Here is a 72,089-nt window from a genome sequence, read left to right as displayed (position 1 = left end):
AGGGCCCTTAGGGAAGATGAGGTCGATGACCTTTATCAAGAGGCCCTAGAGGATGAAAACAAAACCTTGAAGGGTGAAATTGAGAAGCTCAAGAAAATGCTTGAGAAATTCTCAACCAGCTCTAAGACCTTAGACATGATTCTAAATGCCCAAAGGGCGGTTTACAACAAGGCTGGATTAGGATACCAACCTAAGGAGTCTAGTTTTATTTCTTTAGTGTCAAGAACCCAATTTCATAGAACACATGTTTCTAGGGTTCATGAGACTAGGAAGAAGGTGACTAAGGCATGGGTGCCTAAGTCTCTCATTGTAGATGCATTAGGTCCCAGAATTTGGGTACCTAAAACATCCGTCTTTCGTGTCTTGTAGGCATTGGTCGAGGGGGAGCGTCTATCAACTTGGTTTGTTGATAGTGGATGCTCCAAGCACATGACAGGGGACAAGTCACTATTCTCTACCATACAAAATAAAAATAGAGGTAATGTGTCTTTTGGCAATAATGGTAGTCTTAAGGTTATAGGGGTTGGAGACATTCATATATCCGAATGTCTCCACATCAAGAATGTTCTTCTAGTCAAGGGGATGACTTTTAATCTCCTAAGTGTCAGCCAATTGTGTGATACGGGTTACACAATTGAATTTCATTCAAGTCAATGTTTGGTTAAACACATTGACACACTTGACACGGTACTAGTAGGCACAAGGGTTGATAATATTTATCAAGTATCGTTTAAAAGTGCTACTAATGCTTTGATTAAGTGTTTCATGTCAAAAGAAGAAGAGTCTTGGCTTTGGCATAGAAGGTTGGCACATGTAAACATGAAGAACATTCGGAAGTTGGCCAACAAAGGACTAGTACGAGGCTTACCAAGCATCAAGTACCAAAAGAACAAACTATGTGATGCATGTCAAATGGGTAAGCAAACAAAAGCATCTCATAAAGGTAAAAGCATTGTGAGTACATCTACTGCCTTAGACTTATTACATATGGACTTGTTTGATTGTAACAATGTTATTTCGTTGAATGGTAGTAGATATTGTTTAGTAATTATTGATGATTTTACTAGATATACATGGACCTTCTTTTTGAAAACTAAGGATCAAACCATAGATATTTTTATTTCTTTTTGTAGAAGAACTGAAAATGAAAAATCAACAACAATTAAAACCATTAGAAGTGATCATGGTGGTGAATTTCAAAACCATAGGTTCTTAGAATTTTGTCAAGCAAAAGGGTATAGACATGAGTTCTCAACTCCAAGGACCCACTACAACAAAAATGACTTTCCGCAGCGCATCATCAACGACACGCGGTTAAAGCACGCCGTTAATAATAGTTTTTACGGCGTGCCTAATTATGTGCGCTGCAAATAGTATAATATTTATATAAACTATGGCTTGCCAAAATAAGTATGCTGTTAACAAATTTTTCTACGACATACAATGTGTGCTGTTAAAATTTAATATTAACAGCGTGCAGAATGTGCTATTAATAGTTATTATACATATATAAATGATGGCGTACAAAAATATATGCTGTGAATAAATATTATAAAAATTTGACAGTGTACAATATGCACCGTTAATAATCCTCCAAATTTTCAAAATATCAAGCCAAAAATTTTCACACGAAACCTCCCGCAATTATTAGCCAAACATCCTCACGCCCGCGAACTACTTCCAGGCGAAACATCCTCACGCCGAACCTCTCCTCACAACGTCCAAAAACCAGCCGGCAAAACCTAAAATCGCTACCTCTCCTCACGCGACCTCCTCCTAACGCAAACCCTAAACTCCTCTCCGCCAACAGTGAAACCCTCTCTATCGAAGCCCTCCTCCTCACGCAAACTCTCTCTGCCGAAGCCCTCTCCGCCGAAGCCTCCTCACGTGAACTCCCTCCGCTGAAGCCTCCTCACGCAAACTCCCTCCGTCGAAACCTCACTGCCGCAACCCTAAACTCCTCTCTCCGCCGAAGCCCTCTCCACCGAAGCCTCCTCATGCGAACTCCCTCCACTGAAGCCTCCTCACGCGAACTCCCTCCGTCGAAGCCTCTCTGTCGCGGCCCTAAACTCCTCTCTGTCGAACATCTCCGCCCATCTTATCTTAGACGAAGTGCTCTAAGGCGAAGCCCTCTCCGGTGAAGCCCTCTCCGCCGAAGCTCTTCTCAGGTTGGATTTTCTTTTGTTTTCTTTGTTTTTCTTGTATTATATTTTCTTATCAAAAATCAAATGAAATAGAAGGATTCAAAGAATAGAGACACACTGATTGGTTACAAGCCAAGGTGTATGTCAGGTTTAAAGCACTAGATAGATCTGATAATTTCTGGCGGTTCAGTCTGGTTTCAAGAAGAACAAGAAGCTGGTGATGAGGACGAGGAGGTCATATTTAAGATTGGCGTTGCCGCCAGTAGGTAAAATTTGATTATTTTTAATCTTTTTTAGTCAACCTGTCTCATGGAGGCGCAAAAGGAAATTATTTCAGTAGCAATTTATTTTATTCAGAATCTAAACATGCAAAGATGATCAAAATTGCTGTTATCTCTCTACTGTTGCTGTGTTATAAGAAACGTTCTATAGATACACAGAGTATCAAACTTCATCAAGTTTTGACTTCTGGTTTCTAATTGGATCATGTTAGCCTAGTATTTAGGCCAGAGCTTTTCTCTTTTCATCTTTTATTTTTATCTATTAGGATGATGCAATGCATTGAAAGAAAGACAAACTATTAAGTATAGTTCTGCAGTTAAAATATGATACCGATGATGGATGCCATATTGGTTTTGTAACTTCATTTTTTCTGTCTGGTTATTCAACTGCAGATACAATTTGCTCTGTCTTGAAGGAATTGCTTGGGCTCTTAGAATTTTCATTGAAAAGGAAGCTAGCCCTTTGTATACAGTCACTAGTGTCTCACTCGAATCAATACTCAAAATGCATGTCAAACCTGAGGTGATTAAAATGATTGAGACAAGCTTGCTAGGTTTTCTTGTTTTATTTTTGTTCTTATATCTTTTTTCATTATTTTTTGAGACAAGAACAAAGTTTGTAACATGATTCTCTTATTTAATAGACCTCATTGATCCGACCTTTTGTTGTTTGTGCTGTTTTGAGGGGAATAGCCTTTGATGAAGCAAGATACAACAGCTTCATTGACCTGCAAGATAAATTGCACCAAAATATATGTAGGTATGCTACATGTTTCAATTATTTTTGGTTTTCTCCATTGTTTTTGTTGGTGAATCAGTGTCAAAATTTATTCTTCTTGGAATACAAAGCGAAGAACCTTAGTTGCTATTGGGACACATGATTTGGATACAATACAAGGTCCTTTTTCCTATGAGGTAACCTATGTGTCTTGTTTTACGATAAGTAGTAATCCTTTGTGCTTTTGGACCTTATGTTACTGCTGTTAATAAGCTTGAAATCACACAGCACTATTAAGGAGATAATGAACTGTGCATAACCAACACAAATCATCCAGAAGATATGGAATTCATTACTAATATAGTACATTATCGAAGTTCTTCTTATATGATACTACAGATGACACGATTCTGAATGCTATTATATTGAGATTCTAGGTAGTAGGTAGAAAATCCTTACATTGTTCAACATGCCATAGTTAGCAAAATGTCTATGCCTTTTTTACTCTTCACATGAAATAGCTAATGAAGCTTTTAGTGCCCCACCATTGTTCGTCTCTCATATGAGGATTTCCAATGTTCTTACAATTTTTTCCTTTCCTTTTCACTTTTCAGGCTGTACCACCTCAAGAGATTAATTTTGTGCCTTTAAAGCAGGTACTTCAATATTTATGTATTGTCGTCTTTGTACAGTTTGATGCTATAAATATCAATTAATTCTAGCTACTTTTGCAAGATCCACATGTCATTCTTCATTTTTTTTCTGTATGAAAATTTCTCCGATATGCTACATTTGAAAATTTGTTAGAAATTAATGAAGTTAAAGTACTGTTATAGATAACTTTATAGATTGGAGAGGTTTGCAATCAATAATTTAATGTCTCTTTTAGTAGTCTATAGTCTTATTTCTAGTAAATTTTTTGTGTTAAATAATTGATCAATATAATTTTGGTTTAATTCTATTTTTTCTTTACTGCTTCGTAGGAGAAAATTTTTAGGGCTGATGAGCTGTTGGAATATTACAAAATAAGTTTTTCTAGATTGTTTCTTCAATAAATTGATTAATTAATCACTGATGCAGAACTTCTTTCTTCTATTTAAAAGCACTTATTCTACGTTGATAGTGGATTAATGTAAATGCTCCTATCTGTTTTGAAACACAGTAGCTTGCCTCTGTTGTTGACTTGTATATTAATAATTTATTTCTTTTGTATGCCCTGTTTTGTGAAAATGCAAATTTCTAAAACCATGAAGACTATTGACTTATTACCATTCCTGTATATTGCAGTCAGATATGAAGCTTAAGAAGTTCTTGCACATAATTGAGAACTCTCCTGTGTACCCAGTGATCTATGACAGAAATAGGTAAAAACAATCATCTGGTACCCACATTATTTGGCTACAACCTGACAATCTTCTGGTTAATTTGTCAAATAATTGATTTTGATTATTCACTAATGTACTTTATACTTATATGTTGTCCTTTAATGTACTTCTGATATTGGGAATGATTTTGGTAGCAATAGCGATATCAATAGTGGTGCAAAAAAAAAGTGATGGTTTTGGTCATGTTTTTCAGGTAATTATCATAAATTATGTATTTCTAAATCACAAAATTGTTACAAAAATATACATGATTGAATTAATAACTTTGTATTGTTTATTTACAATCAAATTTGAGAAATGTGAGTCATGGAGATATCTGTGCTAATACCAAATATAAGCTACTTCATTGGTCTACCGATGAATTAGTTGTTGCAGAAGGTCGAATTGCATCCACAGATCCAAACACAAAAGTGCATCACATTATTCTTGGTGGATCATGGTGGAAAGTTTGGGTTGATAAGATTTTGGTGGAAAAGGTGGACCTAATTCGATCAAATGATGAAATGTAGTTTCTCGATGATGTGATAGAAAGCACGGTCGCATGGTTATCTAAATTTATAGTATTGTGTGATTGATACATATTATATTAATTTGTGTGGATTGTAAGTTTAATTGTTGTTATGTAATTGCTAGTTTGTTAGAGATTTCATATCTTGTTTTAGATCTTTAGAGTTTTTTGGTATAATGAAAAACTTTGGCTTCTATTAATTTCGTATAGATTTGATTTGAACTAAATTTGTTGTAAAATTTTGGTTTATTATTTTCGTCAAATATTTTTTTTTAATATAGTTAAGATCATCAACAGCGTACGTTTGTACGCCGTGAAAAATATTATTTGCGGCGTGCTTTGCGTGCTGCGGAAAATATTATCTGCGACGTGCTTTGCGCGCTGCGGAAAATATTATCCACAGCGCGCAAAGCATGCTGCGGAAAATATTATCCGCGGCGTGCTTTGCGCGCTGCGGATAATATTTTCCGCAGCGTGCAAAGCATGCCGTGGATAATTTATGACTTTCAACAGCTTTTAATTGTGCAGCGTGCAATGTGCGCTGCGGAAAGTGAATTTGCGCGCTGTGAAAAACTATTTTTGTTGTAGTGACCCCACAGCAAAATGGGATTGTGGAGAGAAAGAACCGAGTCTTACAAGAGGCTGCACGAAGCATGCTCAATGAGTACTCACTACCGAGTTACTTGTGGGCTGAAGCTGTGAATACAGCTTGCTATGTGCAAAACCGAATCCTGATACATAGGTTTTTAGGAAAGACTCCTCATGAACTTTGGTTTGGGAAACCACCTACAATTAAACATCTTAGGGTGTTTGGTTGTAAGGTGTTTATTTTGAACACCAAGGACCATCTTGGAAAATTTTCGGCCAAGGCTGATGAAGGGATACTGGTCGGATACTCGCTCACCAGCAAAGCCTATCGAGTCTACAACAATCGGACTAAATTGATTGAAGAGTCCTCTGATGTAGCTTTTGAAGAAATCCCTAAATCAAATGATCAATCAAGGGATGTAGGAGAAATTCAACTTGAACTTAGAAATCTAAGTTTGAATGATCAAAATGAAGAAAGAGTCGAGGTTGACTCTGATGACGATGAGCAAAGGCAACAAAGGGCTCCGGTTGATCCCTTGCCTGATATTGAGTCCTTGCCTGTGCCTAGTGAGACCATTCATGAGGCACCACCAACACCAAGACAATCTAGGATAACCACTAGTCATCCCCAAAACCAAATCGTGGGAGATATCCAACAAGGGGTTAGGACTAGGTCATTCTTTAGAAATGAGTCTAATGAAGTCGCATTGATTTCAGAGATTGAACCAAAATTAGTTGATGAGGCATTGCGTGATCCTGATTGGATCATAGCTATGCAAGATGAGTTAGGTCAATTTGAAAGGAGCCAAGTGTGGGACTTAGTTCCTAGACCTAAGAAGACCACCATTATTGGAACTAAATGGGTCTTCAAAAATAAGTTAAATCAAAAGGGCGAAGTTGTAAGAAACAAGGCAAGACTTGTAGACAAGGGCTACAGTCAAGTCGAAGGTCTCGATTATGATGAGACTTATGCTCCCGTGGCCCGATTAGAATCCATTCGTCTGATGCTAGCTTTTGGTGCACATAGAGGTTTCAAGCTCTATCAAATGGATGTTAAATCTGCCTTCTTAAATGGCTTCATTAAAGAAGAGGTCTATGTTGAAAACCCCCGGGGTTTGTGAGTACCGAAGCTCCAAACCACGTATACAAGCTCAAGAAAGCTCTTTATGGGCTTAAACAAGCACCTCGAGCTTGGTATGAAAGGCTGTCAACTTATTTACTAGAAAAGGGCTTTGTAAGAGGCCAAATAGACCCAACACTATTTCTGCGTAGAGATGGTGAAAATATTTTTGTAGCCCAAGTATATGTCGATGACATAATTTGTGGCTCAAATAACAAGGGCTATTTGAATGAATTTATTTCTCACATGGAAAGTGAGTTTGAGATGAGTCTAGTAGGAGAATTGACATTCTTCCTTGGACTTGAAATCAAACAAACTCGAGATGGCATTTATGTCCATCAGACGAAATACACTCAAGAGATGCTTAGAAAATTCAATATGAGTGACTCTAAGGAAATGTCCACTCCAATGGCGACAAGCACTCGCCTTGACGATGATGAGAGTGGAAAACCAATTGATCTAACGCAATATAGAAGCATGATTGGTAGTCTTCTATATCTCACAGCTAGTCGACCAGACATACTTTTTGCTGTGGGCATGTGTGCTAGATATCAAGTCTGTGCCAAGGAATCTCATTTAATTGCAGTTAAGAGAATATTGAGATACCTTAAGGGCACAATTCGAGTAGGTCTATGGTACCCTCGTACAGAGTCTTTTGACTTGATAGGCTATACCGATTCCGATTATGCTAGGTGCAAACTGGATCGGAAAAGCACTAGTGGGGGTTGCCAATTTTTAGGTTCATCATTAGTTAGTTGGTCAAGTCGGAAGCAACATTGTGTGGCTCTCTCCACGACCGAGGCTGAATACATTGCCATGGGAGAGAGTGTATCACAATTGTTGTGGATGATTCACACTCTAGAGGATTATGGACTTTCCTATAAGGGTGTACAAGTGCTATGTGACAACATTAGCACGATCAACCTAACTAAAAATCCAGTCCATCATTCGAGGACCAAACACATTGAGGTGCGTCATCACTTCATAAGAGATCACGTAGCTAGGGGAGACATTGTGCTCACATATGTGGAGTCAAAGTCAAACCTAGCCGACATTTTCACCAAACCCCTTCCGGAGAATGAATTTAGTCATTTAAGGAGGGAGTTGGGAATGTGTTTGGCTCCTTAGGTCATTAGAACTTCACCATGATCAATAAGGACTATTAAAATGACAAGAGTAATTGGGACAATAATTTGGGCAACTTGGGAACATCTCACACAAACTATAAGGTTTAACAAAATATTTTTGTTTGCTAGAAATGGGGTGAGATGCTAGGATCAACCCAATTATTCAAAATGTATCATGCATCCCTTGAACAATTAGGTTGAAGAGACATTAATTGAGTATGGGGAAGGCCATTACATAATTCATGTGTATTTGGCTCCTAGATCTTACTCATATATTCCAACCAAGGAATCTTGGTTGGACTTTTGCCTAGAAATTTTCTAATCATGGTTGATGGTTGATGTGTTGATTGGTATTATTGCTTGGTTCAAGTCATGACTTTGATTGATAAAACGATAGGGTATTAAAGGAAATAATAATAACTTGGATATATTTTGACAAACTTGAAACTAAACATAACAAGGATCAAGAATTTCAGCTTTCGTGCCTTGCTTGAAAATTAGGACAAGTTGTTTATATTTTGACAAACTTGAACCTGATCATAGAAATGAGTTTTGAACTCTTAAGGACCAAGAAGACAGAACCCCATATGGTTGGAGTTAGTGTGAGGTTTTTGTTTGATAAGAATCTGAAACCTTAAGACTATAAACAAGTTCAGACCATAACTTTTAGGTAAGAGTTATGCTTGTAGGTTCTAGGCTCTGAACATGGAAGTTTTCCTAGAGAAACTTCCACGAATTATCGAACACAAGTTACTGAAATTACAGCTTTCAGTTACCGGAATTACAACTTTTAGTTACTGAAATTACGGGAGAAATCAGACACTGATCGGTCTACGGACCGATCAAGTCAGTCTAGCACGCTACTGATCCCTTTCTGATCGGTCTACAGACCGATCAGAGAGATCCCTGATCGGTCCGGAGACCGATCAGATCAATTCGGCACAAAAAGCCACTGATCAATCTCTGATCGGTCTACCGACCGATCAGGAAGCTTGCTGATCATACTGATCATCTCCTGATCGGTCCGTGGACCGATCAGGATGTTCCTGGATCGGTCCAGGGACCGATCAGGAGGCTTCTGACACCTTCTGATCGGACAACCGTCCGATCATTTCTTCACTGTACACCCATCTAAACCCTTAAAACCTCCCGATCCCTTCTTTTCCTCGTTCACGCGAACCCTAGCCGACTCTCCCCACCAGTTCACCCTTTTCTCTTCTCTTTGCACGCCAAACCCTACCCGAAGCTCTAACCCTCGGAAGCCCTAGTCTAAAGTTCAAATGGCACCAAGGTAACTTCTTACCTCTCTAGAACTTGGCATTATGTTTCTCACTGAATCTGTTGTTCTGTTGTTTCGGTTCTTAATTGTTGGTGGCTCCTGTGCTTTTCGTTTTTCCCATTGTGTCCCCTTAGGAAGAAACCCACTGATGGTGAGGGAACCTCTAAGGAACCAACCAAGACATCCAAATCCAAAACTTCTCCTGCTCCCTCTCGACCCCAACCAGCTAGTTCCAGTAGATTCCCAAACCGCCAGTCTGAGCAAGCTTTTCAACAAAGGACATTCAAATTACTCCCTTGTAGGTCCGTGGATAGAAAATTCATGGACGAATTTTGCCCACAAGTGTCCGAAATCATAGCATACTACAAACTCGATTCACTAGTCTACTTGGAACGGGATATCAACTATGACTTGGTCTCTGAGTTCTATAATAACCTTCATGAGACTAATGATCAAGGTTTTAAAACAAGAGTTGCTAAGCGGACTCTTGATTTCAGTATCTCATCTTTCTTTGAGTATCTCAATTGTCGGAGGTGTTCCGGTGATGTCTTTTCGATATTTCCTGACTTACCAGATCAGTTACCTCCACCGTTTGATATCTCACCTGACGATATATATGAGTACTTCTTCAGACAGCCTAGACAAGGGCTAGATGAGCTAGATGTTGACTTCCCTACTTTTGCAGCCTTGAGATTATCTCCTCAAGATTACATTCTTTTTAAAATTGTCACGAACTGCCTTCTACCTATCACATCTAAACCATTATCTGAGATCCGATCATATCATTGTCTTATGCTTTATGGTTTGCGTCGGCGTCTCGATTTTGATATCATGTCGAGCATCTACTCCTCGATCATATCATATTCTCAGCCTAGCGGCTTCACTATTTATATGCCTTATGGGCATATAATTACTGATTGGCTTGAGACCCTTCAGGTTGATGTCTCTAAGGGTAGAATAATCAAAATGGTCAGGCAGGATTGCCGACTTGGGAAACGGGCATTTTCCAAGTCTGGAATCATAGGGCAAAATGGGGATGTTCAGTGGAAGGATGGGAGAGCTTTAGGTGAGTTACCACAGGACCTCCACGACAGGTTGCAGCTTCTTGCTGCTCCTCCTGCCGACATTGGCGAGGCGGATCCGGACCTGCGTTGCAGATCGCTGAGTTGGAGAGCCGATTTGATCGCCACGAGGAGATGGTGGTCTGAGTTCGATGGACTACGATACGGATTGACCACGATGACTGCGGCATATTGACCGCTTGATGATATGCTATCATCGTGTGGTGACACAGCTTGCTACTCGATGGATGGCACGCTACCCGCCTCCGCAGCCTTACCCAGGCTATTCATCCTCCAATGCTGCCTCGGGATTTCACCCTCCTGCCGATGATGGTGATATTCCTCAGTGTGAGGATGTTGATTGATACAGTTTGTTTGTTGGCTGTCTGTATTTTGGATGTTATTTGTTAGTCTTTATGACTGACCTGGATGTTTGCACTTCTGATGCTACTCCTGTATTTATACTACTCCATTTTCTTTTTGCTTGCTCTTTATTATGCTTCATTTTCTATTGGATATTAATATGCTGTTCACTTGCATGTCCTGTTTGTCCTTTATCTCTTTATCACTGTCTCGTAATACACTTAGAGGCATTTTGGGGGATTAAGAAAGAAAACAGTATGGGTTAAGGGGGAGTCTTTTAACATTTTCTTACTTGGTTCGCACCTTTTCGGTGTTTGACAAAGGGGGAGAAGGTAACTAAGTTTAGAATTAAATGAAAGTTTGAGTTAGGGGGAGAATCATGAGTCTCCTATTCTTACATGGTACTGTATCTGTCTTAGGGGGATGATTCTCCTATTCTTACATGGTACTGTATCTGTCTTAGGGGGAGGATCTTGATTCCCCTAAAATTATGAAAATTTGAACAATTCTGATCTAAACTTAAATCGTGTTGTCAAACAACAAAAAGGGGGAGATTGTTGATACAGTCTGACCTGGCTGTTGTTTTGATGTTGACACTGATTTAAGTTTGTATCAGATATTAATTTAACTCAGAATGACTACTGATCGAGGTTGATCAGTTGGGAGGGAAAGTCCTGGTGAGTGAAGCCAGGCAAGGGAAATCCAGATGGGTCAAGGTTGACCAGACATCTGGTAAAAAGTCCAAGCAGGGAGCTTGGCACGGGAAAAGTCCAAGTATGGTGACTTGGCACGGAATGGTCAGAGAGGGCTCGGTAGCTCGTTCTCTGGACCGGATGAGGTCGGAGAGGGCTCGGTAGCTCGTTCTCCGGACTAGGTCAGAGAGGGCTCGGTAGCTCGGTCTCGGGACCAGGAAGACCTCAGGGTTTCGGGCTGGAAAGCTGCAAAACTCACTCGGTAGCATTGGATCGGTCTGCGCACCGATCCGGATGTTATGGTCATCTGGATCGGCCGCATCCGATCCGGATACTCAAGATCACCGACGGTCGGGTGACCGATCGGTAACCTACGAACTTTCTGGGTTATCCGATCGGTCGGTGACCGATCAGATCCACACGTAAACATTTCGTGTTAACCGATCGGTCGGGATCGATCAAGAACTACGTAAGTATTCTCAGAATCGATCGGTCTGGACCGATCGGTAACTCACGTAAGCATTCTGGTTATCCGATCGGCTACGACCGATCATAAAGAAGTGATCGAACGCCGAGAAAGGGTGGAACGGTCGTGGACCGATCCACATAGTCCGACGGTCCACGATCGATCAGATCTTCCGGACTGATCTCCGATCGGTCAGAAACCTGGATCGGTCTCGACCGATCCACGAATGTCGCACGCCTCTTGCTACTTCTCCGAGATTTCGACTCGCTTCGATGCATCCGATCTAACATCCGCTTGGAGCTTTTTGAGTTACAGGCTGCAGGTACCATGGTGATGTTTGAATTCAAATCAATGACTATCAAAGGAATAAAACAAAATGGTTTTTCTACTGGTTATCGCTGCAAATTGTGCAAAAGAAGCGTCAACGTTCACTGGCTTGTTCAGTTGGTTCACTGGCTGCGATCAGCTTGACTCTTCCTTATTGGTTCGAGCTCAGAGACACCAGTGAAGACCAAGGATGGTATTGGTGTGAGTTCAGATGAGGAAGAAGCATGATTGGCGACGCCTGGTTTGGCGACAGTGATACGCTACTGGTTTGCAGTGATTCGATGCAGGCAAACGCAGTGAAGAAAGCAGAGAAATAAGAAGGAGGAAGAGGAGAGGATGAAAAATACTCTGGAAAAACTCTCTCTGTCGTTCAAGCAAGAGGCTGTGCGTTTTCGTTGAGCTCTTGGCTGATTCCTCCTGTAGTTGTTTTTCTGCTTCGTGGCTGTAAGTTAAACTGTTCAATCCTTTAGCCACACTCTATAAGTAATTGTGCTTCACTTTCAAATCTACTCTTGTGATCTTTGTGGAGAGGTTACTCCACCGAGAAGGAGGATCTTTAGCCGGAATTTATCCGGGGTGCGATCTACCGAAGATCAAGGAGTCGTCCACCTTACGGACACGCCGAGGAGTAGGGGCAAGTTATCCCCGAACCTCGTAAATCCTAGTGTTAGTGTGCTTATGTTTTTCTCTCCTTTAGTTGTCTAATTCCGCTGTGCTAACGATTATCTGTGTAGAAGTTTTCGTTTAAGTTTTTAAAGGAGCTATTCACCCCCCCTCTAGCCATCTAAGATCCCAACAGAGAGAAGCTCAAAGATTGACCGGTTGGATTACAGCCCTGTCTAGGTTTATTTCCAGATCGGCCGATCGTAGCTTTCATTTCTTTAAAATACTTAGAAAAGCCAATAAATTTCAGTGGAATGAGGAATGTGATAAGGCTTTCCAAGAGTTGAAAGATTATTTGTCTACTCTCCCTGTATTAGCTAAGCCTATAGTAGGAGAGACTCTTTGGGTATATTTGTCTGCTAATGAAAACGCTATAGGCTCTGTGTTAGTCAGACAAGAAGGAAAAGAGCAACAGCCTGTATATTTGTCTAGCCATTTATTAAAAGGAGCTGAGTGTAGATATACTACACTAGAGAAATTGGCTTATGCACTAGTATTGACTGCTCGGAGGTTGCGCCCATATTTCTTAGCACATGAAATTATTGTATTGACCAACAGTACTCTGGGACGGGTGTTATTCAACCCAGAGGCATTAGGTCGGCTGATTAAATGGACAACTGAACTTGGAGAATATAACATTCAATATCAACCTCGCTCGGCCATCAAAGCACAAGCTTTAGCAGACTTCATTATAGAAGTTCAAGGCCCCAAAGAAGAAAGCATTTGGAAAGTTTATGTAGATGGCTCCTCAACTAGACAAGGTAGCAGAATTGGTGTTCTTCTTATATCTCCAAGGGAAGACAGACTTCAACTCTCTATCAGATTGAATTATAGAGCTACTAACAATGAAGCCGAATATGAAGCCTTGATAGCAAGATTGCAAGCCGCTCGACATATAGGGGCAGCTCGAGTCCTTATCTATTCTGATTCTCAATTGGCAGCCCAACAACTATCAGGTAATTTTGAAATTAATAATGGCAGACTCCGGTTATATGATGAGGCATTTGATAAGTTGAAATCTCAGTTTCAAGAAGTGAATATACAAAAGGTTCCTCGATCTGAGAATCAGGTAGCAGATGAGTTGGCTAAGCTGGCCTCTGTTGTAGTGCCATGGAGTTTAGATCGGCCTGTAGAACAAACTCTGTTAATATCCTATGTCGAAAGACAGGCTGAAGCAGAAATTCATCGTGACTAGAGGGCTCAAATCATATTGTATTTACAATAAGGTATTCTTCCAAGTAATACAGAACATCCAAGGGTATTTAAGAAGAGAGCTGCTCAGTACACTATGGTAGGAGAGTAGTTATATAAAAGAGCTTTTTCTAGACCATTGCTCAAATGTATTGGTACATAAGATATACAATTTATTCTACAGGAGGTTCATCAAGGTTCATATGGTAGTCATCTAGGGGGGAGATCCTTGGCCCGTAAAATCTTATTAGCAGGATATTTTTGGCCTACTCTACATGAAGACGCCAACAAATTGGTAAGAACTTGTATGTCTTGCCAGAAACACCAAAATATTTCGCATCATCCCACACAGTTGTTGAAAACCTCTATAGTCTCGTGTCCCTTTGATCAGTGGGGCATGGACATAGTTGGTCCATTTCCTATGGCAACTGCACAAAGAAGATTCTTATTGGTAGCAGTAGATTATTTTTCCAAATGGGTAGAAGCAGAACCACTCGCCCGTATTACTGAAGATGCGATTATTAAATTTCTGTGGAAAAATATCTTATGTAGATTTGGCATTCCTCACAAATTAGACTCTGCTAATGGAAGACAATTTCAGGGGGATAGAATTCTAGCTTGGAGCAAAAGTTATGGTATTACTCAAGCCTTCACCTCTATAGCTTATCCGCAAAGCAATGGTCAAGTGGAAGTGACCAATAGAGAAATCATAAGAGATCTAAAAACCAAACTGGATCATGTCAGAGGTAGCTGGGTAGATGAATTACCCAGTATTCTTTAGGCATACCGCACCACACCTCGAGAAGCTACAGGAATCACAACCTTTCAATTAGTTTACGGAGGAGAAGCAATAATTCCCATAGAGGTGGGAGTGGAATCCGATAGAAGGCAATTATATGATGCAGACAATGAAGGTCGACGACTCATGGAGCTGGAATTGATAGAGGAAATCAGAGATAAGGCTGCTGCTCGTCTTGTATCATATCGACAAAGAATGAGACAAAATTACAACAAAAGGGTCATACCCAGACTTTTCCAAGTAGGAGATTTAGTATGGAAACGTATTAAACCTGCCGGGGATATTAGTAAGTTGGCACCGCAGTGGGGTGGACCCTACAAAGTGGTGAAAAAGCTCGCATCAGGCTCATACTATCTCCAAGATGCTGAAGGAAGAATTCTGGAACGTCCTTGGAGTGCAAATCAATTACAACCTTACCGGATTTAACGAAGATCATGCTACTTAAAAAATATGTCAAAGGGAACAAACCATGATTATCTGAAGTAAGTTTTCAATGAAAAGAAGACAAGTATTCTTACAGTTTATGTATTCCATTTCTTTCAATAAATGCAATGTAAAGCGAATACCGCCACAAAAACAAATATGGCTCATACAGATTGACCAGTATTGGTAGAACTTTTATAATCTATGTTCGGGCAATCAACAGTAGGGAATCTTAAAGATTTATTCAGCCCCCCTCCCCTTCTTGAAGAATCCAGAAATTTTAATTATCATAAGGTCAGTGCAATGATATTTTACAACAAAACATAGTCGATCGGGAAATCTCATGAAGTAACTCGGTCGGGTCTTCATGGGAGGAACCGGAGACTCTAAACCATTATAGAACACAGTCAATCGGGAAATCTCATGAAGTAACTCGGACGGGTCTTCATGGGAGGAACCGGAGACTCTAAACCATCATAGAACACAGTCGATCGGGAAATCTCATGAAGTAACTCGGACGGGTCTTCATGGGAGGAACCGGAGACTCTAAACCATCATAGAACATAGTCGATCGGAAAATCTCATGAAGTAACTTGGACGGGTCTTCATGGGAGGAACCGGAGACTCTAAACCATCATAGAACATAGTCGATCATAAAATCTCATGAAGTAACTCGGACGGGTCTTCATGGGAGGAACCGGAGACTTTAAACCATCATAGAACATAGTCGATCGGGAAATCTCATGAAGTAACTCGGACGGGTCTTCATGGGAGGAACCGGAGACTCTAAACCATCATAGAACATAGTCGATCGGGAAAGCTCATAAAGTAACTCGGACGAGTCTTCATGGGAGGAACCGGAGACTCTAAATTATCATAGAACATAGTCGATCGGGAAAGCTCATGAAGTAACTCGGACGGGTCTTCATGAGAGGAACCGGAGACTCTAAACCATCACGGAACATAATTAATCAGGAAATCTCACGACTTCAAAGCCTAATCAACTGAGATTATATAAGCTTGAAGCCAGGATTCAAGGTGGATCCTATGCATGTGACACATTATTCAATTGGAGGCCCATTCATATGGAAGTCTTTATATAAAAATCACCCGGAGTATTATACTCAGCTCGGAACTCAAGAGTTTTATTCAGTGCCTTGTCTAAGACCACTCGGGATTATTTATTCTTTTAGAAATATGGAACACATTGGATGTTATCTGCAGAAGGGTTCATCAGGACAAAGCTTAACTTCAAAAGATGAGCAAGAAATTCTAGAATAAAGCTTATAATTAATGTTCGGAAGCATGTCAAAAGAAGCATTTTCAAACCAGCACAATAGAAAAGCAGGTAAGTATCAAAAATTTCGTATACATTGCAATCACTTAATTACCAGGCTTTGGTTACATTTCTTTTCATTACTAGTTTTTCATTTACAAGTCTTTTATGAACAATCTCTTTAGACATTTAGAAAAGGACCTTTTAAATCTACGGGTAGTTCTTCGTTAAGCCTGCGATGATTTATGAAAGAAAGGGGAGGTTCCTTGGGTAAATAGTCACCCTCTCTTAATTGTTGAAGAACTCCCGATACAGAATGATTTAAATCACCCACTATCCTGCGGATAAATTCTTGGGCAAATGCTGAAGATTTTAAATAAGCCTGACGCCACTCTTCCCATCGACTCTTCTCCTGCTCCTTATAGCTTTGAAAATCAGCTTGCAGTTTTGCATTTTGATCTTTTAAAGCATCCTTTTCTGATTTAAGCTGTTCTAATTCCTTCTGGAGCAGTGACAATTCAACATCTTGAGCTTTCCTTTGTTCTTGATCCTGTAGGATAGTGAAATCATGAGAGGCTAGGTCTTGAGCTTGGTCATAAAGACAGGCATTATGAAGCTTCTCTACTTTCTCTAAAATAAGACTTTTATGAGAAGCATCTGAGAGAGCTTTCTCTTTTAAGGCAATCTCCATCCGAAGACCAGAATGTAGTCGATCCACCTGTAATTCCAAAGTTCTTCTTGCAAGCTCTTTAGCTTTCAATAATTGCTGACACTCCTCCAATTCTTGTTTCAATGTCCCTAATTGTTGATTTTGTAAAGCCACTTTCTCTTGCAACTGAGCCAGGTCGCTATTAGGAGAAGGTAAGGTAGCCTTCAATGTCTCCAGTTGAGTTTTCAATTTGTTGTTCTCCTGGTCTTTAGTCACAAGTAGCTGGTCGATATGCAAACTTGAGGCAAGGAACTAAACAAAAGGATGATGTAGTTAAAAATGAAGATACAAGGGTGACAACGTATAACTAGAAATACTTACAGCTATCGCCTGACGACCATGGCGGTCAGCTCGATGTGGCAGACTAAGGCCTCTTAGTTGTTCTTGACCTTGTCGCCAAGATTCGGCTAATAGGTCTTGTAGTTGCAGAGAACCATAGCTAGGTGGATCAGAGGATTGGCCCAATTGAGAGGGTAGACCCACAGCCTATTTAAATAAAGGTCGGGGAATGGAGGAAGAAGGAGGTATAGAAGAAGAAGATGCAATGGAAGGAAAAGAAATAGTAGAAACAAGAGAAGCAGAGGAAGAACTAGATGGAATAGAGGGTGACAATGCGGGAAAGGCCGATTCAGTTATGGAAGCACTAATAGCTGAAGGACTATCACTTGGAGAAGATCACCGGCAAGGTGTCCATTTTGCTCGACGCTCAGAAGCCAAAGGGGGCAGGGCTAATGCGAGGGGTGCAGAAGACACAGAAGGGATAACGGCCACCTCAGAAGCAGAAGTAGAAGGAGCTAAAATAATAGAAGAAGAAGGGATGAGTAGACCGGGTCTCATCATCCTAAGAGAAGGATTAGGGATAATATGAGTAGGAGTTATCGGTGCTTTACCTCTCTCAAGAGAAATGGGCGCCAGAACAAGAGGAGCTTGCAAAAAAGTACCAAAGATATCGCTAAAGGGGAATCCTTAGTAAGATTTAGCTTTTTAACTAAGGCAATAAAAGGCTCCTCTTCTTCCTCTTCCATGGCTACGACAGCCCCGGCCCGTTGTTCTTCTTCAGATAGCAAACCCAAGGTGGAGGAATTAGGATCGGATCGGCGGGTGCGCAACCATTCTTCTCCAAGATTATTGACAAAAGACTTAGTCATAGCAGGATTCTTGTACATAAAAGCTGGAAGAAGAACATCAGCTGAAATACAGGAATTAAACGCCATTATAAAAGAAGTATATTAATAAGTAAATATGGACCAAAATGTTTACCCATACCAAAAGATCCATCCAAAGGGGTGTCAATATTGCTTATCCTGAGAGGGAACATTAAACCCTCCACAATTAGATGCGGCAAGCTGAATTTTGCTCCTCTTAGTTTAAGTAAGGCAGAAGCCATGAGGGGATCGTTAATAAGATTATGGGTACTAGGAAATAGAGGTAAATCATGTATCCATTGGATGAGAAATGGAGGAGGAGAAGGAAGACGCATATAGAAAAATTTGTGATATCATTCCCCTTGAGGAGGAATTCGGTTGAACATAATAGCCTTAGGACGAGATTGGAATTTGAAAACACCCACATCTACTCGACGAGGAATGAAGAAGTGATGAAAAAGACGAGGAGACAAGGGAAAATCTAACAGTTTGGATACCCCAATAAAACCCATAAGAATAGAAAAGGATTGAGGGGCAAACTGGTTGAGGGGAATATTAAAATAGAGGCTAACATTACAGAAAAAAGGGTGAAGTCAAAAACCTTGTAGGACTTGATCTCGAAAGATAGATATACATCCTAAAGGAGGAAGGTGCGGACCCTCATGAGGAGTGGGACGCGTTATATAAGAAGGAAAACCATAGGTAGCCTTTAAATCTACTTCTTCTGTATCTATAAGGTCGGAAGCGCACGAGAGAAATCATGCAGGAGGGGAAGTTGCCATAGAAAGACAATAAAAGAGGAACCCAGGAAGATGAAGAAAGATGGGGGAAAGCGGAAGAAAACCTTGTAAAACCCTTATTTTTCTTTCGGACCTGTGCTAAAACCCCCAAACAGAAACAGTAGAAGAAAAGAAAAGACACTTAGAATTTCAATCGTCATAAATGAGTGATAATAGTAAAAGATAAAATCAAAAGAAAGAGGTAAAGTTAAGTAATTTTACTCGAAAGATGTGTAAAGTTTCCCTAGAAACAATTCTTAAAGAAAGCTTGACGGATATAAGGAAAAATTAGTCCAGTACTTATAAGTTCAGGGTATTGGTGTAATAAAATAAGGCAAAAATTGAGCACAAGGTATTAATTGGCAAACAGGACTTGGTTAGAGGCTATAGGATGAGGTACATAGAGATGAATCAGGCGGTTCTGATGGATCGGCCGAGACAAAGACTATCCAAATATGTCGGCCAAAAGCTTATCACAGTAAGTTAAATGACATACACTATAATAAAACCATATGAGACTTGATTAATACATAAAACAACATATGAAAATCTAGGTGTAAATCAATCAAGTAGAATAAATCGACCGATATCGAGAGTATTATAATAAAATTGCACCAGATCGGACGAGACATAAGGGATCCTTAAAATATCGGACGGTACTTATCAACCTTGATATATATCGTCCGGTCATGAGGAAATAATCTAAAACATAATAATCCGTTAATTGAGGTTGTATGATGACCTGCCAAGCAACATTTGACATATTTAAACAAAAACAGATGACTGTTGTGAGAAAGAGTGAAATTTACAATGAAAAGGGGATAGTCAGCATCACATAAGTCTGTCAGATCGTCATCACAGAGTTTTGATTTCACTTTTTTACAAAAACTAGAATTTAGGTCAAACTAAAGTCAGCTGAGGGTATAGATCAGGGGGCTTGTTCTCAATAAGTCTGCGACGATTCAGGAAATTAGGAGGAGGGTCGCGAGATAAGTAGCTCTCCTCTCGTAATTGCTGAATCGCCCCTTGAGCTCCCGCAGTAAAGGCTAATAAGATAGACTTCACAATCTGCCTATTGAATTCAGGAGATTCAATCATGGCAGTAGCCCGCTCCTCGTAACGAGTATCTTCGTTCGCTTTGTAGACCACCAAAGCCATTTGAGAAGTCTTCAGTTCATCCTCTTTGACAGAAACCTCAGCTTTAACTGAAACAAGGGAGGTGTTCAAGGAAGTTATTTCCTCTTCCTTCAGCTGCAGGGCTTGGAGTTTTTCAGCCAATTCTGCTTCATAATCAACCTTGAGTTTGCCAATTCTGGAAGTTAACTCTTGGTTAAGGTCCGTGGCCGATTTGAATTGTGCTTGAAGACTTTCAAGCTGAGCGTCAAGTTGCTTCTTGGCAGCAGCAGAAAACACGGTAGAAGATAACTCAGCAACCTGTTGTCTCAACTGATCATTCTCAGATCTCAATTTCTTGTTCTCGTTGTATAAATTATGCATCAGCCGAGACAAACCCATGTTTTCTATCCATCACTAGAAATATAATAAAAGGCTATGAGATAATCGATAAGAAATAGAGAGTAGACATCAGTAGACATACCTGATTCTCCTTACGGGAAAAATGATCAATTGCTTCAGGAGTATTAAGTTCTTCAAAAATGGGACGAACTTCATCCCAGGCACTGGCGAAGGAACCTCCTAGCAATATGGGAAGGACCGGAATAGTAGAGGAACCCGCAGAGAAGGAGGAAGTAGGGATAGAAGGAGGAGCAAAGACTAAATAAGAAGAAGGTGAAGAGGGTAAAGACCTAGAGGTTGGAATAGATAGGGGAAAAGTGAAAGAGACATCACCAGAAGCACTGGCATTAGAGAAGGGTGAGGCAGGAAAACTGAGAGAAGGGTAGAGTTCAGCCAACGTAGGTTCATCAGAAGGAGGGTCAGCAGGAACAAAACCTTCTGAAACTTGTTCATCAGCCGGAAGGACCAGCCTCCTTTTTGAGGGACGAATTCTGGTAAGTTTACACCCCGAACGTTTACCGGTGACAAGTTCAGCTATTAATTTATTGGGGCTACCAGAAGACGTGAGTTCAATGATGGGAAGAGATGCAGATGAAGAAATAGCAGTAGCCATCGGTGAAGTAACAGCGGGTGAAGAGATAGCAAGGATCTCTGCAGAAGGGCCCTCAAGAGCTTCAAGAACCCCCAAAGAACTGGGTGCCTCCACTAAAGGAACTGACTCTTCAATTGAAGGAGGAGGTGTAATAGCAGCCAGAAGTTCGGCTTCCTTGGCACGAATTGCGTCCTCTTCCAGACGTAGTTCTTTGTCAATCAAGGCGTCATAAAAGCAATCCACTACATAGAAAAGAAAAATAGTTTAGTTAGTTAAAAGCAAGAAGAAAGAAACAAGGTGTTACCTAAAGGAACTTGAGTATCAGGTTTGACGGAGCTTAAGCCAAATAGGTACAGAAGATCGACTCTCAACCATTTAGGAATAGAAAGTCGATGGCCTAGCAACTTCTCACAATAAACAGGAAAAGAAGGATGAAGATGAAACTCCTTAACGTCGGGCAAGGGGGGCAAGAAGGATTTCCAGGCATGTGACCAAGGAATGGGTCCCGGAAACTTTAGGAAGAAAAAATGAGATTTCCAAGCTTTGAGAGACGAGGGCATATCCTCAAAAAGAACCATTTTAGTCCGTGAATGAAACAAGAAAACACCCAGTTCTGAACATTTGGGATAAGAAAACATGAAGAAATTTTGAGGAGTAGGAGGAATATCCCGCAAACGAAACATCATGTAAGTACCGCATAGATAATGAAATGCGTTGGGGGCAAATTGTTGCAAAGGAATATCAAAATATTGGCTTATTTCAATCAAGAAAAGAGGAATGGGAAACCTTAAACCTCCTATCAACTGATCCCTGAAAAATGTTATACAATTAGCAGGAGGACGATGAGGGCGATCATCCGGTCTTGGGATTATGATGCTATACTCTCGTGGAATTTCATACTGACGACGGATGGCTAGCCTCGCATTTTTATCAAAGGAAGAAGACATATGGACATACCAAGGAGCAATTGCTTCCTCAGTCATGGACAAAAGTATAGGCTAGTGAAACAATAGATTACTTACTGAAGACAAGAAAGAAGGTCGTCGAGAAACGATGAGCACGGGGTTTGGTCGAAGACTGAAACAAAAAGAGAATACTAAGGAAAAGAGAAGAAGGGACAAAGTTGAAAAGGAGATGAAGGGTTTAGGGTTTGGAAAACACATAACAGTCGTCTGATCGAAACACTTTTATCTCAGCAGATGCTGAGGATTACGGGAAAAAGGCAAAGGCTTATGTGACGTGGTGGCCAGAGAAAGTATGTGTCATATCATCATAAAAAAACAGTTATACCGGATGTGACAGATCGGATCACGCTGGGGTTGGTAACACCTCGTGGTACGCTTCTAATATTCTCTCACCCGAAGAAGAGCCAATCACCAGCTAGGAAGCTTCGAAAGGAGACGTAATTAACTGGACATAATAAAGTGAAAAGGACTGAATTTTGACTAAGCCCAGGATAAGGACAAAAACATTTAAGGATAGAGATTTAGGCTAATAACAGATTTTAAATCAATATCCTTACAAAATGCGTACTAGAATTGATCAAAATAATTTTATATTGGCTGGCATAACTTTGGTTATGCTAGACAAGTATAATATTAGTTTAAATAGCATTATTTATGATCAACGAGATAATACTAGTCAGTATAATGTTAGTTACAACAGATGAATGTAACATCGACTAAAATAGTTTTTGTTTATGATAGATCAAGCTAATATTGGTTTATATAACATTTAGGTATAATATAGAAGCATTCCCACGGTTAAGATAGCCTCTCGTCCATGACAAATGACACATAAGATATACAAAGGGATAATGGGCACAACATCACATTTATTCTTATAGATTAAAGAGGGATACAATAGAATCACTTAATTCAATACAAAAGTTTGTTTTTGCACTTAGAATCTGATCAAGTACATAACATTACATTTCCCCTCTGAACAGTAAACCTCAGATAGATAATAAAAATTACAAACATAAGCTCTTGAAACGCTCAGAAAATTTCAGTTCCACTGGATTCAAACTTACCATGGAGCAGAGATGGAAATATCTTATTTCGCCCAGGCTTGTCAGGGCACATAAGTGGAAATATTTTACTTGGGACGAAGAAAGCAACAAAGAAGAAAGACTCAAGGGCAAGGGGAAGGGGAAGGATATATTCAGACCATGATGGAAAAGTAAATGTAAAAGCCACTTCCCCTCTCAAGCCCTGGAGTTCTGTAACTAGAGCAACCGAGCATAGCCGAAGGGTAACATGTGTTGTGCCCTTCACACAACATCCATGGGATATTTAGTTGCCCCTTCATGAGTAGTGAAAATCTCTCTGAAGTTTCTTGAGTCCTTCAGAGCATCGACACCTTTGGATGAAAAGTCTGGACTGTGAAGCTTCATCTCTTAAGACAATCCCTTGAACCCTAGAGTTAGCCGGAGCAAAAATCCCAATAAACTCATATATAGATCTCACCTTGTTCGACAAAAGTGGCCTCCAAAGAGGAGGACCCAAGACCATAACCTTAGCAATGAAAGTTAGCAAGTAAGGAAAAGAACTGAGATGGGTGGTGAATGAAGAAAAGGTTGTACCCCTATTTAAAGGATCAAAAGACTCAAGGAATCACTATACTGAGGCTCACGGGATCACTATACTTGGTTTCGATTAGACAGTTGTACACAAAATCTGTGAGGTCATTTCAATATCTAGGGCAGAGTCACGGGTAGGAAAAGACAAAACCAGACTTGTGTCTAGTCAGTCATCTACACCTCCTTCGACAAGACTTGAAGGGAAGGCTAGTGATATGTGTTAGGTTTCAGGGGTCCCCGACAAGGAAAGGAAGGAAAAGGAGCAAACGAGGAAGATAGGTTAATATCGGCCGGGATATACCTCTAGAGAGGGTAGGTTTGTATCGACCGAAATATACTTCCTAGGAGGGAGATTCACATCAATTGGCATATACCTCAAAGAAGGTAGGCCAATATCGGCCGGGATATACCTCTAGAGAGGGTAGGTTTGTATCGACCGAAATATAATTCCTAGGAGGGAGATTCACATCAATTGGCATATACCTCAAAGAACGTAGGCCAATATTGGCCCGGATATACCTCCAGAGAGGGTAGGTTTGTATCGACCGAAATATACTTCCCAGAAGGAAGATTCACATCAATTGGCATATACCTTAAAGGAAGTAGGCCAATATCGGCCGGGATATACCCCCAGAGAGGGTAGGTTTGTATCGACCGGAATATACTTCCCAGGAGGAAGATTCACATCAGTTGGCATATACCTCAAAGGAGGTAGGCCAATATCGGCCGGGATATACCTCCAGAGAAGGTAGGTTTGTATCGACCGAATTATACTTCCCAGGAGGAAGATTCGCATCAACTGGCATATACCTCAAAGGAGGTAGGCCAATATCGGCTGGGATATACCCCCAAAGAGGGTAGGTTTGTATCGATCGAAATATACTTCCCAGGAGGAAGATTCACATCAATTGGCATATACCTCAAAGGAGGTAGGCCAATATCAGCCGGGATATACCTCCAGAGAAGGTAGATTTGTATCGACCGAAATATACTTCCCAGGAGGAAGATTCACATCCATTGGCATATACCTCAAAGGAGGTAGGCCAATATCGGCCGGGATATACCTCCAAAGAGGGTAGGTTTGTATTGATCGAAATATAATTCCCAAGAGGAAGATCCACATCAGTTGGCATATATCTCAAAGGAGGTAGGCCAATATCGACCGGGCTATAGCTCCAAAGGGGGTAGGTTCGCATCGATCGAAATATACTTCCCAGGAGGAAAGCCGAGACCGGCCGATTGACCAATACCTGGGAAAGATACTTGATAAAATATGGCCTAGGGCTAGTTAGGATCAGTAACATAGAAGGTTGCCTCATCAACTAAACCTAATCATGACTAACTTCGATCGATATAAGGAATATTGGTACAATGAGTTATCTGCAGCAGGAGGGGTGAAACAATAATTAATGAAGCTATCTGTAATATGTAACTATATGACAGGAATTATATATTTTTTGGCGGGAAAGGTGTTTTTAGATTGTTTTGCAGGTGCTAAACGACAAAGAAAGTACATCTAGGGTACAAGAAAGATTCCGTAAAAAGTCATTCACCACAAGTACACGACTTACGTCATCTCATAACAAACTCTAACAAACCGGGGTCCACTTCATGACTACGGAGGTTATATGAAGTGGTATAAAAGGGGGAATCCACTCCGTTGGCAAGGTAAGTTCACATCATCACGCACATCTAGAACCCTAATTTTTCAACTACTGTTCATCTTCTCCTCCTTCCTTTTTCCACACCGAGAGAGATCACTGACTTGAGCATTGGAGGGCCTAGCCAGGGATTCCCACCCCGGTCTTAGGTCACTGACGATAGTGTTGGATGGTTTCTTGTGCGCAGGAAGTCTCGGAAGCTCCGGATCTGGTTTCTCTTCGATTGGATTTCTCCCTCGTCATTGGATCTTCGCACAAGGAAGGCATTCGGTAACCCTATTTTCCCCGATCCGCTTTGGGTTTCTAGGATTGCGGTTCTCCAGGCTTTCTTCCCCATCAACAGTGGGTTTCTTCTTCCGGATCTCCGTCTTGCCTAGCTTTTCAGACAGGATCAACGACTATTCGAGATAAGAATACATTTACTTGACGCACCGCAAGTCTAAGTGCTTTGATTAGTTCAAAGAGTACTAGGCTGATGTGGAGTAACATCAAGGTAAAAGTACCAAGACACTACGGTTAGATCGTAGTGGCGAGCACCTCTTAGGAGAGTTTAGAAGTCACTTATCAGATGTCGGAACTCAATCCCAACTAACTACACTTGGTACTCCCCAATAGAATGATGTAGTAGAAAGAAGATATAAGGCTCTTATGGAATAATTAGATAGATGATAGGTTATTCAGAAAATTACCAAATTTGTTTTAAGGATATACACTGGAAACGGAAGTGAACATAGTACCTTCTAAGTTAGAACTCTCTACTCCCATAGAATTGCAGAATGGGCGTAAGCCTAGTCTGAAGCATATTCGGATTTAGGTGGTCTAGCACATGAGAGACACTGATAAGTGTAGGACCCTTTGGAGGCCGGCAAGAGGGGAGGGGTGAATTGCCCTATAAAATTGAAACCAAAAACCCTTCTCGGATATTCAACTAACTTAAAAGAACTTGTAATTAAAACGACAGAGACTAATTAAGACAGAAAGTAGACACAGAGGAATTACTTGGTTTACAATCAGAGGATTGCTAATCCAAGGCAAAGAAGGCGCACTAATTGATTCTCCTCTGGGCGGAGTAGCCTCTTACAGCGTTGAAAGCACAGAAAGAAATAACACAAATGAAAGCACTGGATTACAAGTAGTTGTTCTGATCTGTGCAAACCAGTGCTATATTTATAGCACTGGTCGGGGCGCCCCGAAGGGGTTCCGGGCGCCCTGGGGGGATAAAATTTTATCCCCCAACGTTCAGATCGAGTTTGACTCGATCTGGTCCAAAACCTCGTTTCGGGCGCCTCGGAGGGTTCCGGGCGCCCCGGACCCCAAAAGTCAACTCTGGTTGACTTTTTCCGTTCGGTCGCTCCGCTTCGGTTCAGCTCGTCTCGGTCCGGGTCTTCTGTTCCGGCTCCACTAGCTTGGGTGATCTCGGCCATCCGGAATAGGGCTCACCCGAACCCATGTTCCGGCCTTCTCCTCGAGCAGCCTTCCTTCCCGATTTCTCGTCCCTCGAACGCCGCGCACGTTCTTCTAGTCCACCGGTGTACTCTTCCGCGGTCACCTCGTCCCTCGGACGCACCGAGCCCGTCGGCTCTCTCCCGTGCCGTCCTTCTCGCTAGTCGCGTCTTCCGCTCGACTTCCTGTGTTCCTAAGCTCCTGCACACTTAGACACAAGGGTTAAACAAACGCAGGACCTAACTTAGCTTGTTTGATCACATCAAAACACCTTGGGGTTCCAACAATCTCCCCCTTTTTGATGTGAGCAACCCAAGTTAAGTTAGGGTAACCATATGCAATAAAAATGATTTATATTTCAATAAGGCCAAATATTTTTCAATTGAAAAATTATAGTACCTCCCCCTAGACTTAACATACTTCTCCCCCTTTGATCACATAAAAATTGGGGTTATAAATAAGTCTAAGGTAAATTCAAACAAAAGCTTTAAGTGTAAAATATTTACTAATGTCTAAGTAAAATTCAATTTAAAGACACTCTTCAAAATTTTTCTTTCGAAAAAAACATTTAAGTAAAATATTTTTCAAATAAAACAGTCATAAGTGTAAAAAAAAATTTTAAGTTTGAAACTTATCTCAGCATCCCCAAAAACAATTTTCTAATTAATTGAAAAAATTCTAAGTTAATATTCATAAGAAACAATTCTAAGTCAATTTTTTAAAATATTATAAGGCAATATTATCATAAAAAATTCTAAGATAACTTAAAAAAATTTCTAAGTCAATTTTCATAAAAATTTCTAAGATAATAAATAAAATTTAAGAAAGTATAATATTTTCTAACACAAATTGAATAACTCTTTTAAAGCATCAAGTAATTTAAATTAATGCTTTTTCAGTTAGTCAATTAAACTTTTCATTTCGATACTTGGCTTCCAGGTCGTGGCGAGGCACTAGGCCTTCTTGGTTATTGGAGCAACAACCACTTCCTTAGACAAAGCCTCATAAAAAAATTAGTTGTTTAATTTCCTTGCTGAAAATGCTAAGTCTAATTTATAATTTTAAATTAAATAGGTTTTTGGAACCCAATAGAGGTTCCTACCTACAGGATTAACCAAGTATTTCCTAGGTATATAGATTTTTGATATATTTCTAATTTGATTTTGATGAAATCTATAATACCAATTTAAACCTCCATAATTTCTAAAAGTAGAAATATTTGAACCATTTGATTTTTTCAATCTTTCTATTTCTTCTTTTAGTTTTTCATTTTCAATTTTCAATTTTTCAAAATCCTCTATAAGACGTGATTTTGCCAAAATTCTCTTTGTTTCTAAAATTTCATTTTCTAATTTGGCATTTTTATTTTCTAATTTATACATGGATTTAGTCATAGCTTTGATACCAAAGTAAAGTTCATCAGGGGGTAAGAGGCATACCTCACTTACCATATAAGACTTGAAGCCTGAATCTCCCCCTGCTTCGCTACTTCCATCTGAAGTCGCTCCCCCTTCATCGATGCTGGGTTCTGATGTGCTTTGTCCTTCGTGGCTTGCCATCAGTGCAATCCCCGCATATTCTTGAGCTTCTGATTCAGATGAAGAAGTGTCATCCCAAGTTGCTTTTAGGTTGTGTTTCTTGGGTGTCTTCATTTTGACCTTCTTGAGTTCTGGGCAGTCTTCCCTTAGGTGTCCCTCCTTCTGACACTGGTAGCACCATACCTTTCTTCTACCTTGATTCTTTTTATTCTGCATTTTAAATTTATTAGATCTAAAAAACTTTTTAAAGTTTCTTACCATGTACGCTTCTTGATCGTCTTCGGAGTCTGACTCGGGTTCATCCTTATTGGTTGCGTTCAGCGCCATAGTCTGGGTTGTGTCCTTTGATATCTCTGCACATCTAGCTTCGTGTAATTCAAGGGTAGAAAATAACTCTTCTAGAGTACTTACCTCCAGGTCTTTTGAAATGTAGTAAGCATCGACGATTGATATCCACACTGGAGTTCTTGGAAACGCGTTGAGCGCGTAGCGTATAGTGTCCCAGTTTGTTACCGTTTCACCAAGGTTTTCGAGACCAGTAACTAGTTCTTTTACCTTTGCATGTAGACCGGCTACTTTCTCACCTTTCTCCAGACGGATGTTCATCAGTTTGCTGCGGAGGATGTTCCTTCTAGCGAGCTTTGCTTCAGACGTTCCTTCGTGGAGTTCCAAGAACTTCTCCCAAAGTTCTTTAGCAGATACATAGTTTCCGATGCAGTTGACCTCTTGAGGCGGTAACACGCTCAGCAGGTGATGTTCCGCACGGCTGTTTGCTACCGACTCATTCTGCTCCTTCTTTGTCCAATCGCTCTCTTCTTTTTCTTTTCCATCTTTATCTATTGGAGCTACAAAACCATATTTCATAATAAACCGAATTTCAAAATCTGTTTTTAGGAATACCTCCATACGTCGCTTCCAGTCTGCGAAGTTCCCCTCGAATTTTGGTGGGACGATGCTTGGTCCGGCCATCTTGTTGCTTCGATCGGCAGTTAGTCCTCCTGAAGCGCCTTGCTCTGATACCACTTGTAGGACCCTTTGGATGCCGGCAAGAGGGGAGGGGTGAATTGCCCTATAAAATTGAAACCAAAAACCCTTCTCGGATATTCAACTAACTTAAAAGAACTTGTAATTAAAACGACAGAGACTAATTAAGACAGAAAGTAGACACAGAGGAATTACTTGGTTTGCAATCAGAGGATTGCTAATCCAAGGCAAAGAAGGCGCACTAATTGATTCTCCTCTGGGCGGAGTAGCCTCTTACAGCATTGAAAGCACAGAAAGAAATAACACAAATGAAAGCACTGGATTACAAGTAGTTGTTCTGATCTGTGCAAACCAGTGCAATATTTATAGCACTGGTCGGGGCGCCCCGAAGGGGTTCCGGGCTCCCTGGGGGGATAAAACTTTATCCCCCAACGTTCAGATCGAGTTTGACTCGATCTGGTCAAAAACCTCATTCCGGGCGCCCCGGAGGGGTCCGGGCGCCCCGGAGGGTTCCGGGCGCCCCGGACCCCAAAAGTCAACTCTGGTTGACTTTTTCCGTCCGGTCGCTCCGCTTTGGTTCAGCTCGTCTCGGTCCGGGTCTTCTGTTCCGGCTCCACTAGCTTGGGTGATCTCGGCCATTCGGAATAGGGCTCACCCGAACCCATGTTCCGGCCTTCTCCTCGAGCAGCCTTCCTTCCCGGTTTCTCGTCCCTCGAACGCCGCGCACATTCTTCTCATCCACCGGTGTACTCTTCCGCGGTCACCTCGTCCCTCGGACGCACTGAGCCCGTCGGCTCTCTCCCGTACCGTCCTTCTCGCTAGCCGCGTCTTCCGCTCGACTTCCTGTGTTCCTAAGCTCCTGCACACTTAGACACAAGGGTTAAACAAACGCAGGACCTAACTTAGCTTGTTTGATCACATCAAAACACCTTGGGGTTCCAACAATAAGTTGAACATGAGTTCACTTGTTTGTGAGTTATCCTACAAAAATGAAAAGATGTTTATAGTCCTTAAAATCGGAAGGTCATTGTTGGCACCAATGCCCGATTTTAGAAAAGGACAATACTATGAACCATAAGCCCATAAGTAAATTTGTTCTTAAGAAAATAATAAAGGATATGTCTAATCTAGTACCAACTGTATAAGATGAGATATCACAAGAAACTGCAACACGTATCACAAATGATACACAATTACAGAAAGTGTCTCGTCGTAGTGGGAGGGTTGTTAGACAACCTAAAAGATTCATGCTTTGGGAGAGTGTTTGGACTTGATCCCTGGTGGACATAAACCTGATCCCTGGACATATGACGAAGCGCTCCAAGATAAAGATGCAGCATCTTTGCAAAGAGAAATGAATAAAGAATTAGAATATATGTATTCTAATAAAGTCTGGGAGCTTGAAAAATCACCAAATGGTGTAAAAGCCATTAGGTCTACAATAGAATAGGAAGGATAGACAGGAAGGTGTATACTTTCAAGGCAAGGCTTGTTGAAAAAGGGAAACCTTTTACTGGTAGCCATGCTTAATTCTATCCGGATACTCTTATCCATTGCCGCTCATATAGATTATGAGATTTGGCAAATGGATGTCAAGACAAGCTTTCCTTAATGGAAGTCTTGAAGAAAACATCCATATGAAGCAACCAGTAGGGTTCATTACAAAGGACAAAGAAGCATCTTGTGTGCAAGCTCAATCAGTCTATGGACTGAAGTAAGGTCTTGGAACATCCGGACCTATGGATTTATTTGAAAATCGGATGAGTCTTGTGTATATAAGAAGTGTGATGGAAACGTGGTGGTATTCTTGTACTATATGTAGATAACATTTTTGATATTTGGAAACAATATCAAAGTGTTGTCGGAAGTAAGGGTATGGTTGTCCAAACAAATTCGATATTAAGGACTCAAGAGAATGTGCACATATTCTTGGGATCTATGGATCTCAAGAAAAGGATGTTGTGTCTATCTCAAGCTTCATATATAGACATAATCCTTGCTCGTTTTAGCATACAGAACTCCAAGAAATGTTTCTTACCTTTTAGGCATGGAGTAGCTTTATCTAAAGAGATGTCTCAGAAGACATCAAAGGAAATAAAGGACATGAAGGCAGTTCATTATGCTTCGGCAGTAGGAAGTCTAATGTATGCAATGCTGTGTACGAGAATAGATATCAGTTTTGCAGTGGCCATGGTTAGCAGATAATCAAAGTAACCCTGGGCAAGGACATTGGTCTGCGGTAAAGCATATATTGAAGTACCTTAGAGACACTAGAGATTATATGCTAGCTTACAAGGTAGATAATTTGTTCCTTGTGGGTTGCATGGATTTTGACATCCAATCGGATAGGGACAATAGTAAGTCGACCTCGGGGTTTTGTGTTTACTTTAAGAGGTGAAGTCATAACTATGGAAGAGTGATAAGCATAGGTGCTTTTTTGGACTCCACCATAGAAGCTGAGTATATGGCAGCCTCTGAGGTAGCCATAGAAGCTGTATGGCTCAGATACTTCATGATGAACTTAGACTTGTTTTCTGGTTTGCTCAAAAATTATTACAATTTATTAGTGCAGTAGCAAACTCGAAGAAACCATAAGTCCATAAGGCAAGTAAACACAATAGAGCACAAGTACCACCCAATACGAGAAATTGCATAACAAGGAGAAGTTGTTGTCGCTTAGATTGCATCAAGTGATAACATGGAATATCCTTTCACTAAGGCCCTTATGGCAAGAGCTTTTGATGGGCATGTTGAAGGGTTGGGAATCAGATGTATGGCAGCAGATATGGCAACATAGTCTTTTAGTATAAGTGGGAGATTGTTAGAGTGTATACTAAAAGCCTAGCTTTTGGTATAAACATTTATCTAGAAATAAGAATCACATTGGTCAAATGTCTACATTTATGATAAATGTAGTTGTTCAATTAATTTATATTGTAGATAACATTGTGTGTGATGTCACACACAGAGGATCATGTTATCAGTATCTTATAAATTATAAACAGTAGCTCATGACCAAGATGGAAAGGAACAAACCATTGGAAGGTCGTAGTGTAATTAGGTATTAGTTTATCTTAACTATATAATTACACTAGTACACTTAGAGTGTATTGAGTAGGACCATTAGAGGTCATTTCTTTTATACTGACTTTATAAAGTAACAAAGACCTCACTTATTATGGAAGTGTGCGCTCTTAATCCTAATATAATAATAAGCACATATATTTGATATTTATTTCTTTAATTTATCAATGGGTGAGATTTAGTTCGATAAATCAATAAGCCCGATAAGTTGGGAAATGATATCACTTATAGTGTGTATTGTTGATTATAGAAAAAAACTGTGTCCTAGTGATCTAGATTGATAATGTCCCCAAGAGGATCTCATAAGGTTTGTCATGTTAAACCCTGCAGGTGGACTTAGTCCGACATGACGATAAGGTTGAGTGGTACTACTCTTGGACTAAGATATTAATTAAGTGAGTTGTCAGTAACTCATTTAATTAATGGACATTCGACATCTTAAACACAGGGAGACTAACACACTCATAATAAGAAGGAGCCCAAAATATAATTTGGGATTGGTGTAGTAGTTCAATAATAATTCTTTAGTGGAATGAATTATTATTGATGAAATTAAGTTGTGTTCGGGGCGAACATAGGATGCTTAATTTCATATGGAGACCAAAACCAATTCCTCCTCTCGGTCCCTATCGTAGCCTCTTGTATATAGAGATTTATACCCACGATATACCCACCTTCTTACCCACTCTTTGGTGGCCGGCCAAGCTAGCTTGGAACCCAAGCTAGGGCCGGCCAAGACCCAAGAATTGAGCCAAGTTAATTCGTCGGCCATGGCTTGGAGCCCAAGCTTGATTGGCCGGCCATATTAAAAGGAAATTCATTTTTATTTAAAATTTTTTCTTATGTGGATAACATGGTTTTAAAAGAGGGTTTAAAATTTAAATCTTTTCTTTTATAGCTTTCTACAAAAGATTAAGAAAAGATTTAAAATATTTTCTTATTTGTAGATTGAAAGGAGGATTTTAATTTTTAAGAAAACTTTCCTTTTTTGTAACCATGTTCATGATTTAAAAAAAGAGAGTTTAAAAATTAAATAATTCTTTTTATAAGTTTCTACAAAAGATTAAGAGAAGATTTAATATCTTTCCTTATTTGTAAATTGAAAAGAGATTTTAATTTTTAGAGATAACTTTCTTTTTTGGAAATTATCCACATGTTTAAAAGAAAGATTTTAATTTATAAAATTTCCTTTTTACTAACCAATCATGAAGGGATATAAATTATTGGAGAAATTTTATAAATTTTCGGAAACAAATTAGGAAGTTTTAATTCTTGTTTTAATTAAAAACTTTCCTTGTTTTGGGGGGAAAGGGGACGACCAAATTATTTGGAAAAAGAAAATTAATTTTTAATTAATTAATTTTTCTTTTTCATGACAAAGGAATTAAGGAAGTTTTTATTTAAATTTCCTTATTTGCCAAGGCCAAGGATTATAAAAGAGGGGGTAGAGGTGCCTTCAATGAGCGCGAACTCTATTCTATTTTTCTCTCCCTCTTTTTCTTGGTGTGGTCGGCCCTTCAAGTTCTTCTCTTCTCCTTTTTCTTTCTTCTCCTTGGTGGCCGAATCTCTTCAACCTTTGAAGCTTGGAAGGTGGTCGGATCTTGCTTGGAGAAGAAGGAGGAAAAGGAGGCTTTGCTTCTAGCATCCCTTGGAGCATGGTGGTGGTGGCCGGACCTTTATTTCTCATGGATAATTCTTGGTGGCCGAATCTAGCTTGGAGAAGAAGGAGCTTGGTGGTTCTCGTCTCGGAAGATCGTTGCCCACACAACGCCCGAGATTAGAAGAGGAATACGGTAGAAGATCAAGAGGTTATTTGCTTACAAAGAAAGGTATAACTAGTAATTATTTTCTGCATCATACTAGTTTTCTTTCTAAAGTTATTTTTGGAAATACCAAACACAAGAGGCATATGATTCTAGAGTTTTTCGGATTTATTTCGAATTTGTGTTTCTTTTGTTTTATTTTTCAAATTTATGATTTGATTGTTCTTTTTGGTTAACCTAGAATTATTTAAGAAAATTAAATATTAGCTTTTCTTAAAAGGCTTTGTCTAGGCGGTGGTGGTTGCTCCCATATCCAAGAAGGCCATGTGTCTCGCCATGCAATCCTGGAAGCTAATTTTAGAAATTAATATTTAATGGAATTACTTGTTAGGACCTTCGGATGCGGCTAGAGAGGGGGGGTGTGAATAGCCGATCCCAAATTCACGTTTCTTCCTACAATTTGAGTTAGCGCAGCGGAAATAAAAAGTAGAAATGAAAATGGAGAAGATCAAACCTCAAACGCGACGATATAACGAGGTTCGGAGATGATACTCCTACTCCTCGGCGTGTCCGTAAGGTGGACGAATCCTATCAATCCGTCGGTGGATGAGACCCCGGAGAACCGGTTAATAAAAACTCCTTTTGGGTGGAGAAACCTCGCCACAATCTCTCTTGCAACAGTAAGATCAGTGTACAAGAAATACAGCAAGAAGCCAAGAACAATATGAATGTAAAAACACTAGTTTGCTTGCCTTCTCGTCGACTAGTGATGAAGCAACCACTTCACGCCAACAACAGCAGCAACTGATCAGTTGGAGTCCAGCCGAGGGAAGCTCACACGAAGCTTCAGTAATGGAGAGCTCAGCAAAGCTCCGATCGCAAGGAACAAGAAGGAGCAACAGCTAGAACAACCTCTCTACTGTAGAGGCCCTTGATTTATATGAACCTGCGAAGAAGAAGAAAGAAGAAATCTAGTCGTTGTGTCTCAACGGCTAGACCTGGACCGATCAGGCTCCACCCTGATCGGTCCAGGATGGATCTGATCAGTTAGGGGACCAATCAGGCCCTACGCTGATCGGTCCCCAGACCGATCCCAACTCTCACAGAGAGTTGGTTGCCGAGGCCTGATCGGTCTGTGGACCGATCAGGCCATTCCTTCTCCCAATCTGTTTGGTTACTGATCGGTCACCAGATCGATCAGGTGACCCAGTGTATCACTGGATCGGTCAGCAGACCGATCCAATTTCCCAGCCTTAAACCTAAAGCCTCCCTGATCTAGAGAATGAGCTACCGAGCCCTCTCTGACCTAGTCCGGAGAACGAGCTACCGAGCCCTCTCCGACTCCATCCAGTCCAGAGAACAAGCTTCCGAGCCCTCTCTGACCTCCCATACCAAGCTTCCATACTTGGACTTTTCCCCGTGCCAAGCTCCCTGCTTGGACTTTTCCCGTGCCAAGCTCCCTGCTTGGACTTTTCCCGTGCCAAGCTCCTTGCTTGGACTTTTCCGTGCCAAGTCTCCATACTTGGACTTTTCCCGTGCCAAGCTCCCTGCTTGGACTTTTCCGTGCCAAGTCTCCATCCTTGGACTTTTCCCGTGCTAAGCTCCCTGCTTGGACTTTTCCGTGCCAAGTCTCCATACTTGGACTTTTCCCGTGCCAAGCTCCCTGCTTGGACTTTTCCGTGCTAAGTCTCCATACTTGGACTTTTCCCGTGCCAAGCTCCTATTCTTGTCAAACATCAAAATATAACTTCTCTATTCTTGTCAAACATCAAAATATACCTCGAGTTAGGTCAACTCGAGTCGGGTCACCCAGGTCAACCTTGACCTAAGGTTGCACCAACATTAATAACGTAGGTAGATTTGGATCAATAGTGTTAAGTTCTGCTTGCGATCCAAATCTAAACCATTAAGAACAGATAAGTTAAATTTGGAATCAATGATGTTAAGTTCCGTTTGTGATTCCTAATTTAACTTCTAAAGAACACAATAGGTTATTTTAGGAAAGGTTCGACACTTGTACAAAAATTTTGTACAGTGGAACCGGTACGGTTTTCCTAGGACTAACCAATAATATCTTAGTCCAAGAGTAGTACCACTCAACCTTATTGTCGTGTCAGACTAAGTCCACCTGCAGGGTTTAACATGACAATCCTTATGAGCTCCTCTTGGGGACATTATCAACCTAGATTACTAGGACACAGTTTCCTACTAAATCAACAACACACACTATAAGTAATATCATTTCCCAACTTATCGGACATATTGATTTATCGAGCTAAATCTCACCCTTTGATAAGTTAAAGAAATAAATACTAAATATATGTGCTTGTTATTATATTAGGATTAAGAGTACACACTTCCATAATAACTAAGGTCTTGTTCTTTTATTAAGTCAATATTAAAAGAACTTACCTTAAATGGTCCTGCTCAATACACTCAGAGTGTACTAGTGTAATTTATTAGTTAAGATAAACTAATACCTAATTATACTACGACTATTCCAATGGTTTGTTCCTTTCCATCTCAGTCATGAGCTACTGTTTATAATTTATAAGGAATTGATAACATGATCTTCTGTGTGTGACACCACACACCATGTTATCTACAATATAAATTAATCAAACAACTGCACTTAACTTATAAATGTAGATATTTGACCAATATGATTTTTATTTCTAAGTAAATGTTTATATAAAAAGCTAGGCTTTTAGTATATATTCCAACAATCCGTATAGGTAGCCGATCACTCGCTCAGAAGATATTATTGGCTGGGTATTTTAGCTAACTTTATTGTCTGATGTTGTCCGATTTGTAACCACTTGCTTGTCATGTCAAAAGCACCATAATATCCCACACCACCCTACGGAGTTATTAAAGACCTCAATTGTTTTCTTCCTATTCAATCAGTGGGGCATGGACATTGTAGGACCTTTTCCTATGGCACTCGCTCAAAGAAAGTTCTTACTAGTAGTGGTGGATTATTTTCTAAGTGGGTGGAAATTAAGCTACTAGCTAAAATAATCAAGTAGATGGCCATCAAATTCCTTTTGCAACACATTGTTTTCCAGTTTGGAATTCCATACAAGCTTGTCTCAAATAATGAAAGATAATTCCAGGGCTAAAAAAATTAAAGAATGGTGCTTAAGCTATGGTATCTTATAGGCCTTTACATCTATGATTTATCTACAGAGTAATAGCCCGGTGGAGGTTACTAACAGAGAAATCATCAAGGGACTTAAAACTAGCTGGATCATGTTGGAGGAAGTTGGGTCGAGGAATTATCCAGTGTACTATGGGCATATTGCATAACTCTAAGAGAAACAATAGGTATAACCACTTTTCATCTTATTTATGGTGGGAAAGAAATTTTCTTGGTCAAAGTTGGTGTAGATTCCGATCGAAGGCAACTATACAATGAAGATAACACCGGCTGGTGCCTTATGGAGCTCTATCTGATAGAAGAAATTAGAGGCAAGGCAGCAACCCGACTAATAACATACTATAAAAGAATGAGCAAAATTATAAAAGAAGGGCTATTCCAAGATTTTTTTAGGTGGGCGACTTGGTCTAGAAGCAGATAAAGCCAATTGTGGATGCCAACAAGATGGAGCCAAAGTGGGGCAGACCATATAACATGTGCAAAAGGTCACCTCATTCTCCTATTACGTCCAAGATGCGGATTGAAAAAATTTAGAGTAGCTCTGGAGTGCTAATAATCTATAGCCCTACAGGGTTTGAGAGTACACTTGTAATACATTGATTTAATATATTGAATATTTACACTTAATGAAAATAAAAGCAACTGTCTCAAAAGCTCCATGTCCCAGACTCCCAAGCCTTTAAGTGGATTATAAGTGAGCATGCTCCCGCGCCAAGTTCCAGACTCTCAAGCTTCTAGGCAAGTTATAAGCGAGCGTACTCTCGCTCCAAGTTCTAGACTCTCGAGCTTCTGGGTAGGTTATAAAAGAGAGTGCGCTTGCATCCATTTCCAAACTCCTAAGTCCGCGCGCGCGCTCGCGCGCGAGGGGGGGGGTTATAAGTGAGTATACTCTCGCGCTAAATTTTAGACTCCTGAGCCTCCAGGCAATTTATAAGCGAGCATGCTCTCGCGCCACGTTCCAGACCCCAACCCTCTGAGCGGATTATAATCAAGCGTGCTCTCGCGCCAAGTTCCAAACTCTTGAGCTTCCGAATGGATTATAAGCGAGCATACCCTCGTGTTAAGTTCTAGACTCCCAAGCCTCCAAATGGGTTATAAGTGAGCATACTCTTGCGCTAAGTTCCAGACTCCTAAGCCTCCGGGTAGGTTATAAGGGAGCGTGCTCTTGTACCAAATTCCAAACACCCGAGCCTCCGAGCGGGTTATAAGCGAGCGTGTTCTTGTGCCAAGTCCCTGACTCTTGAGCTTCTGGGTGGGTTATAACTAAGAGTGCTATTGTGCCAAGTTCCAGACTCTTGAACCTCTGGCAGTTTATAAGCGAGCGTGCTCTCGCGTCAAGTTCAAGACTCTCGAGACTCTAGGTGGATTATAAGCGAGCATGCTCTTGTGCTAAGTTCCAGACTTCTAAACCTCTGGATGGGTTATAAGCAAGTGTGCTCTTACACCAAGTTCTAGACTTCCAAGCCTCCGAGCGTGTTATAAGCGAGTTTGCTCTCGCATCAAGTTCTAGACTCCTAAGCCTTCAAGCGGGTTATAAGCGAGTGTGCTCTCATGCCAAATTCCATACTCCTGAGCCTCTAAGTGGGTTATAAACAAACATACTCTCATGCCAAGTCCTAGACTCTCGAGCCTATAAGCGAGTGTATTCTCACGCTAAATTCTAGACTTCTGAGCCTCTGGACAGGTTATAAGAGAGTGTGCTCTCGTGCCAAATTCTAGACTCCCGAGCCTCTGGAAGATTATAAGTGAGCATATTCTTGTGCCAAATTCCAAACTCCTAAGTCTTGAGGTGGATTATAAGCGAGCGTGCACTCGTGCCAAATTCCAAACTCCTGATCTTTCAATCGTGTTATAAACGTGCTTGCTCTAGCATGTATATTATTTAGACCACTATGACAAGTTGCTCATTGCTTTATTATGTCACTCGAGTCACAAGAGTCTCATTATTCCTTTCGACTTGATTATTCTGCTCTACATCATTATCCCGCCCAGTGCATTATTCAGCTCAGTTTAATTATGATAATTACTTATGATGAAGTGTTCATTCAAGTTTCATCTTGCACAAGGGTCTCATTATTCCTTTTGCCTTGGTTATTCCGCTCGATGTCATTATCCTGCCCAGCTTATGATTCAGCTTGGTTTAATTATGATAATTACATATGAGGAAATGTTCATTTGGATTTTCTTGCACAAGAGTCTCATTATTCCTTCTGGTCTGATTATTCCACTCAACATCATTTTCTCATCCAACGTATTATTTAGCTAGGTTTAATTATGATAATTACTTATGAGGAAGTGTTCATTCAGGTTTCATCTTGCATAAGGGTTTCATTATTCCTTTCGACTTGATTATTCTGCTCGACATCATTATCTCGCTTAGCTTATTATTTAGTTTAGTTTAATTATGATAATCACTTATGATGAAGTGTTCATTCTGATTTCATCTTAAAAAGGAGGTATTCATGAAAGTGTGAATATATACAAGATGACAGGTATGATTTAATAATAATCAATGCATATTTAGCATTTAAGTCCTATTCCCTTTAGTAATTACAAGGTATAAATAAAATTATGTCATACTCTCAATCAAATCTACTTAGGAGGTCCTTCGGGAGACCTTTCAGAAGTTGCTAGCAATCTATGAATCATGGGGGTGGTTCTTTAGATACATAACCACCCCCACTTAGTTGTTCAATCACCCCTTTTTCTTCGAGGGTGAGCGTCCTAGTGATGCAATCAGCAAAAATTAGGCCAAACTCTTAAAATTCAAGATAGGATTTTCACCTAATATCAAAATGCTCATCTTCTCTAAGCCTTATAAGAAACCAACTCGGACATAATGGACTCTAGTTCAGCCTGCGTTGATTCCAACCAAGCTTCCTGTATGTCCAAGTTTCACTACTGCTCTAGGATCATCACATCTTTGGACAATAGTTCTTTAGCTTCCTCAATGGAATCCAAATCTCGAATAAACTTTAGTTCACCTAGCAGAGTAGATTTTTGTGCTAGGCCAAAAACCGCCCTATCTCTTATTGTGCATTCTGCTAGGAGCTTCGTTTCGTTGGTCTATAATAGGATTTCTAGTTTTCTTTTTGCTATCTATTGAGACTCCACCAGTTGCTGGGAATCCCTCATAGTTTTCTCCATGTTTAATAGTAGCCTAGACTGATAGCTTACCTCTTTCTATAAATTATCCACCTCCGTGCTTGGATTGGATGTAAAAGCTTCTAGTTCCTCTACATGCTCTCGTGGGATTTTATTATCCTACTACAAATCCACCACTAGGTGTCTTAAATTTAGATCAACTACATAAAGCTGAAAAGAACAACGATAAGGGGTTATATTTAATAAAAGAAATTGAAATTGAGTGCTTACTGAGTTGCATTCTGAGCATATTTATCTACCCCCTCAAAAGTTGAGGAATCGTTTGGCCTCTTTCTTGTATTTATCCAAGCTTTAGCTAAAGAGCCTGTCAGCTTCACCATCTCATAAAAGGGTTAAGTGATAATCATCCCCTATTGGGATGTCAAACTATAGGTAAGGTGAAATTGGAAATTCAAGTTGAGGGGAGAACTTGGTCTGGAAAAAGGGATGCTCGAAGCCCTGCCTATTAGTGGTACAAAATGAATGGATGATGAAGGGTTCTGTATTATCTTGACCGACCTAGTTTCTTGTGTGGATATAGGAGGCATGGAAGGGGGACCGGCCAACCTTGAAATAATGATCCTAGGCGGAGGAGGCTTTGTTATGATTTAGTCTTTTCCTTGAGTGGAAGGAGCCCGGGGCGTATCAGCAATCACCTACTCATCCATGAGTCATTTTGACAAAACAAGAGTGCTTAATTGACACTTTTTACACCTAAAGGCGAGTGGTGTATCTGAGTCCATAGACTCAGAGGAAGCCACTGTTAATAGGGGGAGGCCAAAAGATGAAGATGCCTACTCAGCCTCATGCTTCTTCAGAAGTGCTTGGCCTAGTTGGTTTAGCGTGTTCTCCCTTATCCTGGCACTCTTGAAAAGAGAAGTTTTGGATATGGTTCCACTTTAAAAATAAGCTTAAATTCCATGAGGTAAAGGAGTTTTTATTCATAAAAATAAAGAAAGAAGAGAAATATCTCTTACCAAAGTAGGAATCTAGTCCAATTTTGATAGGACTCAACCCAAAGATGTATAATAACCCCTCCTGAAGCAGCCTAGAAATGCCAAACTTCAAGCCGCTCAATTTCTCTATGGCTTTGTACAATGACAAGTCTGTGATGAGATTGCCCAAGGTTGGGGTAGGAGGAAGACGCTGTTTCTAGATTGTAGGCCAAGATAGGAGAGTGGGGAGTCTGATAAAGAAATATTTATATCTCCACTCGCCTTGAGGAGGGATTTTATTGAATAAGGCAGTCTTGGGGCAAGCACAAAAGCAAAATATACCCTTGGTTACTTGTTAAGGGTAGAAAAAGTAGTGGAACAAGCAATCGGACAAAGAGACCCGGAACAAATGATAAACAACAACATCTCCACACAAGAGGTAGATGGAATTGGGGACTAGCTAATAGAGGGGAATGTGGAAATACTAACTCACCTCAGCAAAGAAAAGTGGAATAGGAAAATATAGTCTTTCCAAGATTTTCTCCTTAAAGATGGTTACGTAACCTTTGGGCGGAAGATGAAGGTGCTCCTGTTCGGTTGGTATGATTTTGTGCATATGAGCAAGATCCCCATAGGTGAAATGAAAGTCTTCAATGTGCACCTCATCAAAGTTCGATGTGAGTAGTGTGTAACATGCGCTAAGAGCATCTATGGTAGAAAGCAAGAAGTAAGGTCAAAGAAGAGTAAGTGAAGGAGAAACGAGTTCCCCGGAGTTCATAGAAGCAAAGGGTTTATTCACACTAAGGATGAAGGTATTAGGATTTTTAAGAGTTTTTAAGGGAACTTTTCAAATCCCCTTTTTAGGAAGAACTATTGGATCATGGTAATAAAAAGGTGAACTAATTCCCAGGACGTTATATGAGAAGGAGAAGTGATGGGTGTATGTAAAATTGTGCATTGATTGTCGTGTCAGAAGAATGAGGTGTGTGCATACATGTCACCAATATGAGGTGCACGTTTATAATAGATATCATACATAAATCATTATTTACAAATTAAAAAATAAGTATTATTGGAAAAATAATCTTATTGGATTTTTTTTAGATTTTTTAGATTTTTTTTTGGATTTAAATGATGTTCGTATGAGATATTTTAATGCAATGAATATAGTAGGCTAGAAAAAGCTTGTTTGGCATAACCACTTATTGAGAGTTGATTGAGGAATTAACCTAGGATTTAATTAACCTAGGATTTAATTGATTAAATGTAACTATGATAGATATAAAAGCTTCTCCTCCTCACTTAAATCTCACCCGAACCTCTCCTTAGTGCTTTCTCCTCGATCTTGATCATGCCACCCATTCTCTACGCTGACCACCGTCTACGTCACCATGCCCGATCATCAGATTCCCATGCTCCATTGGCTTCTCTCCGATCACGAGCAGGAAGTCATGTCGATTCCCAGCCGCCCTTCTTCCTCGTGTCACCATTGCCACCTCGATTCGTCGAACATCGTCACCCCCTCTTTCGATCTCATTGCTAGCCGATCGCTAGGTACTGTCGGTGTCGGAAAGGGGAATCGACGCATGGAGTGTTAGAGTGTATACTAAAAGCCTAGCTTTTTGTAAACATTTATTTTGAAATAAAGAATCACATTGGTCATATGTCTACATTTATATGCTAAGTGTAGTTTTTCAATTAATTTATATTGTAGATAACATGGTGTTTGGTGTCACATACAGAAGATCATGATATCAATTCCTTATAAATTATAAATAGTAGCTCACGACTAAGATGGAAAGGAACAAACCATTGGAATAGTCGTAGTGTAATTTGGTGTTAGTTTATCTTAACTATAAAATGACACTAGTACACTCTGAGTGTATTGAGTAAGATCATTTAAGATAAGTTCTTTTTATACTGACTACATAAAAGAATAAGACCTTTGTTATTATGGAAGTGAATGCTCTTAATCATGATATAATAACAAGCACATATACTCAATATTCATTTCTTTAATTTATCAAAGAGTGCGATTTAGTTCGATAAATCAATAGGCCCGATAAGTTGGGAAATGGTATTATTATATGGTGTGTCGTTGATTATAGAATGAAACTATTATTGATGCAATCGACCTAGGTTTGATCGGTACGATCAAGGTTTTGATGTGTGTGTCAAAGAGTTTAAGTTAGGCTTTCATATGTGTTTGATATACATGTTTGAGTCTTGTAGGACTTGGTGAAACACACATAAGGAGCTTGGTGCAATTAAGATTGGGAAGCTCATCCTAGGGCTCGGATCCTTGAGTCGGTGAAGGATGGTGTGGAAGGCATCCGAGGGATCGCCGGACGAGGAGCAACGGAGTGGAGCCGAGGGAAGTGGACTTCACGGCAACGTGAAGGATGGCACGGAGAGGAGCCGATGGCTCGAGTGCATCTGAGGGACGAAGGCCAAAGAAGAGGACTTCAAGGGCGACTCTGGAGAGGATGAGTGTGAGTGTGTAACAAGGTGCAGTCCAGTTGGTTGCAACTTTTAGCAGTCGACTGCATGTTTTAGCAGTCGACTGCACCAGTCGACTACATGTTTTAGCAGTCGACTGGCAGCGAACAGAAGCATTCTGTTCGCTCAGAAAATAGCTACACTACAACAAAAATCCTCATAGACATCGGTTTTCCACCGGTGTCTATTTCATTTTCGACCGATGTCTATGAAGCCGATGTTAAAAGTCTGCCATTTTAGACATCGGGTTAAATCCGGTGTAGTATCACTTAACGACACCGGTTTTCGAATCGGTTATTAACCGGTGTAGTATCACTTAATGACACCGTTTCATCAACGGTGTAAAACCGATGTAATATTGTATGTTAATAACACCAGTTTTGGCAGCGGTAAATGACCGATGTAATATTATTTAACAACACCAGTTTTGCAATGGTGGAAAACCGATGTAATATGTATATTTTTTAACAGCACAAATTTAATTTCCGAAACAATGAAAAACCGACAATAATAAAAAAAATACACAAATATTCACAAATTATACAAATATTCTTCATTCAACAATATCCATAAAATACACAAATATTCACAAATTATATAAATAATCTTCTTACAACAGTATCCATAAAATACTCAAACATTCTTTTTACATCAAAAGCTAGCTAATAGATATCAACATCAAGGTAGAACATTCTTTTAACAACACATCAAGGTAGAACCGCACTTCAAATGTAATCTAGCATGCATTCAGCCCACTCGAACCGCACTTCATCAATTTCAACTATGGAGTACTTGAGATTTGTAAACTGTAAAAACACATAAATAATATATTAGTAGGCATCATACAACAACTTACTAGGCATAATACAACAACTTACTAGGCATGATAATGGTCAAAAAAAGAAATATGACTACACAACAAATCCAGTGAAGCATAGAAGAGCAAAGCTACCTCTGATGAAGCTTATAATTGTAGGGAGCAGTGTTGTCATTTTTAGTCAACTTCTATAAAATCTTCTACCATTGTTGAATGTATGTTTGTAGGACATAAACAATGTTTGTAGGTTCAAGCCGAAATAAATAAATGCTTAGGACATATTTGAAGGAAAACATCAAATAGCAAAAGATGAGATTATATTATGTATAGCCAGCCGTGGTTATATTTCTTCAAATTTATTAACATATAAAGCAGTGGTATTCAAATTGTTCACACATGCTATTAGTCTGCCAAGAACATCATCAAATTTTAGTAATTCTTTTGCAACTTTAACAGAAGCATCAATTGCTTTAGAACTCAGTTGTATTTTTCCTTCTCATGAATACATCAAGTAAATTAGTTGTGTTTTAGAACTGTGGGAAACAACACCCAAGGTGAGACATGCATAAGACTTACAGAAAAGACATACTGTGGTTGCAGAGCAATCATCTAGTAGAAATCAATTCACTAACAATTATTGAATTGAATCAGAGATGTAAACCAAAGACACGCAGGTCACTCTAGAATAATCATTAACAGTGGTTGAACTGAAGAAAAGATGTAAACCAGAGAGACGGGGAAAAAATGATTTCTTTATTTATTAAACTTTTGATGAATACCCAAAATCACAGTGAAAACACTTCTTTAAATATCACAGAAATATATTGTATCTGTTCTCACTTATAATTTGTTTCACAAGGCTAATCAAGCATCATAACAGGTATCAATAAACTAGCACAGATGTAATTTTCAATCAATCTTTATTTAAAAAGATAGATTTTTTTTATCTATGTGCACTGCCTGTGATCTAATAATCTAAAACCCAAACGTGTGATTTTCTCAGATTACTTGATGAAATTGAATCTAAATCTGTCATATGAGATCAAATAAACTAATAAAAACCTTTGCAGCATCTATATGCTTGCATGTTCTGCATGACCTGACAGGATTGTTTAGCATAAAAAGAATAAACATGACTATGAAAGGCATGCTATCATCAACATATAAATAGACTATTTAATGAAGCAGTGAAAAAAAGAATCAAGATGACTATGAAATACATGCTATTCTTGGCAGATAAGATATCTTACCTCTGAACTACTGTATGCACGAAGAACTGTGAAAGGTTGAGGTTTCCCTCGAACATCATAGAATACTACACGTCCATTATTTGTCCCAGCAGCCAATAGATTACCATCATCACAGTATGCCAGCGATGAGAAGGGTGCCTCAAAAGGCATGCAATATGAGGGTCTTTTTGTTCCAGAATCAAACATATACAACTTTTTATCAAGACCAACTGTAACAATAATCTACAGGGAAAACAAGTCAGGATATAATGGCCATTGATTTTCTATAGAACAAGCACCTCCCATCCAACAAAACTAGCCAAACCATGTATAATTATCCACCAGAAATCCAAATCATTTAATAGATTCCTAGGAAGATAATACCTTGTCACTTGATGGAGAGAAGCAAATACCAGTTGTTGGGGCAGAATGCTGTTTCAACCAAGAAACCTGACACCAAGAGCCAGAGTGAATGGAGATCAATTTTTTAGTGAATGCAGGGAACAAATACAATTTCTCCTTCATTTTAGCAGATTAAGAAATATTATTTTACTAACCTTTGGTCTGCGACCAGTTGTATCCCAAATATGAACAGATCCATCATCCCCAGCTGTTGACAAAAGATGTCGACTAAATCGAGAATAATCAAGTACTCTTAGTACCTGAAATCGCATCACCGATACAGATTCATGTTAAACCAAAAAAGATGTTAGTAGAGCGAAAGTTTGGAATTTTCAAAATATTTGACAGCCAATAACCTGCCCATTTGGATCCTTGAGTTCAGCCCGTGTTCCGGAAGCAAGATAATGAAGTATGAGATCCCCCTTCTCGTTGATGGATGCTAAATGTTCATCTTTGCAGTTGTACATTACACCTGTAATTGTGTCAATATGACCACTCAACCGTTTGATGCACCTTTTCCTCTGCAGGTCCCATATTTTGACAATATGCCCACTTCCTCCAGAGCAAAGATATCTAGAACTTTTATTACTAAAGCTGATACAATTTATGGATTCCTACAAAATAGAGAAAAGTAAAAAAATCTTTAAAATGTTTGATATATTATGCACTCATAATTACACAGATAAGAAGTGTTTTTATTACTTAAACCCATGGCCATATTGTCATTTAGGTCATGTTAGGCATCAATCAGAATCAGTAAGCTTACTAAAAAAATACAGGTATAGTCACCCAGACTGCGAGTATGCACTAATTTGTCCCTAATCACAACAAGGGGAAACAAGGCTCAGGAGCGGTACTTAGCATTACAATGAAACATACAAAAATAACGTAAAGGATTCATATTATTACAATTGTAAATATCGAAACACGGCACAGTCATAAAATTTCTCTTAATTTTTACCATCAAGTGAAAACTTGCAGAATAATCATGTTGTACTCATTCTATGTTTACAAGCAACATTTTCCATGCTCTGCACTCAAACGCAAAGAAAAAAAAAACTACCTGGAAAAGGAGAAAATCTAGCTTTTAAGTCTCTTATTTCTTCAATGTGTAACATCAGAATAAGCAATTTTTGCAAAGTCATCAACTGTAAAAATCAAAGTCAGACTTTGCTATATTGGCAGACATTGCTGTACAATTAGATGAAAAGGAATAACCTACCTAGCAAAAGAGATATGCTAGCTATTTTCTTCTTATTTGTTCAACATGTATGCTAAAATTCATAAGGGAGTCAAACGAACAATCACCATTGTTCGAAGAAAATATTGATGGAAGAAAATACCCAGACACAACATAGCAAGAAGGTGGCAATTTCTATCGTGCCAACAGTTCCAGTGCTTTTCTTCCAAGAGAGACAGAGAGACAGGGGGGAAAAAAATGCAGGCAATGATTTGAATGGCATCCGGGCATCTGTAACTTTCCAGAAAACCAGATGTATTGATCACAATAGAACAAATTAATGAGCAAACAATGAGCTACCTCAATGTCATCAGCAAGGTCGTTGCCGTGAGAAGGAAAGGGTCCCATACTTTGGTCATTTTTATTCCAAAGTGATATCTTTTATCGTCACCAGCACTAGCAACCACTAGGTCTGCACGAACATAAAGATTAACCTTTAGTAAGATTTTCCCACCTTAAAAGTCAGCCACCATCCGCTGGATTAACAAAATTAACTAAGTTATACAAGATACAAAATAAATTTGAATGATGAGTCATGGAAAAATTAAATTCTGACGGAAAAATTCCAATTCTATCATAATCAATGATAGCAATTAGTATTACCTCTCCCTTTTGCTTCATTCTGAATCACTCTCCATGGACATGGCCTTTAATCCTCTTCTCCTCTGTGTTGGTGCAGTGAGCACCAGATGATCGAACCTGAGTTTTGATTATGGCAAAGGGCTCAAAGTTAAGTGGTGGTGTTATCTAACAAAGTTCATGGAGCTTGCAGGAAAGTCCTAAGTGTTACTTAGGCAAAAGTCCTAGCTGCGGTTAGGCAGGTGAAAACCCTAGGGGGTGGTAACCCTAGGTCATAGGGGGTGGTAACCCTATGCGAAAAAGTCTTGGCAGGTCGATGGCTTCAGGCAAAAGTCCTAGGGGGTGGTAACCCTAGGTGGAAAGTCCTGGTGTCGCGAACCAGGTGAAAGTCTGAACTGGCCGGTGAAGCGGATGTTCAGCAGAAAGTCCGGAAGCATCGAGTGCCGAGCAAAAGTCCAGTCGATCTGGAGGATCGTACTGGCAACAGGTAAATCTCCTGAGTGGAGTAGGTGAGGACGCGTTCCCCGTAGAGGGAACAGTAGGCGTCGGGTCGACCTAGGGTTTCCGGTCGGAAACCCGAAGTCAGACTCGGACAGTCCGGAGACTGTCTATACTTTATTTTATGTGTACTATGCTAACTTTGTTTTGCAGGGTATGTGTTTTGGGACTAACACATTTTGCAGGAACAAAGGAGCAAGTTACAACTCGGATGAACAGTGTCCGAGGCGCCTCCATGGAGCTTGGAGGCCAACGCAACTGACTGGAGGCGCCTTGGATGGAGTTCAAGGCGCCTTGGACCGGAGGTTGGAGGCGCCTTGGATAGGATGAAGGCGCCTTGAACCAGATAGAGTTCGACCAGGTCAGTGCTGATCCACGCGGGTGACTCGGCTCGTTCAAGGCGCCTTGATGAACAGTGTAAGGCGCCTTGAACCCTCTTTATAAGAGGTCTCGACCAGCAGCTCTGAACAACAATTCACAAGCTTCCATTCTGCTGTGGTCTGCTCTAGTGCTGCTTCCGAAGTGCTGTTGCAATATTCCGACGACCCGGAGCTCAGATTTCCTTTCTACTACTGTTGTCGGTATAATTTTAATTATAGTTACATTTTGTAATTCATCTGTAATATCCATACGAAATTATAGTTGTTGCCCACGGAAAGCGATCAAGGATCGCGGGCCTTCGAGTAGGAGTCGACCTAGGCTCCGAACGAAGTAAACGACTGTGTTCTTGTGTTTGTTTCTTTTATTCCGCTGCTTTAATTACTCTACGAACGTTTTACAATTCCGATAGTCGAACAAAATAGCCGCGAGCGCTATTCACCCCCCCCCCCTCTAGCGCGATCTCGATCCAACAATTGGTATCAGAGCGGGGTCGCTTTGAACTGGTGCAACCACCATTCAAGCATTTTTCGTGGCTTTGTCGTGTTTATAGGTTAAAAAATAAACCTTACGCCTTTCGTTTTTTCCCTCCAAAATAATTTTCGAAAAATTCATTTTCATCCTTTCACGGTTTATAAGTATTAATAAAATATTGAATTTGGCAAAATTTGAAATAATATTTTTTTAAATATTTTTTAAGAATATTTTATTATTATTTTATTATTTTTTCTCGAAACTAGTAAACTTCTATTTCTATCCTTCCATACAACACTGCTAATCCAGGATCAAGTCCTGGTACATTTTTTTTGCTATTTTTTTGTGTGCAAGGTTCTCTTAAAATGGCATTCCAAGAAGGATTCTGCACCGTCCGACCGCCGCTCTTTTCTGGCGAGGACTTTGGATACTGGAAGAACCGGATGGAATACCACCTCAAGACACAAGTCGAGATGTGGATCATCATCCAGACCGGACTCGAACTTCCACGTGACGACACCGGAGAACTTATCTCATGCATCAACTGGGATTCTAGCACAATGAAAAAAGTTGAAGCCGATGCCAAAGCAACCTGCATGCTACAATGTGGCCTAACCAATGAAGAACTGAACCGCAGTGCAAAAGAGTTGTGGCAAAAGTTGATGGAACTACACGAGGGCACTTCCGACGCTCAAGTAAGTAAGCATATTTTAATAAATGATTTATTTGAATTAGATGAGCAGAATAATACTACTTCGGCCGAGGAAGGTGTTACGATGGTTGCAGGTACAAGTCAGACAGTGGAAAAGATATGGTCCGAGTCTTCAGATGAATCCGAGTCCGATGAAGAAGAACCAACGAGCTTTCTTGCGTTACCGGTGCAGGCTAACATAATTGACGAAACCGAGTCCGAACTTGAGTCCGAAGCCGAGAGCGAGTCAGAAACAGAGTCCGAGCGAAGCCACGGATCCGCATCCGTTTCCGAAGGCCAGATCCCCACTGTAAGTTCTTTTCTCGCTGAAACTCAAATAGATGAATTAAAGAATTTAATTCCTTATTTGCTTAAAAAGTTGGCTAAATCCAACGTCCGGGTTAAGTCGCTCCAAAAGGAAGTAGAAGCGACTACCTCGAGTTCTTTAACTGAATTAGTTCAAATTGAAAATTCGACTCAAGTCCAACAACTTGAGGAAGAAAATTCCAATTTGAAAACTCAAATTAAAGAACTCAAGGACACGTTGGAACGGTTCACCTTGGGCTCCAAGAAACTAGATCTGATTCTTGGAAAACAGCGAGCCGTTTACAACAAAACTGGACTTGGATTTAAAACTAAAATAAAATACAAATCATATTTATCGCTAGTTAATAGAAATAGTAGAAAAATTGTCCAAGCATGGGTGCCAAAATCCAATTTGGTTAATCAAGTTGGAATTGGTCACTATTGGGTCCCCAAGGATCAAGTCTATTATCTTGATAGACCATATCGAGGCTATGATCCAGGGGGAGCTAATAGAAAAACAATATTAAAAACATAATTCAAAATTCAATTCAATTCAAAATTAAAATTCAAAATTCAAAATTCGAAATTCAAAATTCGAAATTCTAAATTAAAATTCAAAATTCTGAATTCAAAAATAGATGGTGGATCCAAACTAGCTGGCACCTCCAACTGAACTACCCGACAGGGTAACTGAACCTAATTTACCCGAAATGGGTAAAACAAGAGTAGATTACCCGGCAGGGTAATTAAGGATAATTTAAAACGGACTAGGTTTAACTTGACCCACAGTACTGGTGAAGTTTTTGGATGATAGTACGTTAGGGAAGCCTTGGGCATCGCATGTCTAGGAAGATATGACTTCGACCTGGTGCATTTGGCCAAGTGGAACTGACCGAAGCTACCCTTAAATGGATCCTAACTAGTTAGATCAAGGATTAGTATTAAGTTCAATGGGTAGGACTATTTGGGAAACCTCGAAGGCATGGTTACTTTAATGAGTACCTTGTGACTCACCATAGCCCAGAAGTTTATCCAAAGAATGCTTACTTGTTGAACCCAAAGCTAAACCTGAATCTAACACAAAGTTAAATCAAAACCCTTAAATTGAACCTCAATTCATCTCACAAAAATTATAGGATTCCCTGATTGAAAATTTAGATCGGGTGAGATGACTAGGAAATTAAATTGACTTAACTTAAATCAAATTAATTAATAATTAAATTATTTTAACTTGAATCATTTTCAAATGAAAATTATGTTAAACTCAATTTCAAAAATATTTGAAAATCTTTTGAAAATCAATTTCAAAATTATTTAAAAATCATTTCAAAAATCTTTTAAAACTCATTTCAAAAATCATTTCAAAAATCTTTTAAAACTCATTTCAAAAATCTTTTGAAAATTAATTTCAAAATTATTTTAGAAAATAAATTTCAAAATTACTTAAAAATCTTTTGAAAATCAATTTCAAAATTATTCAAAAATCATTTCAAAAATCTTTTTCAAAATTATTTAAAAATCATTTCAAAAATCTTTTAAAACTCATTTCAAAAATCTTTTGAAAATTAATTTCAAAATTATTTTAGAAAATAAATTTCAAAATTACTTAAAAATCTTTTGAAAATCAATTTCAAAATTATTTAAAAATCATTTCAAAAATCTTTTAAAACTCATTTCAAAATCTTTTGAAAATCAATTTCAAAATTACTCAAAAATCATTTCAAAAATCTTTTAAAACTTAATTTCAAAATTATTTAAAAATCATTTCAAAAATCTTTTTCAAAATTATTTAAAAATCATTTCAAAAATCTTTTAAAACTCATTTCAAAAATCTTTTGAAAATCAATTTCAAAATTATTTAAAAATCATTTCAAAAATCTTTTAAAACTCATTTCAAAAATCTTTTGAAAATCAATTTCAAAATTATTTAAAAATCATTTCAAAAATCTTTTAAAACTTAATTTCAAAATCATTTCAAAAATCTTTTGAAAATCAATTTCAAAATTATTCAAAAATCATTTCAAAAACCTTTTAAAACTCATTTCAAAAATCTTTTGAAAATCAATTTCAAAATTATTCAACAATCATTTCAAAAATCTATTTCAAACTCATTTCAAAAATCTCTTGAAAATCAATTTCAAAATTACTTAAAAATCATTTCAAAAATCTTTTAAAACTTAATTTCAAAATCATTTCAAAATCTTTTGAAAATCAATTTCAAAATTATTTAAAAATCATTTCAAAAATCTTTTAAAACTTAATTTCAAAATCATTTCAAAATCTTTTGAAAATCAATTTCAAAATTACTTAAAAATCATTTCAAAAATCTTTTAAAACTTAATTTCAAAATCATTTCAAAATCTTTTGAAAATCAATTTCAAAATTATTTAAAAATCATTTCAAAAATCTTTTAAAACTTAATTTCAAAATCATTTCAAAATCTTTTGAAAATCAATTTCAAAATTATTTAAAAATCATTTCAAAAATCTTTTAAAACTTAATTTCAAAATCATTTCAAAATCTTTTGAAAATCAATTTCAAAATTATTTAAAAATCATTTCAAAAATCTTTTAAAACTTAATTTCAAAATCATTTCAAAATCTTTTGAAAATCAATTTCAAAATTATTTAAAAATCATTTCAAAAATCTTTTAAAACTTAATTTCAAAATCATTTCAAAATCTTTTGAAAATCAATTTCAAAATTATTTAAAAATCATTTCAAAAATCTTTTAAAACTCATTTCAAAATCTTTTGAAAATCAATTCCAAAATTATTTAAAAATCATTTCAAAAATCTTTGAAAAACTTATTTAAAAAATTATTTGAAAAATCTTTGAAAAACTTATTTAAAAATCCTTTGAAAATTCATTTCAAAAATCTTTTGAAAATTCTTTTCAAAATCTTTTAAAATTAATTCAATTACTATCAAAATATTAATTTAAAAGGATTTAAAAATATTTAATTCTCAAATTCTGATTGCTAAAGTTAACTCTAATTAATTTTCAATAAATTCTCAAAAGTTTAGCATTTTCTCATTTGGAACTTAAATTTTCAATATTTTCAAATATGAATTTCGTCTCAAACTCATTCATAAGCTGCACATGTTTGATAATCTAGAATGGATGAGCTGGAATTAGGATAATATAAAGTTCTTCTTATGCTTGTACTCTAAGACCCTAAGAATTTAATTTGGCATTAATTAAGGGGGAATGAACAGAGTCATGCTAGTACTTTAAGGCTAAACAAATTCCTTTAGGGCTCTGATACCCAATCAAGTTAAATAATTTAATTTGACTCATGCTTGGACACCTAAACTCAAAGAATTTATTAATGCATTAATTTAAAATTTAAATTATCTATGCAACAATTCTTTTCAAACACCTTACGAATTGAGCTAAGTACTTCACCTAAATTTTTTTTAAGTCTAGTACTTAACTATGCTACCCTTTAGGGGGAGCTTAAATTAACTAGACTATTTCTCTCTTCTTAATTCTTTTTGATTTATGTCAAAGGGGGAGAGAAAAGTCAAAGTTAAGAAATCAAGAATGAAAGGGGGAGCATAAACTTTAAATTTTATTTATGCATTGATGCTTCTGGTTAACTTTCATTATTTATTCCTTTATTTAAATGTTATGTTTTACTTAACTTTGAACCAAGATTGCCATAATCAAAAAGGGGGAGATTGTTGGTGCAGTGACCACCAGATGATCGAACCTGAGTTTTGATTATGGCAAAGGGCTCAAAGTTAAGTGGTGGTGTTATCTAACAAAGTTCATGGAGCTTGCAGGAAAGTCCTAAGTGTTACTTAGGCAAAAGTCCTAGCTGCGGTTAGGCAGGTGAAAACCCAAGGGGTGGTAACCCTAGGTCATAGGGGGTGGTAACCCTATGCGGAAAAGTCTTGGCAGGTCGATGGCTTCAGGCAAAAGTCCTAGGGGGTGGTAACCCTAGGTGGAAAGTCCTGGTGTCGCGAACCAGGTGAAAGTCTGAACTGGCCGGTGAAGCGGATGTTCAGCAGAAAGTCCGGAAGCATCGAGTGCCGAGCAAAAGTCCAGTCGATCTGGAGGATCGTACTGGCAACAGGTAAATCTCCTGAGTGGAGTAGGTGAGGACGCGTTCCCCGTAGAGGGAACAGTAGGCGTCGGGTCGACCTAGGGTTTCCGGTAGGAAACCCGAAGTCAGACTCGGACAGTCCGGAGACTGTCTATACTTTATTTTATGTGTACTATGCTAACTTTGTTTTGCAGGGTATGTGTTTTGGGACTAACACATTTTGCAGGAACAAAGGAGCAAGTTACAACTCGGATGAACAGTGTCCGAGGCGCCTCCATGGAGCTTGGAGGCGCCTCGGGTGCAAACCAGGAAAAGCCAGCGCAGAAGGTTGGAGGCGCCTTGGGTCGAAGGTTGGGCGCCTTGGATAGGATGAAGGCGCCTTGAACCAGATAGAGTTCGACCAGGTCAGTGCTGATCCACGCGGGTGACTCGGCTCGTTCAAGGCGCCTTGATGAACAGTGTAAGGCGCCTTGAACCCTCTTTATAAGAGGTCTCGACCAGCAGCTCTGAACAAGAAATTCACAAGCTTCCATTCTGCTGTGGTCTGCTCTAGTGCTGCTTCCGAAGTGCTGTTGCAATATTCCGACGACCCGGAGCTCAGATTTCCTTTCTACTACTGTTGTCGGTATAATTTTAATTATAGTTACATTTTGTAATTCATCTGTAATATCCATACGAAATTATAGTTGTTGCCCACGGAAAGCGATCAAGGATCGCGGGCCTTCGAGTAGGAGTCGACCTAGGCTCCGAACGAAGTAAACGACTGTGTTCTTGTGTTTGTTTCTTTTATTCCGCTGCTTTAATTACTCTACGAACGTTTTACAATTCCGATAGTCGAACAAAATAGCCGCGAGCGCTATTCACCCCCCCTCTAGCGCGATCTCGATCCAACACTCTGTGAATTATGGAACAGGAAACAAAAGAACATGAGATGTGAATGGAATGCAGGAACAAGACGAGCAAATTAGTCGAAGGTAGAGAGAGAATTTCTACCTTTCTTGATCCCTTCTTCTCCCTGACTACATACCTCTCCTGTGAGAGATCTGACAGCCATGCTCCAGGACTCACCAACTAGATCGAGTTTGTCAAAGAAATTAGAGGAAAAAATTAGTTTTTTCGACTGTTTGATCTTAAAAATCGGATTTTTGGAGGGAATGGAAGCGTACGAGTATGCATTTTTGGACGAATTTGGATCTCTTCTTGGGTCGCTGCGGCAGCTTGCACCCCTTCATCACCATGAAGTCCTCCTCCTTCTCCTTGTTCGACAGTGAAACGAAAAATCGAGGTAGAGAGGCTGCCGAGGCTCTTTCGTCGGCGTTCTCGCCCTCGCATACCAACGCCGCCGATCCCCTGGTCGTGTAGCAACGGTCATCCTTATCCGGCGACGACGAGACAGATCGGGAGTTATGGTTCTTGCTCCCGGTCGATTCCGACCTCCTGTGGATAAATCCGAGCAATGGTTACTTCCATATCTCACCGCCGACACCTCAAACTAGATCAAACCCTAACTTTTCCGGATCAACCTCTGATCTATTACCTGAGGGGATAAAGAGGCGGGTGCAGGGGGACTCTTGATCTGCGATGCGGCGGACATTCCGAGACGCGATTCCCCTCCGGACGCCAGATTTTGCGGCGGATCCTTTGTCCCTGACCTTGATGCGGCGGAGGCGCTTGCGACACCCCCATTGCAGAGTGATGCGAGGACCGTTGCAGAGCCCATCGCGGCGGAGGAGAGATTGTTTTTGTTTTTTCTTTCTCCTTCTTCTTCTTCTTCTTCTTCTTCTTCTTTTAAACAGGTAAAGGAAAGTGCTGCAAAATCTAAACTCGAGAGTAAAGAAGCATACATAGAAAGCAACCACCACTCCAGCCACGTAATCGGAGGGCAGTTTAATGGAGGCACTAAAGAATCCATGGAGGTAGAGATCTTGCGACGCAAATGCAGCACCTGATCACAGAACAAGGTAGGTTCAATGATGCCCCTTTCTTTTTTTAAAAAAAATCTTTTAACAGAACCTATTCGTTGGTCGAGGGAGAGGTGGACAGTCCGGCCGTCGCCGTGAAGCATGAGGTTGGAGTCTTCGAACAGTTGGGTGTAACCTTCCTCAAAGGAGATAGTGGCGAGGTTGGGCAACTCCGAGAGGAAAGTAGCCTCATGGGAAGGGAGCAGAACCGAACAAAAAAACAGGAGGAAGTAGAAAGGAAAAGATAAAGTATGGACTACAGGAATGAGAAGAAGGCCTCCTCTTCTCAACCAAATGGAGGAGTTGGAGGAGATGCGGTGTGGTTGGACGGAGAAGCAAGTTCGTCGTGTCTTGATCCTGATCGGGAAAGGATCTAGGAAGGGGGAAGAGGGAGATGAGGCTGAGAGAGATGGTCGGAGGTTTAGGTTTAGGCTGAGAGAGATGTCTCAGTTTAGGTTTACGCGAGAGAGATGGTAGCGCGGAGGAAGGGGCGGGATAAAGATTTAGGTTTGGAGGGAACTTCACAGTGTGCAGATTTTGGCTTGTGGGGAAATTAAAATATTTTATTTTGGTTCATTAACATCGGATTTTAAAAACCGATGTTAAAATTGGTGTCTATTAACGAAAAAAAGGGCGCTCATAGACATCGCATAAAAAACCGATGTCTATGAGCTAAAATCTGCGGTCATTGACACCGGTTTTTAGAAAAACCGGTGTAAAATACTCAAAGACATCGGTTTTAGCCTAAAACCGTTGTTGTTCCACTGATGTCTATGAGAGATTTTGTTGTAGTGCTACCAGTCGACTGCTAGTTTTAGCAGTCGACTGGTAAATGACCGTTGGTGCTGAAAAGTAGCCGTTGGCTACCTCTAACGGTAACACCAGTCGACTGATGGTTTTGTCAGTCGACTAGTGTCGGGGTTTGAGTTGATTATTGATCAACTCTCTTCTCTTATTTAAGAGATGCTTTGGGGGCTTGAAGAAGGTTACCGTGCTAATTGTAAACCTTCTTAGTCTTGCCTAAAGCTTCCAAGTTCAACTCTCTTCCTCCCAATCTAAACTCCATCTTGTAAAGAGGAAGAGATCATTTTGTGAGAGGTTTGCTCCACCGAGAAGGAGAAGCTTTAGCCGGAGATTGCCGGGGACTGATCCACCGAAGGATCAAGGGCTCGTCCACCTCAAGGACACGTCGTGGAGTAGGAGCATCATCTCCGAACCACGTTACATCGAGCGTGTTAGCATTTGTCTTCTTATTTGTTTCTAATTGCTTTAGTTTTTGTATTTCCGTTGTGCACTGACCCTCTTGTAGAGAAGAAATCGATTTGGGGGTGACCTAGCTATTCAACCCCCCTTAAAGCCGGCCACCGATCACCCAACAATTGGTATCAGAGCAAGGACGCTCTTCAACAGACTAATCGCCATGAAGTAACAAGGGTTGGAACCTACTCAAGTGCCAAGGAGTTATGGGAAAAGCTAGTGGAGCTTCATGAAGACACATCAGAAGCTAAATTGGCAAGAATAGACCTCCTCCGAACTCAACTCAACAATGTAAAGCTTGAGAAGGGAGACAAGGTATCTAAACTTCATGCCAAAATTAAAGAAATCTTAAGTGGACTAACAAGTGTAGGTGAGACTCTCTCCAACCGGGACATCATAATGAAAGCTATTAATGCTTTCCCAAGAAACTCGACATGGAGCTCCATTGTAGATTCATTCTACATTTCAAAGGATCTAGAGAAGAGCTCTCTAGATGAATTCTTCTCCACAATGGAGCTTCACGAAACAAGGGTTGAAGGATTAGAAGGAGAAGAAAATAGATCAAGAGGAGTTGCCCTTGTGGCAAACAAGGGAAAGGGTAAGAAGAAGAAGTCTTCATCCCCACCATCCTCTGACTCCAAAGAATCAAGTGCCTCAATGGATAGTGATCAAGAGGCATATATGGTAAGGAAGATGAGAAAAGCATTTAAATCTTTTTCTTCTAACAAATCACATGCTAGGAGAAGTTCAAGGGGCAAGAGTAGAAGAAGAAAGATCAAATGCTACAATTGTCAAGGAGAGGGGCATATGAGAGATGATTGTCCTCTCTTGAAGAAGAAGGAAGGGAAGAAGAAGGAGGAGAAGAAGACAAAAGAAAAGGGGAAGAAGGCTCAAAACCTAAAAGCAACATGGGATGATCCTTCATCATCATCGGAGGAAGAAGAGCACCATGTAGTAAATTTTGCTTTAATGGGAATTGATGATGTAGCCTCCACCTCATCCGAGCAAGAAGATGAAGAGGGGATCTCAAGTGAAGGGGGAGGTCAAACTTCAGATTCGGACTTCTCGGTAAGTGAGGTACATAATCTTCCTCCCCATATTTTAATTAAAATTATCTCAAGCACAAATGATGATTTGTTCAAGGCAAAAAGGAGAAATAAATCCTTGAAACATGATATTATGTGTCTTGAAGAAAAATTAGAATCCATGTCTTCTAAGGACAATGATATGCATGCTTCTTCTTCTTCAAGTTCAAATGTATCATGTTTAGAAGAAGAAAATAGGGAATTAAGGGAAAAGGTAGAATACCTTACCAATGCCCTTAGTAAATTTGAAATTGGCTCTAAAATCCTAAATATGATTATTGGGAGCCAAAGGGCAAGTTTTAATAAAAATGGGCTAGTATACAATGAACCCAACAATGAAAAGACCTACCATTGTCTACTTGCTAGGGGCAATAAAAAACCAAAACTATAGATAGAAAATGGATCCCCAAAGAATATTTGGTTAACCCAATTAGAAAGAATCTCTATTGGGTGCCAAAATCAATCCTCAAGGGTTAGAGGATTTTTGGTTAGTCAACCATCGAAATAACAATTCAAATCTTTGAAAAATGGTTGATTTGAGACCTTAAGGGGGAGCACTTAGCCTTGATAGAATTTCATGATCAAGAGGGCTAAGTAGAAGTTACCTTTATCTCACATGACTTGCATTACTTTCTAACCATAAATGTGAGATACTAGGATGATACAAAATATTTCACTTATGCTTATGGCATTTTGATGAATTATGAAATGTATCAATTTTTAGTGATCATAGGTCAACTACGGGGAAAGCAAATATTTAATTAATGGACATCTTGCCCGTAGATCATAGTTGGACATTTCAAATATTTTGAAAACAATTCTATGTTTTATTTACAGTGAATAGTTATTTTGAAACATATGAATTCAAAACTAGGGTTTAATTTGATACAAACTTGAGTGATTTTTCAAAGTATTTGAGTTTTTATCTAAACATCCAAAATATGATTAATTTTCATGAAAACATATTTTTCCTTGTTAAAGAACATTAAAATAAATATGTGTTCAAAATTTCATGATTTTTTAAATTTTCTATAATTTTTTATGCATTTCTGAAGTTGACTTTAGAAGGCTAAAATTCAGCTTAGTAATGTGCCAGTCGACTGCGACAGTTAGCAGTCGACTGGTACCTATTTTTTAGCACTGTCAAGAGCTGGTTTTGGGAAATTTTAAGTCCACATTGATACCTAGGTATATGTACATGTTTGGTACAATTTTTGATGGTGTCAAAGGGGGAGAAATGGGAAGGTTTAAGTTAAAAACCTAATTGTGTGCAAAAATTGAAAATGAAGGTTGAAGAGCATACGTTAAGGGGGAGCTTGGGAATTATGCTTCATGTTTACATATTGCTTTTAATTTTCATGTTGTTATTAATGCCTAACTTAAACATATTGCCACACATCAAAAAGGGGGAGATTGTTGATGCAATCGACCTAGGTTTGATCGGTATGATCATGGTTTTGATGTGTGTGTCAAAGAGTTTAAGTTAGGCTTTCATATGTGTTTGATATACATGTTTGAGTCTTGTAGGACTTGGTGAAACACACATAAGGAGCTTGGTGCAATTAAGCTTGGGAAGCTCATCCTAGGGCTCGGATCCTTGAGTCGGTGAAGGATGGTGTGGAAGGCATCCGAGGGACCGCCGGACGAGGAGCAACGGAGTGGAGCCGAGGGAAGTGGACCTCAAGGCAACGTGAAGGATGACACGGAGAGGAGCCGCGGGCTCGGGTGCATCTGAGGGACGAAGGCCAAAGAAGAGGACTTCAAGGGCGACTCCAGAGAGGATGAGTGTGAGTGTGTAACAAGGTGCAGTCCAGTCGGTTGCAACTTTTAGCAGTCGACTGCACTAGTCGACTGTATGTTTTAGCAGTCGACTGGCAGCGAACAGAAGTATTCTGTTCGCTCAGAAAATAGCTACCAGTCGATTGCTAGTTTTAGCAGTCGACTGGTAAATGATCGTTGGTGCTGAAAAGTAGCCTTTGGCTACCTCTAACGGTAACACCAGTCGACTGATGGTTTTGTCAGTCGACTGGTGTCAGAGTTTGTGTTGATTATTGATCAACTCTCTTCTCTTATATAAGAGATGCTTTGGGGGCTTGAAGAAGATTACCGTGCTAATTGTAAACCATCTTAGTCTTGCCTAAAGCTTCCAAGTTCAACTCTCTTCCTCCCAATCTAAACTTCATCTTGTAAAGAGGAAGAGATCATTTTGTGAGAGGTTTTCTCCACCGAGAAGGAGAAGCTTTAGCCGGAGATTGTCGGGGACTGATCCACCGAAGGATCAAGGGCTCGTCCACCTCAAGGACACGTCGTGGAGTAGGAGCATCATCTCCGAACCACGTTACATCGAGCGTGTTAGCATTTGTCTTCTTATTTGTTTCTAATTGCTTTAGTTTTTGTATTTCCGCTGTGCACTAACCCTCTTGTAGAGAAGAAATCAATTTGGGGGTGACCTAGCTATCCAACCCCCCTTAAAGCCGGCCACCGATCACCCAACAACTATGTCCTAGTAATCTAGGTTGATGATGCCCCTAAGAGGAGCTCATAAGGATTGTCATGTAAACCCTGCAGGTGGACTTAGTCCGACATGACGATGAAGTTGAGTAGTACTACTCTTGGAGCTAGATATTAATTAAGTGAGTTGTCAGTAACTCATTTAATTAGTGGACATGCTATATCTTAAACACAGGGAGACTAACACACTAATGATAAAAAGAGCTCATATAGTAATATGGGATTGGTGTGGTAGTTCAATAATAACTCTTTAGTAGAATGAGATATTATTGATGAACTTGAGTTGGGTGTTCGGGGCGAACACGAGAAGCTCAAGTTCATCGAGAGACTAAAACCAATTCCTCCTCTCGGTCCCTGTTGTAGCCTCTTATTTATAAAGTGTTATACCCACCCATACCCACCTTCTTACCTATCTTAAGGTGACCGGCCAAGCCAAGCTTGGAGCCCAAGCTAGGGGTCGGCCAAGATCAAGCCTTAATGGAGCAAGTAGGTGGCCAACCCTAACTTGGAGCCCAAGTTGGTGGTTGACCACAATAAAATTAAAAGGTTTTTAATTTTTAAAATCGTTCCTCATGTGGAAACCATGATTTAAAAGAAAGTTTAAAATTTAAATCTTTCCTTTTATAACTTTCTACAAAAGATTAAGAGAAAAGTTTGATATCTTTCCTTATTTGTAGTTAAAAGGAAGATTTTAATTTTTGATAAAACTTTCTTTTTTTGTAACCATCCTCATGGTTTTAAAAGAGAGTTTTCAAATTTAAATCTTTCCTTTTATAGTTTCTACAAAAGATTAAGAGAAAAGATTTCATATCTTTCCTTATTTGTAGATTGAAAGGAAGATTTTAATTTTGAGAAAACTTTCCTTATTGTAATCATCCACATATTTTAATAGAGAGATTTTAATTTATAAAGGTTTCCTTTTATAACCAACCATGAAGGGAATTTTTAAAGATAAATTTTTATTTTAAAAATTTCTGCAAACAAATTTGGAAGTTTTAATTTTGTGTTTAAAACTTCCCTTGTTTGGAGGAATTGAGATGGCTGGCCACATTTATAGAGAAAAGGAATTTTTTTTAATCAATTAAATTTTCCTTTCTATGGAAAAGAAAATAAGGAAGTTTTTATTAAAACTTTCCTTATTTGCCAAGACCAAGGAATATAAAAGAGATGGTAGAGGTGTCTCACCTCATAACAATATACATCTAGTATTCCTCTCTTCTCTTCCTTGTGGTAGGCGACCCTCTCTTCTTCCTCTTCCCCTATTCTTCTTCTTAAGTGGCCAGCGGCATCATCTTCTTGGAGAGATCTTGGTGGCCGGATTTTGCTTGGAGAAGAAGAAGAGATAGGAGGCATTGTTTCCTAGCATCCCTTGGAGCTTGGTTGGTGGTAAAAGTTCTTCATCTCTAGAAGACTCTTGGTGACCGAACCTTGCAAGAAGAAGAAGGAAGCTTGGGTGGATTATCATCTTGGTAGATCGTCGCCCACACGACGTCTGAGATAAGAAGAGTAATACGACAGAAGATCGTGAGATCTATAAGCTATAAAAGGTATAACTAGTTATTAGTTTCCGCATCATAACAAGTTCATCTTTTTATTTAGATCTTGAAATACCAAAGACAAGAGGCTAATGAATCTAGGTAATCGAATTTTTGTTTCTAATTTTGTGTTTCTTTTGTTTTTCGAACTTATGATTCGATTGTTCTTTTTGGTTAAACCTAGTGTTACTATAAGGAAATTAAATATTAAATTTCGTTGAAAGGCTTTGTCTAGGAAGTGGTGGATGCTCCTATACCCAAGAAGGCCTAGTGCCTCACCATGTTTAACCTGGAAGCCAATCTATGAAATTAATATTTAATCGAATTTATAACATTGGTGGATTTGGATCAATAATGTTAAACATCATTTACAATCCAAGTCTAAACCTCTAAGAACAGATAAGTTGAATTTAGAACAAATAATGTTAAGTTCTGTTTGCAATTCCAAATTTAATTTCTAAAGAACACAATAGGTTGTTAGGAATGGTTCAGGACTTGTACAAAATTTTTATACAGGGGAACCAGTACGATATTCTGAGTAGCAACCAACAATTGGTATCAGAGCTAGGGTTTGCCTCTGTGTGTTTGGTTTTCAGTTCAATTATGAACATGTCATACATAATTGAGGCAGGATAATAGTAGGATATGCTAACTCTGTGGTTGCAGGCTCCAACTTTTATGACTTATAGAGATTGTGTGTGATTGGACCCTTGGACATGTCAAGGGCATTTTATTTGTGTGCATGATTGTATGTATTAAATATAGCAGGAGCTATATTAGATTTAGGATTTTATATTTTTGTTTCAATCTAGATTACATATATATTCCTTTGTGGAATATATAGGATCGATATATGTAAAATTCTATTTTTGTCGCAGATCATATCCTTGCGAGACATGATACTATTTATGGACCAGAGGCGCAGCGGAAAAAGAAGCAAGATAGATGCGACGACTAGACCCGATTGCGATGGCTAAAGATGATAGCAGCTAGGGTTGGCAACACACGAAGGACAGTGATGGAAAAGGCCAAAATAGTTGGAAAATTATTTTTCCATATTTATTGCTGTGATGTGTGTGCGCATGTTAAAATTCCTCACCTTAAATAACTAAGTGGGAGAGGGATTAGTAAATAAATTCCACGGTCTCCATTACTGGTTTGTAAGTGGTGTAACAAACTTGCATGTTGGCTCTGAGTGCCTCCCTCTATAACGGATGAGTTTGTTTGTGGATCACTAGGTCAAACATCCTTTATGGATGGTTATAGGAAATTATTTAGGAGCGTGTGATCTTCTCCAACTGAAGGGGCACAATCCTATTTAATGGACTAAGTATCAAGTAATGGTATACACTTAGGCACATTTAATAGTATCCTCCCCAACGGAGTCACTGCTATTATTTGTGTGACCAAAGGAATACCAACTATTAATTTTATTTGTCATAAAGTTAGGATGATAAGATAATAAAATTAATGGGTAAGTCCCTCCTCTTACAAATGTTTGATTTTGTATACGTCCACACTAACATGACATGCAAAGTTCACGGTGTTTTGAGGTGTTGATAAATTTAAATAATATTGTTTGAGGAATCAATATTATTCTAAATTTAGAGTCTTGACCAAAAGTTTATTTTGTGATTCTTAGGATGACTTTCAACCCACTAGCTATTTTACAGAAAGAGAACAAATTTACTGGTCCCAACTACATAGATTGGAAAAGAAACCTGGACATTGTCCTAACTGCTGAAGGCTATAAATTTGTTCTATTAGAGGTCTGCCCTAATGTGCCTAATGACGATTCTAGTGAAGAGGAGATTGAGCATTATAGGAAATGGGTCAAGGAAGAAGAGATGACGCGGTGTTACATTTTGGCTTCGATGTCAAATGTACTGCAACATCAACATCAGGACTTGCCAACTACCTATGATATGATGAACAATCTCAAGGAACTCTTCGAACACTAGAATCGGGCTGTTAGGCAAGAGGCAATGAGAAAACTAATGATAACCACCATGTCAGAGGGGACACCTGTAAGGGATCATATCCTAAAGATGATGCCTTATTTGAACGAAAACAGATCCTTGGAGCTGAAATCGATGGGGAAACCCAGATCGATATTATTCTCCAAACGCTACCCAAAAGTTTTGAGCAGTTCCGCCTGAACTATAACATGAACAAAAGGGCTTATACATTGGCAGAACTTCTGACAGAACTTCAGGCAGTAGAAGGTATATTTTTCCATAGTTCTCAAATTCACTTTACTGAAAATGTTTCTACTTCTAAGTCGAAAGGCAAGAAGAAGAAGAAACAGGCTGGCTCAGCAAAGAAGGTGAAAAGATCTCTAGGTACTAGACCTAAAGCTGGAGTGAAGAAGCCAAAGGGCAAGTGCTTCATCTGCAAGTAGTCGGGACATTGGAAGGCGGACTATACTCGTAGGAGAGAGAACAATAAAGGTATATCTTATTCTCTAGTAGTTGTGTCACACCCCGGAGGAGTCCCTGTCCGAAGAAATTTCGGCAGCATCTCCCCTGTACGGCGGACAATATGAAACTTTCTACAAATACTATATACCTCAGCCACATGCGGCTGGAATAATAACAATAATAAAACTATCACCACGCAGTTAATATCAATTTCAGCCTCTGGCTGACACAACCACGCAGTTTATATGACAAATAAATGGAAGAATAATACTCTGACTCGAAATCAACCCTACTCCACTACACTCGTAAAGCTCAAATCCGATTTACTCACCTCTTCTGCCGTCCAGGCAGGCATGTAGTAAAACATATCGAAATAAAATCCATCGACACATAAAATTCATACCAGATCCATAGTATCAAAAATCCATAGTATCAAAAATAGAATAAGTTTGAACATAGACTAATAAAGAAGAAAACCAAAAGATTACTAAGCCCTCGTGGTCAGCAGGGGACTAGCAACTGGAACTCTCTCCTGACAGCATCAACCTGAAAAATAACAACAATGGAGGCGGGGTGAGTCCAACACTCAGCAGGTACAACTGATATACAAAGTAAGGAAATAACACCTAGCACTAATCATGCGTACAGTCTCCTGATGTAATAAAGGTAAATGCAAACTGAAGTAAACAGGAGAGAAACTATACTAACCAGAACCTGGGTATAAGGACAAACAGTCCGAGTGGTATAGAAATCCTGTATGCATGTCAAACATAGGTATCCAAACAATATACAGCATATAAATGCAGCAAACACAAACACAAGCAATAAATGCATCATGCATATGATGCCAATGATGCGTCCTGGTCACCCCTGACGCCAGTCAATCATCTCACACAATAGTGAGGCCGAGTGGGTAGGGTTGTGACAACTGTGGACTCTGTCGTCACTACTCCTGATGAGTGACCGAGTGGACGAGATGCTGTCGGAGTAAACCTATCCTCCTACCCCAAATCATAAATGGGGGAGCGCAATGCTCTCATCTCCCGGTACAAAATAATGGGGAGGAATCCCTGCCGGATAACACATTGTGTCACACTACCCATAAGCTGACCAACGGTGCCTAACAGAGTCCCTGATGCAACACACTCTGCCTGAATCGACCACTAACCCATGAGTGGTGGTGTGTGCAGATCCATGTAACTGGCGATATGCTCAACAATAATGGAGCAGACTATCGTACAGCATGCAATCGTGCAAATGGTGCATGACACTAACCACAAAATATCCTGACCTAATCCATAGATATATATAAAAGTGCATCATAGGTCAACGAGTCAAATCAAATCAAAGGTACACAGAAGGTATAAAACCTAGGTCCTGAACATGGTGAAGCATGGTATATCACTACCCCTATAAGCATGTATCAACAGGTAAGGAATACATGAGATGCAAAACAAGCAATCAATCAATCATGTAACAAGTATCGGGTAGTGATTAACCGGAACAAATAAGAAACATAATTAATGCAACTTGTTATATTCACTACTATGTATATCAAATGACATAAGTCAAAAGTACCCGCCTCCGATAAAATGGTCCAATCCGGTAATCGAGATACTCATCTCGCGTCAAAGTCCTGTGGCACAATGTTTAGTTTAGCTAATTATATTATACAACAATTAGCCAAACTAAATCCTAATCCAATTAAGAAGTTCCAAATTGGATCCAACCAATCAATCCAACGAAATTAACGAACCCTAATCAACATATAATCTACAACAAGGATACAATTCTCTACTCCTTACCTCACTGCTCTAAAGCTTCTGTCGATAGCACCACAGGAGATCGTCTTGTTGCTGCTAGATCAAGATTTGCAGCAGCTATTGCTGTCGGCTGCTGGAACTACAGTAAGTGGCTGTGAAACACTCCCTCACTGCCTGGACTAACAAGATCAGGAAGAAAAAAAACTCAACCCACAACCAAGAACCTCCCTGCTGGAACTCACGGTGTCGTTCACCTAGAAATCAACCAGTAACAAAACTTTATACCGTGACTAGATCCGAAGCAAGGAAGAACATGAACTGAGATCTTGCCACAATCCTAATTTCCTCAGCTAGGTATGGCCCTTACCTTCAAGATTCGGCTAGGGCAAAGAAAATATGGGTCGACACTAGGGCTGAGGAACGACACCAAGTGGCAGCGTCGGCTGTGTCGACAACAGGGGTGCTAGGGCAGAGGCGACAGCGCTGCTCCGATCCAGTGAGGGTAGCGGCTTCGGCAGGGCTAAATGGCGGGCGGCGGATCGTGTGCGGCGGCGAAGAGTGGCTGTCGAAGGTGCGGCAGTGAGGATGGGCGTCGCGCGGGCACAAGCACAGAGTGGAGAAAAATCGGCAGATGGGGAGGAGGAAAAGAAGAGTCGGGCAAGGCTTAAATCGGAAGGAAGGGGGAAGAAACCGTGCGGCGTCAGTTAGGGCTCGAGAGGAGAAGAGAAGGCGCACGGGGAGAAGAGGGCTCGGGCGCAAGGCTTCGATGAGGAGAAGAAAAAATGTAAAATAAAGGAAAATAAAAGAAAAAGGAAATGTAATTATAAATATTTCCTCACTTAAATGGGGTAGCCTAAACAGGCTTTTTCGGACCCCATTTTTATCCCCGTTAACTTGTCCGTACGAGCTCCGAAAAATTCCCGAAAAATTTCCAAAAATTCCGAAAAATTCCCTTATAAATATTCACCTATTTTCGGTATTTTACATTCTCCCCCACTAACAAAAATTTGGTCCCCAAATTTCATTATCTACCATCAACAAGTACTAACAATAAACAGAAAGTATAAATGCTGAACGGTAAACTGAATCACATACCTCAAGTGAAAAGATGGGGATATCGAGCTTGGATCGTATCCTCAAGCTCCCAAGTAGCCTCCTCATCCGAATGATGCTGCCATCTGACTTTAACCAGCCGGATAGTCTTGTTCTCAACTGACATTCTTTCCGGTCGAGAATCCGTACCGGAACCTCCTCATATGTAATGTCAGGCTGAACTGGAACTGAGACATCTGTCAGTACATGCGTCGGGTCGGGCACGTATCTCCGCAACATAGATATGTGGAATACATCGTGGATGCCTGCCAGGGACGGTGGTAGTGCCAGCCGGTAAGCTACCGCTCCGATCCTCTCCAAGATCTCAAAAGGGCCAATATACCGCGGAGCTAACTTACCTCTGAGGCGAAATCTCTTCACCTCCTTCGTGGGTGAAACTTGCAGAAATACATGGTCGCCAATAGAGAACTCTAGTGGTCTGCGTCTCCGATCAGCATAATTCTTCTGGCGGTCCTGCGCCTCTGACATCCTCCGTTTGATAGTACGGACCAACTCTGCATCCTGCTGAACTCTATGAGGTCCTAACAACTGGGCCTCTCTAACCTCATCCCAGAGGACGGGTGTCCGACAAGGTCTACCATACAACGCCTCAAACGGTGCCATCTGGATATCCGAATGGAAGCTGTTGTTGTAAGCAAACTCTACTAATGGTAGATGGTCCTCCCAACTGCCTCTGAAATCCATAACACATGACCTCAGCAGGTCCTCTAAAGTCTGAATGGTCCGCTCTGACTGTCCATCTGTCTGTGGATGGAAGGCTGTACTGAAATGGAGCTGTGTGCCCAAGGCCTGCTGCAGACTCTACCAGAAATGAGACGTGAATCGTGGATATCTATCCGAAATGATACTCAACGGAACACCATGTAGTCTGATAATCTCTCGGCAATACAGATCTGCCAATCGATCCAGGGAATCAGTCCTCCGAATCGCTAAGAAGTGCGCGGATTTGGTTAATCGATCAACGATTACCCAAATAGCGTCATGGCCTCGTCGTGTTCTCGGCAATCCCACTACAAAATCCATAGTGATATGTTCCCATTTCCACTCAGGAATAGGAATCCGCTGAAGTAACCCGGCAGGTCTCTGGTGCTCAGCCTTCACCTGCTGACAAATAAGACATCTAGCTACGAAATCCGCGATGTCTTTCTTCATGCCGTTCCACCAATAGGAACGCCTCAAGTCTCGATACATACGGGTCCCGCCTAGATGGATCGCAAATCGAGAACGGTGTGCCTCCTGAAGTAGCTCCTGTAAGACCGGATGAGACTGAGGTACGCATAATCTGCCTCGGAAGTATATAACACCCTCCTCGTCTCGTGTAAACTCGGTCTGCTGCCCGGAAGCTATCTGACTGCTAATGAACTGCAAATGCTGATCACCAGCCTGAGCCTCTCGAATCCTCGTCCTGATCGACGACTGAGCAACTATGGTAACCAGAATACCCTGCTCTGTCGGTCCCTGCTCCTCAAGGTCTAACTCAGAGAAACCCTAAATCAGATCCGTGACTGAATTCCGGTGGCAAGAAAAAGTCCCTCTAGACTTCCTGCTGAGTGCATCGGCAACCACATTAGCTTTCCCCGGGTGGTAGCTAATGGTACAATCGTAGTACTTCAGGAACTCCATCCATCTCCTCTGTCGGAGATTAAGCTCCTTCTGAGTGAAAATATATTTGAGACTCTTATGATCAGTGAGAATCTCAAATGTGATACCATATAAATGATGACGCCAAAGCTTCAGAGCAAAGATGATGGCAGTTAACTCCAGGTCATGAACTGGGTAGTTCTTCTCATGCTCCTTCAGCTGACGGGAAGCATAAGAGACTACTCTACCGTGCTGCATCAGAACAGCGCCCAAACCCTGAAGAGACGCGTCAGTGTAGAGTACAAATCCGTCCTCTCCAGAAGGTAAAACCAAAACTGGAACCGATACTAATCTCCGCTTCAGCTCCTGAAAGCTGGTCTCGCAATCCTCGGACCACGTGAACTTCACGCCTATCCTGGTAAGGCGTGTCAGCGGCATAGCAATACGCGAGAAACCCTCGACAAAACGTCGATAATATCCTGCTAGTCCCAGAAAACTACGGATCTCTTGAACTGATTTCGGCTGCTCCCAACTGGTGACAGCCTCGATCTTCTGAGGATCAACTGAAATACCTCTGCTAGAAACCACGTGTCCCAGAAAACCGACTGAGGATAACCAGAATGCACACTTGCTGAACTTTGCGTACAACTGATGTCGTCTAAGAGTCTCCAAGACTATACGAAGATGCTGTGCATGCTCCTCCTCGGAATGCGAGTAGACCAATATGTCATCAATGAAAATGATAACAAACTAATCCAGAAACTCTAGAAAGATGCGGTTCATCAAATCCATAAACACCGCTGGAGCATTGGTAAGCCCAAATGGCATTACCAAAAACTCATAATAACCGTATCTCGTACGGAAAGCTGTCTTCTGGATATCTGAGTCTCTGACCCTCAACTGATGATATCCGAATCGCAGATCAGTCTTAGAATACACTGATGTACCTCTGAGCTGATCAAACAAATCCTCGATCCGTGGTAAAGGATATTTATTTCTGACGGTCACTGCATTCAGCTATCTGTAGTCAATACATAACCTCATAGTGCCGTCCTTTTTCTTGACAAATAATACCGGTGAACCCCATGGAGAAACACTAGGGCGAATGAATCCCCTGTCTAAAAGCTCCTGGAGTTGAACCTTTAACTCATTCAACTCTTTTGGTGCTATACGATAAGGAGCTTTCGATGCCGGTGCGGTCCCCGGAATCAGCTCAATAGCGAACTCCACTTGCCTTCTGGGAGGCAAACCTGGCAGCTCCTCTGGAAACAGAACGTCGGAGAGCTGCGAACTACTGCTGTCCTCAGTACTAATCAGAGATAATAGAAAACCATGACAGCCATGAGACAGCAACTTCTGCGCCTGAATCACCGAAATAATCGAGATGTCGTCGTCTCTGATGCCAGTGAAACTCCACGAGGGTTGGTTCGGAGGCTGGAAAGTGACCACCCTCGTCTAGCAATCAACGATAGCATGATATACTAACAACCAATCCATGCCAAGAATGATATCAAACTCGACCAACTCCAATACAAGAAGATCTACCATAAGTATCATGTTGCCAAAGTCTAACGGGCAACCTCTGATCTCCTGGGTGACGCCTAAAGTATCACCGGACGGCAGGGAGACGGTCAATCGCTGCAGGCTAAAAGTAGGTAATCTACCAATCTCCGGCATAAAGGTACGGGATATAAAAGAATGCGAGCTACCAGTATCAACCAATATATCAGCGAAAAATGCATAAATGGAAATCATACCGCGAAAAATGGATCCGTCGGCTCGCTGCACATCCTCTCTGGTAATCGCATGAACACGTCCAGTCTCTGGCGGAGGAGGAGGTGGTAACGCTGCCAGTGGCTGTTGCGGCTGGGCAGAAGCCTGCCACTGAGGCGGTGCTGGATAATGTGCCAGAGGAGACTGAGAGGACGGTGAGTGATACTGTGCCGATAACTGGGACTGAGTCTGGTACTGGCCTAGAGGCTGAGGCTGCATCTGATACTGCCCCTGCATCGGATAATAAGGTCCTGGAACAGAACTCTGGGGTGCTATGGAAGCACTGGAGTACTCCTGTCCAAGCATGCCAAATGCTGCTGCTGCAGGTGAAACTGTCCCCTGCTGACGATGTGAAGACTTGGATTTCTGCCCTCCTCGATATGCCACTGACTGACTAGACTGTCCCCTCTGACCTGACCCTCCGGAAACCGTGTGATGAGCCTTCAGCTGACAATCTCGGCTCTGGTGCCCAGGCAGTTTGCA

General features: G+C 40.0%; 2 protein-coding genes across 2 annotated transcripts; both read right to left on the bottom strand.

Moving 5' to 3' along the window:
- Positions 1–45,983: 45,983 nt before the first annotated feature.
- LOC121994802 (protein NEDD1-like) lies at positions 45,984–47,959 on the bottom strand. The gene is made up of 5 exons (XM_042548719.1): positions 47,932–47,959; positions 46,748–47,005; positions 46,547–46,651; positions 46,374–46,439; positions 45,984–46,232 (listed from the first exon to the last, which is right to left on the bottom strand). The coding sequence occupies exons 2-5, from the start codon at positions 46,856–46,858 to the stop codon at positions 45,984–45,986; spliced, it is 531 nt and encodes a 176-aa protein (XP_042404653.1). The 5' UTR covers positions 46,859–47,005; positions 47,932–47,959.
- Positions 47,960–48,235: 276 nt separating this feature from the next.
- Positions 48,236–56,293, bottom strand: LOC121994801. The gene is made up of 4 exons (XM_042548718.1): positions 56,145–56,293; positions 55,774–56,044; positions 55,601–55,678; positions 48,236–48,296 (listed from the first exon to the last, which is right to left on the bottom strand). The coding sequence occupies exons 1-4, from the start codon at positions 56,291–56,293 to the stop codon at positions 48,249–48,251; spliced, it is 546 nt and encodes a 181-aa protein (XP_042404652.1). The 3' UTR covers positions 48,236–48,248.
- Between the last annotated feature and the right edge of the window lie 15,796 nt (positions 56,294–72,089).

Source organism: Zingiber officinale, chromosome 6A, assembly GCF_018446385.1.
Source record: "Zingiber officinale cultivar Zhangliang chromosome 6A, Zo_v1.1, whole genome shotgun sequence".
NCBI classification, from domain to species: Eukaryota; Viridiplantae; Streptophyta; class Magnoliopsida; order Zingiberales; family Zingiberaceae; genus Zingiber; species Zingiber officinale.
Note: the sequence above shows the minus strand (reverse complement) of the source record. Positions and strands in the feature narration are given on the sequence as shown.

Coding starts and splice junctions, on each gene's coding strand:
- LOC121994801 (XM_042548718.1), bottom strand. CDS start 56,293: ATGGGGGTGTCGCAAGCGCCTCCGCCGCATCAAGGTCAGGGACAAAGG. Junction 56,045..56,144: donor CCGCCTCTTTATCCCCTCAG/GTAATAGATCAG, acceptor ATTTATCCACAG/GAGGTCGGAATCGACCGGGA. Junction 55,679..55,773: donor TCGTCCAAAAATGCATACTC/GTACGCTTCCAT, acceptor AACTCGATCTAG/TTGGTGAGTCCTGGAGCATG.
- LOC121994802 (XM_042548719.1), bottom strand. CDS start 46,858: ATGTACAACTGCAAAGATGAACATTTAGCATCCATCAACGAGAAGGGG. Junction 46,440..46,546: donor CAACTGGTCGCAGACCAAAG/GTTAGTAAAATA, acceptor TCTTGGTGTCAG/GTTTCTTGGTTGAAACAGCA. Junction 46,233..46,373: donor TCTCTCCATCAAGTGACAAG/GTATTATCTTCC, acceptor TTTTCCCTGTAG/ATTATTGTTACAGTTGGTCT.